At 35.0% G+C, this 72089-nt stretch overlaps 4 protein-coding genes and 1 long non-coding RNA gene across 17 annotated transcripts; 4 read left to right on the plus strand and 1 right to left on the minus strand.

Moving 5' to 3' along the window:
* Window positions 1-4283: 4283 nt before the first annotated feature.
* LOC112273023 (uncharacterized) lies at window positions 4284-11447 on the minus strand. Of its 2 annotated transcripts, XM_090245217.1 has the most exons (6): window positions 9487-11447; window positions 8874-8959; window positions 7130-8668; window positions 6263-6892; window positions 5904-6117; window positions 4284-5684 (listed from the first exon to the last, which is right to left on the minus strand). In XM_090245217.1, the coding sequence occupies exons 1-6, from the start codon at window positions 9641-9643 to the stop codon at window positions 4879-4881; spliced, it is 3432 nt and encodes a 1143-aa protein (XP_090101343.1). In that variant the 5' UTR covers window positions 9644-11447; the 3' UTR covers window positions 4284-4878. The 2 variants fall into 2 exon arrangements, with proteins under 2 accessions (XP_090101343.1, XP_090101342.1); XM_090245216.1 differs by having other exon boundaries at window positions 6263-8668.
* A 5336-nt stretch (window positions 11448-16783) lies between these two features.
* Window positions 16784-19263, plus strand: LOC141044632 (uncharacterized). Its single transcript, XR_012216265.2, has 3 exons — window positions 16784-17472; window positions 17571-17686; window positions 17963-19263. It is a non-coding gene; the product is annotated as an uncharacterized LOC141044632 (long non-coding RNA).
* Window positions 19264-20890: 1627 nt separating this feature from the next.
* LOC112273360 (uncharacterized) lies at window positions 20891-26189 on the plus strand. Of its 9 annotated transcripts, XM_073529131.2 has the most exons (6): window positions 20894-21470; window positions 21620-21895; window positions 22079-22322; window positions 23013-23060; window positions 23293-23333; window positions 24794-26189. In XM_073529131.2, the coding sequence occupies exons 3-6, from the start codon at window positions 22224-22226 to the stop codon at window positions 24945-24947; spliced, it is 342 nt and encodes a 113-aa protein (XP_073385232.1). In that variant the 5' UTR covers window positions 20894-21470; window positions 21620-21895; window positions 22079-22223; the 3' UTR covers window positions 24948-26189. The 9 variants fall into 9 exon arrangements, with proteins under 9 accessions (XP_090101121.1, XP_090101120.1, XP_090101119.1 ...); XM_090244995.1 differs by having other exon boundaries at window positions 20891-21470; window positions 21739-22322; XM_090244993.1 differs by having other exon boundaries at window positions 20893-21470; window positions 21620-22322.
* On the plus strand, window positions 25224-28650 carry LOC141044574 (calmodulin-binding receptor-like cytoplasmic kinase 2). The gene is made up of 4 exons (XM_090244992.1): window positions 25224-25780; window positions 26251-26967; window positions 27131-27482; window positions 27592-28650. The coding sequence occupies exons 2-4, from the start codon at window positions 26557-26559 to the stop codon at window positions 28065-28067; spliced, it is 1239 nt and encodes a 412-aa protein (XP_090101118.1). The 5' UTR covers window positions 25224-25780; window positions 26251-26556; the 3' UTR covers window positions 28068-28650.
* Window positions 28651-29075: 425 nt separating this feature from the next.
* On the plus strand, window positions 29076-34929 carry LOC112273358 (uncharacterized). 4 transcript variants are annotated; one of them, XM_024502027.3, is made up of 9 exons: window positions 29076-30811; window positions 30991-31061; window positions 31500-31529; window positions 31649-32331; window positions 32550-33359; window positions 33666-33937; window positions 34058-34240; window positions 34435-34503; window positions 34707-34929. In XM_024502027.3, the coding sequence occupies exons 1-9, from the start codon at window positions 30728-30730 to the stop codon at window positions 34818-34820; spliced, it is 2316 nt and encodes a 771-aa protein (XP_024357795.1). In that variant the 5' UTR covers window positions 29076-30727; the 3' UTR covers window positions 34821-34929. The 4 variants fall into 4 exon arrangements, with proteins under 4 accessions (XP_024357795.1, XP_024357796.1, XP_024357798.1 ...); XM_024502028.3 differs by having other exon boundaries at window positions 33669-33937; XM_024502030.3 differs by having other exon boundaries at window positions 31689-32331.
* Window positions 34930-72089: the final 37160 nt, after the last annotated feature.

A 72089-nucleotide genomic window follows, 5' to 3' on the forward strand; every position in this document is an offset into this window, starting at 1 on the left:
TACTAATACATATAATATAAATGTAATCATACTTTTGGTTTTTTGCCAATTCTTCCATTTTTTAACAAGTTATATTCAATAGTCATCTCTACTTATCATAATTATACCAACTATTATAATCAATGTAGATTAAAAAATAGTATAGATTTGTGAGTAGTGTAATCCACATTAATTCATGTTTAGCTAGATCAATTGGTTGTAGTGTGTATTAAGCAACTATCTTTGCAACTATTGATACTAAGTTAAATATAGTATATTTGATTTCAATAATATACTCTTTGTCTATACTATTTGGAAATATTTGTTATAGCATGGCTTCTACTAATTACTATAGTTGATGTAATGAATGTGACCACCACTTATTGCATTATTTACATACTTATTATTGAAATATTTGTATACAATCTTTTGTGGTATTTTTAATCGTATTTCTTTTTTTTATTAATTTATATATTTTAAAAATATATAATTATTCAATTAAATATTCACATCTATAATTATATCCTAAAAAATATTTAATACTACCAATAATTATCCAATATCCATATTTTTACTTTTTTCAATTATTATCATGGACATATATATTTATTCCAATAATTATCTACATAATTGGATAAAAGTAGATTAATTTCATAATATCTTCTAAAAAAGATTCTTAGAAGCTTTAAAGATGTAATTTTGACTTTATACATATTTTTAGTTGATAAATAGATTAGAAACTTGATCAACAACTTAACAACATATCACATGTGTTGGTAGCTTGTGGAGCAAGTTAATTATATGGTGTACATATAAGAAAGTTGCCTTACAAGTTAAGATACGTGTCTTGCAAATCCAACACGTACTAGATGTCTTGTAGAACATTGCTATGTAGCTCTTAGTTAGATAGTATATATAGAGGCAAGAGTGAAGCCTTCTTGTCAATGCTTTTTTGGTCTTTAGTTTTGTTTCAAGACTTTTCAGTCTTCTTGTCTTTGGCAATAGTCATTCTAGTTTAATACTATATCATCTTTGACTGATTTTTTAGTCTTTTTGAATGATACAAGAGTGTATTGACCTTTTACTTCTTTGAGGTTCATATCTTTGATAATTACACATATGAACAACCTCTACATGCTTTAATATACACACAATATATTCTATTTTTTTAAAGAAGTCTTTGTTTAAAATTTTAAAAGTTATGTTATTTTTTAAAAATCTTCATATATTTTAAATCTATATATAACTTAATTGTAACTTTTAGATTATAAATCTCTATATTTAAATATATAATTGATATTTTTATTAAATATTTTAAAATTTTAAAAATAACACCTCAGTGAAGATATTTTAAAATATTTTATTTTCAATACATTTGTTAAGAATAATTTTACACTACAACATCTAAATTAGTTTTTTTAGATTACTTTTTACATAATTTTTCTCTAATTAATTTTATTTAATTTTTATTTTATATTACTTATTTCTAAGTTAATTTATTTATATGTCTTTTTATACATTTTTATTTTACAAAAGAATATTATTTTTGCAACTAACTTACATTATATTCAATAGTTTAAAGATTATCTTTGAATTTTATTTTTAAATAATATTACTTAATATCTTTAACATATAACCTTTTCTTAACTTCTTACATAAAAAAAATTCTTTATAATATGATAATATCTTACTATTTGATTTTATATACCACCAAAATGTATGTTTCTATTATTCTTTTCTTTGGTGATGAAATACCTACACTTTTGCTTTGACATGCACACATAATATTTATATAAAATGTATTCATCAACTAAATTCTAATAAAAAAATTATACTTAAATCATTGTTTATTCCTTAACTAATAATGATAATATTGTTGATCTCATATTTACATTATTATTATTATTATCCTTTATCCTCAACTTGTCTTTTATACTTCTAAGCTACTATCTATCATTATTTATTTAGTCAATGCACCTCCAAAATCAGGACATTGATAGAAAAACTACCTAGTTGGTACCTTGAAAATTTCACTTCTTCTTTACACATAAATATAATGAATCTACAACACTAGCCTTAGTTTTGTCCATGATTAGATAACAGACACTAAACATGGCAAAACTAAAACTAATATTAATAATATGAAGTTAAATGTTGAAGTTTATAATTAAGAAGGTCGGTGCCAATGGCAATAGATTTTGATGGCATAAAGAAAGTATAAGGATTGATTTGGACTATTTGCACAAGTGACCATTTATATTGATATTATGTTTTGACCCTCATACTACCTAATTGTTTCTTCCTAACTTATTCCCTTAACCCTACTTAGCTCTAACTAAGATTTTTTTAACATCTACTTCTATTGGCTCTCAGTGGGAGAGTGCCAACAAAACATGCATATAAAACATTTGTTAAAATTACCCAAAATCTATCAACGTATAAAAATAATATTAATAATAATAATAAGAAAAGAAAAAAAGTGGCCCAAAATCAGGGCTTCACCATACTCCTCTGCCATCCCTCATTTATCTCAAGTGTTGATAATCAAAGCGAAGGCTGCACAAATCGTCAGCCCATGTCATTCACAAAATAAAATCAAACAGAAGGAAAAGAATACGACAACACTCTGGATCCACGTTCGGTGTTAAAGAAGTCACGCTTGTAATCGCAATCCCCAAGACAGTTTTATAATACAGAATATATTAAATCTGACCGAGAAGATACGGAGTATCTGGTAAGATGGTAACAGCGACTTTAGCTTCCATTATAACGAAGCGAAGGATATCACATGCGTCAACACTTCGGAACATCGAGATGATCTGACTCTCACTGAGTGTAAAATTGTAACAAGGAACAAAGATTCGCTTCATTCCGAAAAAAAATAAAAAAATAAAAAACATTCCATCAAATGTACTATTATCATAGGAGTAAGAGGCACTGTCCTAGTTTAACAAGGAGATTAGCTTCATGGAAATTCCAGAGGAATTACACACCCTTCACCCCTCACATTCGACAATTTCCTGCAGGGGCATGCTACCTTCTCACCATTCACGAAACACAGCCGAACCTACGTTATTACAATCGGCGCCTCTTCCATACTTCGAGATCGATTCCGTTGCCTCGGTACCAGTTGAGTCTTGTTGATAGCATGCCTCTCTGTGAATTGGGTCAGCCTGGTCGTGATTGGCTGCAATCTGGAGAAGAAGAATCCAGCTGATCGAAAAACCTTTGTTTGCATGTGGCTCTGGATGAAGCGGTGATCCTAAAGCACCGACACAGCACCCCTACGCTTGCGTGCTCTCGCTAGAACGAAACCGTTGACAGAATCATGCATTATTTGCCATGTTTTCTTCCACATTTGTATACTGCATGTTTAAAACAGGATCGGAGAGAAGCCATTCTTGCAAGTTGGACCAAAGAGAGAAGAATCGAAATGGTTTTGCATGGGAGAATACTGTTGCTTTATAGTTAAAGACTTCTAATCCACATTTGTTCACTGCATAGTTTACTCAGATTTGTGTTGCACGTCTTGTAGTTTAGTACATATAAGTCACATATGTTTACTGTATAGTTTTCTCAGTCTTGCGTTGCACGTCGTATCTTATACTTCTCTCAATGCAAGTTGAGCAATGCTTTGGAGCTCTTTTGCTAGGTTCACTCCAGTTTAAGAGTTCAGGGTTTGCTTGGATGTTGTTGAATAAAATGCGAAGTTGGATCCTCATGGGGTTGGACCTCCTGGCATGCTTCCTTTCCCCACTTTGTGATATCTTATAACTGAAGGTCCAAATGAAATCAGAGCATGACTCATACGGTTGTCGTTTCATGTGTGTTCAAATTCTGGGCTTTTTTAACTTCGATTTTCATTTCAAGAAGTTGTGTTTTATAGATATTTTTATGACATTCTCTTTTAAAATATGAGGGAGAAAATATAAATATTTGTGTATGGTATATATATATATATCAAAGTTATTAAGCCTCAACAGAAGTGTCTGCTTACTTGACCTGATCAGATCAATTTGGTCAACATTGTCCTTACTAATTAAACTTGGTCAACATTGTGAAACGCCATCAAAAATGTTGGAATAACCCAAACATTCATAGTTTCATAAATGTGGACCATTCCTATGTTGCCAACAAATCCACCAGGAGTTCATCAAAATGTCTACAGATGAGAACTCATTTTTCTTGCAAGCCCCAAAATATATCAAGCAAAACATGGATCATACAAACAAGAAATACATGACAGTGAGGATATACATTCAAGGTAGAGGTCAATAAACAGAAATGTGAGCAGACGTAAGAAATGAGGGGTGTAATCAAAGGCTCTAGAAACCATGAATTAACTTAGGAACTCAACGACTGCACCGAAAACAGCTAGTGAGCAAGGCTGCCAACGTCAGACCTCGCTCTCCTTTGAATCTCTTCTATTGATATCTACAACGGTGATAAGAAACACTTGTCTAGAATTGATGCTTTAAGAACACTTCCTAAGGTCGCAACTTCCACGACAGGTTGGGGAGTGTGTTTCGCGATCATAGAGTATACTCTTACGCACTGAAATATTTACACGTTGCCTCTTACGCAAGTCCAGGTGTACATGGGGATTGGGTGTTCAGCGATAAAGCTAATGTCTCCTCACATGTGAATTCTTATTCCGCGAGAGTGAAATTCCTGGGAGAACGGAAAAACTTGAGATGGCTTACAGTCTGCAGTTGCAGTAATTTTCACGTGCACCATCCGATAGGTGTGCACCTTCGGGTGAATCCCACAGAGATTAGCTTGAAATAGAAAAGTTCATAGTTTCCATTTATCAAGACAGTCTCACCATGCAAGCGGAATGTTCTTGATCCGTTTCACGATGAAACTCGAATTGCCGCTTGTAGCCATTTCAAGCTTTTACTAAACTCTCGCTGTTGAGATAGAGCCCATCTCGTCGACAATCTCCCCGATCATTTTCTTCAGCAGCATGCGTTCAATATCAAGCCCAACTTCAGCGACTTCGTGGCTAAAAACCACCCATCGGCCTTCAGGAACATTCATGTCATAATCTATCAGATCATCCAGCACGTTTCCAGCAATCTCTCTCCAGTGGCAGATCATTCTATGTACTTCCTTCACAAGGGACTCTCCTGAGAGTGGCATTTGAAATTTCGAGTTTGAACACATGTCAGGGAACATGGGCAGATCGACATAGAAGGAAGAGGTCTTCATCCATGGTTCGAGAGCCATAACCTCATTCACACAATCGAAGAGAAGCTTCCGCTCCGACCTTTCACTTAAATCCTGTCTTGGTGCATCTGGAGGGGTGAGCCATTGCTTAAACTCCATTAGATCCCGCTTGTTCAGCCTGTCGAACAAGGATATGTTCATGGGAGGATTTGCCAAGGACAACGGGGTTTCCTCTTCTATGAGTAGATTTGCTGCATCCAAGACCTCTCTGATGTAGGCTTGCTCCTGTTGCGGTCCTACATGAGTAATCGGTGGCTTGAACTCAACACTTGAAAGCTCAACATTTCGAAAACTAGAAACGTAAAAAGTATCTTGTTTGATATGGTCTGTGTATATCGTCTCTGGTATAGTCACCATCGAAACTTTTGAGACGAGCAAATTTTCTTTGGCTTGATCTGTGAGGTCGTCGTCGCTAGAAGGTGGAGAAGGCGCCTTATTGCCAATGTCAATAAGATCTTTGTCCGTCTGCTCGGATTCTGCATCGTAAGGGACCATTGATACAATTAGCAAGTCGGTGAAAACAATTCCATGCATAACATGTCGTTCTAACCAGATTCTCATGTCAAAAGAAAACTTTCAAAATGATTGTAAATTTAGAGCATCGCACTACTGTCGCAGTTTTTTAGGAACACATGATGTCAAAGGTTGAGTAAGATAACAGAAAGCCACATTGCAACGAGGATTCCGCAACTAACCTGCAGAAATGGCATCTGGCATGGTGGAAACCTCGTCAAGAAATGGGGAAACAAGGACAGATACTGGACTAGGTTGCTCGGATTCTTCAGCAGCAGAAGTGTGACCGTCGTTTGAATCCGAGAAGCCTTGTGCCAGCTGTTCTTCAAACTTCTTCAAAGCTGGTGGTGTCGTCACAACCTCACTCCACCCAGCAGCTACTGACATCGTTTGAATCTGCACAAATGACATGAGCTCATCCTAAGCCAAAAGCGAATAAATGGGACCATAGCAACATTCGCCTATCCCAGACGTTTTCACACCAAAAAGTTTAAATGAATCACTGCTCAAAAAATGAGCTATACAGAACCACAAGGCTTACCTCAACACGCTCAGGTGAGCAGCTATTATCACAAATATCGCTGTTGCATATATCCAATTCGACCCCAGCTTCCTTCACATCTAAGACAAGCTCTCGAAGTTCTGCCGAACAGAAGCTTCTTCGTTGCCCTGTCGGATCAGTTGTATTGTCCCCAGAAGCTGCCTCTAACATATCCTGCAGGTTGAGACGATTCCATGAAGAGAAGTAACTTTTCTCGTACTTCACCAAGGGACTGTTTGGAAAAGTCCCAGGAATTGATCTGCATCCGGTGATGTAGACTTCTGGACTTGTGGGGCTCGTCTCAGGGGCTAGATTTTCCAGGGGAGACGAGTCAGACCTTGTAGGTGACTCATGCACACAGGTCCTTGAATTTTTTTTTCCAAACATGCGCTCAATGGATCGGCAGTCAAGAGGCGTTGTTTCACCATGAGACCTGAATTCCATGAACTGCTCCTCTACAGCTTGAATGGTCTTCCTAAGGTCTGGAGATGCCCCGCCTTCGTCAATTTCTTCCAGTGGGAGCTCAGGGAAAACATCATCAACACACTTGTACCTCCCTTGCACTAAAGATGCAGCATTTGGTTTCTCCAATACTTTGCTTAATGGCGATAATGGCTCCTTCGATACAAGCTTCACCAAAAACGAATCTTGGTTAGCCGCACCTTTTACACTTTCCACGTTCACCACATTCACTTCTACATTAACCTTCTTGCTGGATTTTGAAGTCTTAAGCACATTTTGAGAATCAGGTTCGTTAGTTGGCACAGGGGTTGTACCAATCATACCACTTGGTCTTCTCAACAGAGACCGCATCAAAGTGCCGTCTTTGCGCTTCAGTGCAATAGATTCGCTTTTGTCCTTGCCTACCTTTTTATCTCCTTGCTTTCTTCTGCTAAAAAACATGGCGTTGCTGGATCCAGCACCAGCAACCGTAGACTCCTTTGCAAACGGTAATTCAACTGACTGATGCTCTGAGTCCTTTTCAGAGGGAAATACACGCCTCGCCTGACCTCCAGCCTCTTTCGCCTGCTTTTCACCTCTGCCTCGAAAACGGATCGGCCGAAAATGGCGATTTGTAATGAGCTTTTCAGTTACAGTCGCAGACGAGCGGAGTAATCCTTGGCTAATAGCAGCTTTGCTTTCGGAGTTTTGGTCATGAGTACAAGGTTGCGGAGATCCCACTTCAATATGGGTACCCACATATCCGGGTAGCATAGGTGGAATGTTCACAGGAGGAGAATCTAACACTGCAGATTTCGAATAATGCTCTTGTTTTCCCAGCTTCTTCTTGTGATGAATTGCACTCTGATTTCCCAAGTCAGTTTTAAACCCACGAATTGAAGCCTCGTGAGTACCTAACACAGCTTGGGGAGGAGGAGGGCTGGCTTCCATCTTCACCAAATCCGAACTCCTAGATCTATGGGTTTGCAGGGGAGATCCCGATCTGGATGAGGCCACCAATGTCGTCTGAAATCGCTTTCGACTGGATCGATCTTGTCTACTTGAGGCAGAGCGGGTACTGAAATTCCAACTCGCAGGAGAACTTGATTCGTGGCCACTATGTTCGGCCCGGTCATCCCCACCACTCCAAGTCGTCCGAACCGATGGACTTCTGAAAGACCTACTTGAGGAGTTACTGTAGCTGGAAGTGAAGCTCCTCTTGTCCGACCGGAAGCTTCCATCAATGTCACATTGTGCATCTCGGTGAGCCTCTCTGACAAGTGCGAATCTGTTCTTGGGGGAAGGGTGCATGCTCGTCTCCAGGGCTTTCACTGCTGACTCTAGAAGTCTTATTGTGTTTTTTTCACTGAGCATTGACGGTGATAGGAGAGGAGTAGAGCCAGTCTGTGAGTTCGTGTGTTGAGGCGTGAAACTACTTTCTTGCATTCGAGCTTGAAAGGGCTGCTTCATGAAGGGCGTAGAGACATCATACTGTGTGAATGATGCTTTCCTTTCATTAAGTCGTGCTGATCTCGCAGCTCTTGAATCGCCATTTTGGTGCAAGTGCTCCCTGAAACGGCCAGTAGATCTCTTCCTTTGAGGTACAACACCTCGTGTGGGTTTCGACTCTCCTAATCTCTTGGTGAATCCAGGAAGTTTATCCTTAAAAGACTGCTTGGAGCATTGACGGAATTCTTGACGAAGAAGCTCCTGCAACAGTACAGGTGGAGAATGTAGTTGCTCATGTGCCGTCATGTCAGTCACGTCGTTATTAAAGTCCGATGATACGAATTTTCCCGAGAAGAATGTCTTGTCCGGTAATTCTTCTAGGCCCATAAGTCTTGCTACCACGCCAGGAACTCGTTTGCTTGTGTCAACTGACTGGTCAGAGCTAGGACTTCGTGTGGAGTTAAATGTTGGCAGAATTTGTAAGGTAGCAATAGACTTTTCTTTCCCCGAGGCTATCTGCAAACGCAAGGTGGAAACAGTATCAAAATTGGCCTCAAAACTCACATGTGACGTTACATGCTCACGATCCCAAGGGATTATCACAGGTTCTGTGCAAAGTGTTGACAATGATATAGTTTTGACTGTATGAATTGAATATCATCAATCTCTACGAGGCATAAGATGAAGATCATTTGCATGTCTCATGACAAATATCACCTACCGATGGAGGCTTCAAGGTACGGGCATAAGTGCGCTCTGAGGTGCTCTGATCCTCTCTGACATATTGTGCGCCTTGGTTTGGCCTTTCTGTTACCATTATCATTTTCAGAAAAACGATTTCCAGGATACTCAGTAACATGAATGTGCCTCACATACGAAAGCTTTAACATAATATTTCGTCAATGAACATTCAATTCGTATACCACAAGGCTTAAAACGCGGAATTTCACCAATTAAACACATTGATGGGAGGGGGGTGACAAACAAACATACAGAAACAGAACAGAACAGAATAAATCAGAATAAAAAAAAAGTAATGAAGCATTCACCACACAAGAAGCTCTTCAGACCCTTATTACACACTCGGAAGTGGATGTGCATGGCAGCAAGAGTTGCTCCAAAGTTGAAAAATATTTCATAAACGACTGGTCTCTCACAATCCCTATATTACATTTTGTCGAATGAATCGTTGAACTTATTATCTAGGATTTAAAATGCTAATGAGATATAGATTTCAGACTTCTCTCCTGCAAGCGCTTGCATCTGTCGTCTAGTCAGGGAACCAAGAAGGGGAGCGTCGTAAGAAATAGCATAGAAAACAAATGGGGTGATACCTGCAGTGATGCGCTTGGTGGAGGAGAAACGCTTGCTATGTTTCCAGTCAAGCATGTGAAAGAATGAGCCCACGCACCCTCCCACTCGTGGAGACTGCGCGCCAGCGTGATGAAAAGTCGATGGAGTCCGCCGGTGAGCTTCTGTGAGCTCGTCCATCACCCTCACGTATCGCAGGGCAACCACACCTTGCCAGTTAAATGCCAGATCAACCGACGGGCTGGGGAGACCAAGCGCCCACCCCAAAACCTCAAAATCTTCGAAGAGTAAAAGACTAGAAACTGAGCTTGTAATGGCTGTTGCTGATCACTCCGTGTTGTCTTCAGGTTCGAAGATTTGTAGAAACTGAGCGTCTCGATAAGAAGTTAGATCGACTTCGAAAGTACAGAGGAAGTTATTGACGAACAAGCTGGCCGAGGGACAATCTGAACAAGCTGATCGAGTAGGAAAGGAGTCAAGATGAGCGTCGGAGTAAAAAAAATCACAACTTTCTGGGAAGGCGGGCAAAATTGCCAATTCAGCCATGATAGGGGCATTTCAGTAGGTGAAGGAACTTTGAGATTCCTGCACTGATACTCCCAAGCCGAAATTGAAAGTAGTAGATGATCTTCGTAGCCAAAGAGGAGAATTCAGCTCAGTTTGCAGCGTCTCTTCTGAAACCTTACGTTCCTGAGACGACAGTTATCCATGGCGACTCAGCAGTAGTCTCAGTGTATCGACAGCATCAGACCGTTTGGGAAAACGAAACGGATGCGCTGGGGAGTAGTAACTGTTCTAGTTGTACAGGAAATTGGAATTATTGTTACTATTTGCGGAAAGAATCTGAATGCTAAATGGTTAGAGAACGTGAAATTGATTTCACGACCAGCGTAGCATTCAATTCCGCCATGAATAAGAAGACACATTGCTTCAATACTACACCGGCTTGCATCAATGCTGCCAGTAACTGTCTCTGCATCTCAAGCAACTTTCACTAGCCTATTACGATGATGATGATCCCATCATTTCATCAAGAGGTGAAGAATGCAAACTAGCTCAGGAAACGGAAGACAATGTAACTTAGGTCAGATGATCCATGAGACGTTTAATTGCCATGCAATAAAGTAAAAGTGGACGAGGACCGGAAGAGACAACTGCCTCTTCACTCGCTACACCACACGCCCACCCTGCCACCAAGAGCCGTGGGCTACAGAAAACGAGCTGGACAACAACAAGCAGACAAGCTTAACTGCGGCTTGATGCGCGGAATTCTGTGTAAATATAAAACTGTGAAAATTAACCTCAGTCTTAAAAAGCTAAACGAATTACAGATATCTAAGCGCTTCAAAGAGAGCTAAGAGAACTCCGAGATTGGGTAGAGCTAACAGCAATTAGAGGAGGGGAAGTGAAAAAAAGATCACAACCAAACTCCCGATCCAATGAACGCTTGTCCGATAACTCAGCCCATGACCACCACAGAGCTGTCCCTTCGCTTCAAAAACAAAGCGATGTCTCCATCACACAGAAAGCATCGAAATCAAAACATCGCTTGGAGGAAAGGCAAGCTCTCAGACGTGATGTGCTACTGCCAGTCTTTGAGCGAGGCTGAAAGTCGTCTCAGAATTCCAACAAAAATGTATGGCAGCAAGCGATGCACCATTACGACCTACTATCAAGCTGGAAATTACACAAGTCGCTCACCCTCCTCACCCCTGATTTTTCACTCGCACAAACAGAACTGATTCATTCTCTCAACTCCACACTGACGCATGTCATGTCAACTGAGCAACACATCACAGAAGTGTGAAATACAACTTTCGACAACGGCCAGGGCCCGCAATTAACACAGGGATAACTCAAGAGTCGGAGGAAATATATTTGCAGCTACACAACATTAAAGGAAACTGACGCTAACTTCTTCATTGCTCTTTGATTTGGGGCTGCGGAGTCTAGAGACTTCTTCAATCTCAAAGGCACTTTGTACAATGGCAGGGGGCGAGGCGCTCAAGTTTGAACAAAGCGGCGTCACAATCACGGGCCGACAGCCGGCGGGGGCCAATAGGAAGGACCCGGCCCGGTTCTAGACTAGGGTCTTCCAATCTGTCGGGAGTCGTGTCCGATAGGGGCAGGGCCAGTCAGTGGATGTTGCTCTCTCCTTCGACGTTCCCCTCCGCCGTTCCCGACCGCCGGCGCACACAGTCAGAGAGGAACGTTGGTTGGGAACGCCGGAGCGAAAACCAAGGCACCGAAGACAAATTTGCATCGTTCAAACAGTAGTTGAGGGGGGGAAATAAACGGGGGGTGGGAGGTGATTCGTGTGGGGTGCGAGCCCTCACACAGTGAAGGGCATGTGAGAATATCTCAAACCCCCCTCTTCCCTCTTCTTCCCACGCCTCTGTGTGAATCGGACCCCTCCCTCCATCCGGTCATCCGGTCACCCTCTAGGTCACCCACATACTACTGCTGTTTTGATCCTGGAGAAGCTGCCCAAGGGGTACAATGACCCCATGTTCTGCAATCCTGCACACATTCTCTATTCACATACTCAGTAAAGGACAGCATTTGAGCGGAATTGAGCTGAGTATATATATATATATATATATATATATATTTTAGGGTTTAGAAAAACAAAGAGAACGTCATTGCTCTCCTGATTTGAACCTCTGAATTTACTGATTCTATTTTATGTCTTGCTTATCATGAAAGCACCCATAATGGTAATGTGTTACAATTTTCAAAATGTGTATATCTATATATACCTAGATTAACACTAACAGTGGTATTCTTGACATCAAATTTTCTGAAATTAATCTGAAAAATACCAATACTAGTTCATAAGATAAAGATAACACTTTTAAGTTCAGAACACATAAAACTATATTCTACATGTTTAAAAAAACTTCTGAAAGTAAATGTATTATTATTTGATCATTATGGTATAATAGTTTTTTGGAAATTTCTTTGAATTAAATAATTGTTTGGTAAAATTTGAAGTATAGATGGATTATGAACAAATTTAGTTATTGCTGAAACCCACAAAATAATCTGTAATAATATAGTATCTCCTAACAATTGTGATGGTAAACTGAAGAAAAAAATAAATATAGTTATTTGTTTGACATCTTTGAAATATATATATATATATATATATATATTTATACACCAGTAATAAAAAGAAGAAGATTAGTATGACTACATTTTGAATATCTTTTGTGCTGCATATTTGCAATTGCATGTGCTCCTTTTATATTATTTTTTTATTTTTCATTGTTTTGAATATTTTATGTATGATGTCACTGGGATGCATTTGTATGATTGTTGATTATTTTGTTGACCTTGTGACTCATTCTTGTGTTGTTTGCTATTGTATATCAATAACTTGTTTTGATCCAGTAACACCCAAAGCAAGGGCCTCCTAATGTTGGTATTTACAAATATAATGGTACAAAATAGTAAAATATGAAAAACAAACATCATCACTAGAGTATCCCCAAAATAAATCTACATATTTGGATATCATGTTAAGTAATGATATAACATATATCTTATTTAAATCAACTACAAAATGATTCACTATTACTATTATCATTATTCATTTTAAAAAGAACATATATATATATATATATATATATATATAATAATTTCCATGTCTTGTAAGGCTAAGATTTCTAGCCACATAAATGATAATCCATTCATGCAAAGAAAACCCCACCCATAAAAACAAAACTCACACACATAAGCGTCATCCATGATCCACCCCAAGTGGGACAATAAACACCCAACTATAGCCACAAATCACTGTGCTGCCAGGAGATTAAAGCTTGCAGTGAATAATAAATCACATATATATATATATATATATATACACCTCTATGTAACAAGAGCGTGCATGGCAACATTTAACCTTCTGCAAAAACATCAAAACCTTTTAAAACAATATGCCACATCAATCCAGACAGACAGACAGACCAACAGACTGACGAACTATTGAATGAACAGAAAGAAAGGATAGACTAACAAATAGCCAAACCAACATACAATTGAACATGACTGACTGCATGGGAGGGAGGATCAGGGGGAACAGATCCCTAATTGGGTTCAAAATGATCAACTTTTTATAGTAGAGCTGAATGGGCTCTTGCTCCCCCCACCCACAAATTGCTTGTGAATTTTTAGGGTTTCAGTAGCAACAATAGAATGGAGCCCAAGGGTAATTCCCACCACCCTTCCTCATTTATTTGTGTTGATTTCTAGAATTTTGGTTAAAGCAAATGTTTTTGTTGGATGTATGAGGACAATTTGATGTGCCCACAAATGTGAATAAGAAGAAGGATTTTGTAGAAAAATGTGAAAAAGAAAAACAGAACTTTCATGGCATGATGGCCATTATGGATAAGACTAGAGAGCACGATGATGAGGAGGATAGTGCAATCAGGGGTGGCCTTATTTCAGTTAAAAGGTGGCCCATGTCAATTCAAAAAGTGTGTGATTGAAGGTGTCATATGCCCTTCTCATTCATTGCTATTTGGTCATGATCTTGCCATATCAACTTCTTTTTCCACATGACAAAATTCACTACTACCCACTAATCACATGTGAAAAAAAACAATGGAAAAAAGCATAAAGAAAAGACAGGAGAAAAAAAAAAGGAAAAGGAATACAGGACTTTGTTGTAACTAGATTGCTTGATGTTATTTCACCTCACTATTTGTGGATGAACAGTTATTGTAATAAATGTGCATATAAAACATAAAAAAACATGACACTGTGACTTATTTGGGAAAAATATAGGAATCTAACTACAAGGGTGTTGAGATAAAAACATAGTTGTATTTGCATCTTGTTTAACAAAAATTTCATTTCCATACAAATGCAAGTTTTATTGCATCACATAGAATTACCAAAAAGCACTCATTTATTGTCAAATTTTTATATAAAGTACTCTAAGAAATATGTACATTATATAACATACTATTCATCTTTTTGGTTGATTTTTTAATTTTTTTAATTTTATAAAAATATATAATACTTGTGTTACATAGCCATAGTAAATTTTTTTTAGTTGGATAAAAAAAAGTTTAACATTTAAATAATTTCATTTCAATTAGCTTTTTAAACTAACTAACTAATAAGCTCATAACCAGTTTTTTAAATTTTACCTTCAAAATGTGCAATATTTTTCCTGATTGTTGTTGTTATCCTTGTTATTGTTTGTGTTGATTAAGTGCTTTTTTTGTATTGTATTCTAGGGAAAATTTCATCATTTCTGAAGGACATCATGAACAATGCAAATAAAATGATTTTTAGTTTCTAATGTATAAAATATATAATTGAGGAAGCAGATAGAATTTCAGTACTTTTACAATCTATATTCCATGAACAGATCATTCGACTTAATTCCAAAACATTAAAAACGATAATTACAAATTACACATAAATAGTAAAATATTTGATCCAAATTCATCTGTAAAATACTTTTTTTAGTCTGAAGTATATTGTTTAATGAAATATTTGAATAGTCCACTGTTCCTTTCTAATTAATAGTAATAGGAAGAATACCAAATTATTGGCTAACAGCTAATTTTCTTGATTTTTCAACAAAATTAAATTCTTTGTTTGATTTTTGTTCCAAAACTTTATACAATAGCCACAAAACACATCATACCTTTGATCTATTCACCAAAGTTGCTATCAATGCTTGTCTGAGACAACCTTTAAGCACACATGTTTTATTTTATTATTGCAACAACTTCAAACCAAGACATGTTCAAAGTGGATAGATGGACGCCCTTATCTTCTATTAATATTTGTGCCATAATAAATAGGATTTTTCAAGTTTCTTATGATTTAAAAATTGTGATGCTTTTGTTGTTATTGTATTCATTATTCTTGCTTAACTATTTGAATTCCTACATCATTTTGTACCACCATATTAGTTTTGTAAGGAATACCAAGAAAAGAATGAAAGAAAGAAAGCCAGACAGGAAGATGAGATTTAGCAGACAATAAAGCTCGTCAAAAACTTTATAAAAACAGCCATCTATTCCAAATCTACATAACACATGCTCAAAGCTGCTCATATATCAAATAAATTATGAATGGAAAAGCATCGATAACATAAACATAAAATATAAATATAAACCCTCAGTGAAATCCTCAATATGTTTGAAGCAGAAACACTAAAAAAATTATAAAATCAATTACAAGTGAGCAATAACAATTTAAGAAATGGATGATGTCATACAAAATTTGAAATTTCTAAATTTGTGGTATATTTATATAGCCAAGACAATATATATCTATATATATATATATATTTGTATTGTACAGCTACAAAGTCAGAAAAATAATTATATTTGGGCATTCTGAACTACTCTTTTTTTATTTCAGAAAAGTCACACCATGTTCAAAGTGAGAAAAAAAAATACTTTCTTAAGATTGGAAAATATAACATACTTTCTTAAGAAAGTAAATACTTATAATTTACAATTTTAGCTTGTAAAGCTACCAGTTTCTAATTTTCTTCTGAACTTTTCTCTTTTTTCTTGCAATTGAAATTTCTTACAAACTGTACAATTCCTCTCTCTAGAATTCGATTCAAAAATCCATTTTTCAGCTTTGTTGTGTATAACGTTTACAGTCAATTATTCATTATTTCAATCATTGCATTAACTTCTTGCATAAAAAAGATTAACACAATCCAACTGGTTTTGAAATAAACAATCAATTCATAAGAATGCATTGAGTACCAGGATCAATTTTGCAGTTACATTAATCATTAATGTTGATAACAATCAATCATTAATTCAAACAAATTCTCTTATACAATTTAACACTTAAAATTTTACAAACTGGCAAACAAATCAGTCAACACCATGTTAAGGCAATTGTTTAAAAAGGCTTAATATGAATCTGTATAAAAGCATGCAATCACAAATATAATCACAAGGAGTTGAACTAATTGCAAAATTATGGTTTGTAGTTTAACATTTTTCAAATAAAATTTCAACACTTTTACATGTCTTTAGTTACATAATGAAAACCTGAAAGCCATATTGTTATGCATATATATATATATATATATATATATTTAAATTCCTATAATAGAAAAAGTTGGTTTGAATGTAATTTTCAATAAAACAATTGTGATATATTAGTAATTCACTCTTGTGGTTTTAGTTATGTATTGTTCTACTTGTTATGTTATTTTGAAATGTGATAAATTGTTTTACATTACAAACTTGTGTTATTGTTAATTTCAATACTGTAATTTTATAATAAATTGAAATAAATTTCTTCATTATCTGCATTTCAAAATTAATACTATGTAAAAAATATCACAATTGTAACTATTATATTGTTAATCAACAATTTATATTTGTGTTTCAACAACCCCGAAATTTGATAAATTAGTCAGATCATATGCATGCTATATACTAAATTGTCTATCATATCTAATATCTTTCTTCATTTAAAAAAATATTGTCTGGATTACTTTTCAAAATAATATACTATTGTTTCATAGTAAACATTGAGTGACTGAATGGAGGGTTGATTTTTAAAGGAAACATAGTCAATCCTAACTGTTTCATAAGTTAGTAGATTTAATAAATTGAATAAATCATGTACAATTTAGATTATATTCCTCACAACCAATTTAAAATTTAAAAGTCTGCTCTCTCTCTCTCTCTCTTTTTGGCTGGCCTGTGGTAAGTCAAATGTAAATAATCTTGTAGAAACTTCTAAACAGTCACAAGCATGGCACATTTAAGACTGAAGCAATAACATATTTTCAGAAAGTGACTATTTATTGCATTCACACACTCTTGTGACTAAATTCAATTTTATGTGAGGAGGCACAGGGACAGTGAAAATCACTGTAATCAAAACAATTCATTTACATACATGAACACATACATACATCCTTTACTGTATGTGTTTCCATGAAAATATTCTTCAGAGTGTCTTTTTTTTCTTGTAAAAGAAGGAAAACTATGCCATCTTCACAGGTATCACATACATTGTCAGAATTTACATCAATGTACGTTGTTGAATTCTCATGTCAGCAGTGCATGATGTATTCAATTTCTATCTATGTTGTTCACAGGTAACAGTAGATTCAAATAATACAATTATAAGACCATGTAGAAGAGACAGTTATGGAGGAACTTCCAAGGACTCATAAATGTCCACAGTGATTCACACAAACAGTAAGAATACCAAGTAAGATAATACAGTCAATAGTGTGCAATGTTTGAGACATCTTTCCTTTATGACTGCTCCCAAATCCTTTGAAGAAGTTGGGGGGAATCCCTGCACAATTATCTAAACATCAGTCATTCATTCAAAACGGTTGATTCATTCATTTATTATCACACATCGGCAATTGTGCATTACTCACTGGTCACAAAATCACCAACCCTCATCTCTTCACAAAACCCAATACATGGCTCTTGTCTCAGACTGACACGTTCAGAATTACTCTTCATTTGTGAGCAGGGATTTCAATCATATATATATAGAGACACACACACACTGACGGGTATACTAGTAAAGAAAGAAAGATCCATCTCTGAAAAGCCATGAACTGAGAAGACCTCAGCCAAAATATTTGGATGTCAGATGGGGCATGGAAGCACTTTTTGGACTGAGATACTACCACCACAAAAAGCACTGAGCATCCATTCCTTTTCAGAGCCTTTTCAATTTTAATTTTTAATTTTTTTTTGTTTGTTTACATATTTTCCTTTCATTGGGTACATATGATTGGTTTCAAGGATCACTCATACTTCTCTTCATTGGATTTGCCAGGCCATGGGAGCCCTGCATGATGAGACAAAATCCATTGAAACCCCCCCTTGTCATCTTTTTTTCTATCTCTGAAGAACAGAAAGCTTGACCTCGTTTACAGCAAAAACAAAGGTCAGGTTGGTGCAGAGTCACAGTCTAGTCCGCAGAGCTCACAAGAGTGACACGCAGATTAATGGCAGACAAGCCTTGTGGTGGGCTAGCAAACCCCTTTGCCTAGCTTCTCAACACTGAATGCTACCACACATGAAGTCTGTGTATAATATGGCCTGTGCAGTAGGGCATGCATGTCCAGTTATGTGGTGGTCTTGGTGGCTGTGCTTCTAATGGTGTGAGCTTCTATCCTTCTTCAGCCAAGCCCTGGCTCTGCATGCTGAAGAGCAGCCAATTCAATGGCAAAGACTTGATTTTTTCAACATGGATTTGCTTGATGAAAACCAGGGTTAGCAAGACTGTTTTCAGGGTTTGTCTTGTGTGATTGTTGTGATTGCTGTGTGCTTGTGTGTTCTGCTGTATGCATTCATGAATCAAATGAAAAATTGTGAGGATTGAACTGGCTAGGGAACGATTAATTGCAGACAAACAGAAGCAAGTGGGCCTCCAGGAAAAAAGCTCCAATGGGGGGAAAAAAACTCTAATGGGACACTTTGGTTGTCAATCTCTGAAGACTGTAGATGTGCATGAGACTCTGATTCCATGGTTTTGGTTGGAATCCACTATCCAACAAAAAATGTTATTGGTGTTGTGATTTGTTGGAGGACAAAAGAAAGTGATAGAAAATGAAAGGAAGAAAAAGGAGAAAGAATAAGATGGAAGGAAAAGAGAGGTGGTCATTAGAGTATTCTCTTGTGATTCTTGTTGTTAGTGATGACTTGCTTTCTTCATTTTTGTCATTCAAAAAGGAAACAATAAAACTCTAAGGTGGGTGTTTTTTTTAGACATGCGTTTATATATACATAAATACATATCTTTGGATCTCGATTTTCCTTTTATTTTTGGTATCTTTCTCAAGCTGACCCAAAGAACTCAAACAATATCCACTACAGTGGTTTTGAGAATTTGGATTATCAATGGATTATATCAGCACCTATGGGCTCACACTTTACTTGGTACACCATAAAGCTTTTTATTTGCCAAGCTAAGTCTCATGGTTTTCACAATAATTGAACAGCAATTGTGCAATACATGTCCCTATCCCTCATAAAGGTTGTTTTAGTTCTCATTTTAAATTAAGTGAGGTTTCAAATTTACGTTCTTCTGAAGTGGTTCAGATGTCAACAAGTGTCTGATTAATAAAACATGTCTGTTTAATAATAGTTCTGACCTGAACAGGATTGTTCCCTGCCATTATGTTATTTTATTTTAGCTGATATTGATTGTTGCTTAATTATTTGATTCAATGGTACTGAGATCACTATTATTACCATGAATCAAGGAATCAATTAGCTGCAGGTATTGTTGATACTAAAATACACAGAATGATTTTGTTTATAATTCCAATACCACATGTCTGACCAATTGCACTGGATTGTAATAATTTGTGTATTATACGATTTGCATTAGTTCAACACCTCGTATGATATATTCTGATCAAGAGGGCATTCAACAGAATTCAACATCTCTTTCAATTATGGAAAAATCCTCATATTGAGATCATAGATATTCAGACATACATGAAGATAGAGAACATTGCCACTGTGACATTTCATTTCATTTTTATTCATTTTCTGCTTGTAAATGAGAGATGTTGATTTTACAATACTAACAATGGAACCTGGTCTAATTAACAAACCAGAAGCTAGTTGTGTGAAACTAATATACAGTAAAATTTTACAATGGAGTACAGTATGATGTAAGGAAGTTGAAAAGAGTATTACGCTACTTACAGAATGATCAAATTATTCAAATGTCCTAGACACCAAGGACATGCTATCAAAATCTTACAAGGAGGACATGGATGCTTTTTGTTTTATTAGAATGTTCTACTTAATTTGAATTATTTCCCCCAGTTTATCCTTTTCTGCCATATCTACGCATACAATATACGGAAAAGTTACAAACTTAATTATGTACTGTTGTAAAAGTACATAATCACACTTTGTACCCAGTTTACACTTATTTGTAATAGTAGAAGTAGTAGTAGTAGTACTACAACCCCCCCTTTACATCAAGTAGGCTGCTGTCCATCATTCTATCTTTGGCTTTGGCTGCCCCACACCACACTTTAGTCATGCAGAGGGACTCTCATGCAGCTCATAAATGGAACATTCTTTTGTGCTCACAATATTTCTTACTACAGTAGTTTTCAATTTTTGCATCCATTAGCAAAACATTTGTGCTGTTGGGCACTAAAACAGGTCCTGCTTATAAAGAATTAGTATTTGAATTTGATTTGATTTGATTTTTTTTTTTTTTCGATGAAATTAATATCAATAACAGGGTGTGTTTATCACTATGGAGTTTGTGATTCCTCATTTAATAACATGCTCCTCTGGGTAGCTTTATTTATATACTGTTGACTCATAGAAGAACGTGGCAATTGCAGCACCCCTATCAATAGAAGCCAGATAGAAAAAATAGAAAAAATAGAAAATAAAACATAGATTCCATTTAATACACACTCAATGGATTTATTTTTATATTAGTTTTTTTTTTTTTTAATACCAATTGGGCATGAATGCTGGATAGTAATGCAGTTAAGAATCGCAAGACCACGGATATGGAAGTTTGAATCCTGATTCATGAAACTCAATATCTGTTTCATTCGAATCCCACAGCATCACGTTATTTTCCAACATGAGAATTATCACTTGGTTTGCCACATTCCGTCACGCTGCTCCGAATCATACAATATTCGGATTTCAGGAACTGGGTTCTCTCGAATCAACGCTGAAACCTGCGTATACCCGGCGTTTATTAATGCGGTAACATGCTACGCAAACTTTTTATTGTGTGAGATATGGTTTCGCCCAGATTGGCTGTCTTTGGAGTGATAACTGTTTTGAAACGGATGCCGGAGAGTCGCTGGTGTCCCTTGTGGGTCATGGTGGTCGAAGGAGCTGCAGAAATCTCAAAGCAGTTCGAGCTACCGCTGTGAGTCGGAGCTAGAGAAGGGCAAGTCTGTTGTGTGCGATTGGCGACGCCCTAAACTCGTTCGATGTCTACATGTCAAGGTTGAAGCGCGTATGGATGGCCCAAGGTGATCAGAATGTTTCACGTCTGTAGCTTGATATGTCACAAGGCATTTGAAATGTTGTGCTTGGTTGTTCAGATGTAAGTGGTGCTTTATGTGTTATCAATGAATGGGGTTTATGTGTTGAACCAAATCCATCTCGGTTCTGTGGCAAGTTGCGAGTATCAAGGGCGAGTGCTGCAATGCCCTCCACCGGTTTTCCCCCGGAATCTTGCGAGACCACAGCAACATCTCTGAACGCCGGATCACTATTCTGTTGATGATGAATTGTCAGGGAAGCGTTTCATCAAATTTCGGGAGTTCCTCTTGTCACTTCTCTTCGAAATCTGCACGGTGTTATTCATTACTCCAGGCTTGGGAACACCCTAGGAAATCCTACATGCAGACTGAGCACTGAGATTGTCTTCTGAGTGAGATCTGGCACATCGGAGGTATGTCAGTTGGTGGGGACTCTTTGATATTTTATGAACAGTGCTTAGATTATACTCGAGGGCCTCAATCGATCACTTTTTGATTATACTTGTCCTTGGAGGACTGTAGTACTGCAGTCTTTTTCTTAGTGATGATTGGGTTACAATGATCATCTGTGACATTGAATTCTGAAATTGTTTCAGATTGAGGCGGATCGGTTAATGGTCCGACGTAAGAATGGATGAAGCGGAAATCCGCAAACATGGAACTTAGAGACTTAGTGCTTCGTTCTTGTTGTTATCCACTGGGAATTCATGGCGTATGTTAGACTAGATCTGACGACCCATCATGCTATGTAGTAAGAGATTGTTTCGATTTCTGTTGTCCTGGGTTACTTCTGAATCAACATACAAAACAGCAAGAGGAGGCCTGATTTTCCAAGTGAACGTAACCATTCGACCTCCGTTGCTTCTTGACCTATTTCTTTAGTCAGCCTTTAGTATGTCATTTTGTTCAGCTTCCTCTCTCTATTATCTTACATTACAAGTTGCATCAATAGTCGTAAGCCTCAATTAGATTTTCCGAGACAGGGGCTGGAGCTGGCTGAAAATTAGTGCACCTAAATTAGCTGGTTCGTAACCCTCGAAAATGTTTAAGCCGTTGGATGTGCATGATGCCTTCTATGAAATAAAAGCCGTCCTTGTCTCCAGTCATTTCAGAGATTGTCTTGCAAGGACCTTCAAGTGGACATTAGAATTTCTTTCGGTTTCCATGGAGCCTACTGTTGGATGCGCCTACACTGCAGCCAGTGGGTTTCTACATCGACCACAGTAATGCGTCACTTATGGAACCTTCAAGAATTGTGTCCTCTCTAGTCTCTGTGATGTTGGATTTTCCCGTTCTGTAGTGAATTAAAATCATTTCATGTCACGTGCCTGACAATCGCCTCTTTCATGAGTAACAAGCTGTTAAACATCTTGTGTGTTTTTAGGTTATCCGACGTTGAAGAAGTCCAAACAATACAACTATTTTTGTGACTAGTGTACAATCATCTTAGACAAGATTTGTCTCGTTTTTTAATCGATGCTTCCTTCGTTGGCATCAGCTTGACGAGTCGGAGAAATTGTGTGTGTGCAGGGAGAGTTAAAGGATTTCGTTACATTTAGTGGAGTATCATTTGCTGAGGTGACACATCATCTCCTCGGCTCTGCCCTTGTTTCAATCATTTGCTTTCTTCTGTGAAGTCCGTTAACAAGTTGTGAACTTCTTATAACTACTTATTGTATTTTAATTCCCAACTTTAAACATGCAAATGCACGGGTCCTTTTATTAGCCTCAACTGTTTGAACGCGAGGTATCAAATTTTCATTGCTTGGTCTGATGAAAAGATATTGAAAGTGAGATTGTCTACGAATAGGTGCTTGACATCAATCGAGAAAAGGTGGTTTTGACTTTCAGGTGAGCGGGTCTCTGCTCTTGAAACTAATGAATTGAAAACCTTGATTGGATAACTATCCTAAGTTATTTGCGAATACATTTCAAAGATTGGAAAGTCAAGACATTATGTAGGCTTTTAGTAATCTTTACTTGACTTGATCTTTTTTCTGGATCTTCGCGCACGATTAGTCATGCTTCCCTGAGTGAAATGTGAATAAACAAGATTATCAGATTCAGTGAGTTTTGATGGTGGCTTCTTGTTCAGGTTGATGCTTGAACCAGAGGCTCACAGGTTGTATCCTCAGGAATTGGTCATATATAAAGTATCCGGTGTGGAGTCACGACATTGAGATATTAAGTCAAATAGAATTTGGCAAATACTCGTACTCGCTCCTCAGATTATCAATTAACATAGAATGCTTAAATTCGCCCCTGAACTCAAATGAGGGAAATCTTGAAAGAACTCTTCACCTAGCAAACTAGCATTCAACACAGCGGTATTTGACTCAAGAATTCATGGTGAGCATTAATTATCAGTCATTTAATGATCCAGGATTGCCCAATTAGGTTTATGATTATGAACGTGAGTTAGCGACTGATTATCAACAGACGCCGAGCTCCGATCATAATAATAAATTCATAAATATTCAGTCAAAAATAATCTGCATCTATCTTTCAAGCCGTGCAAGTTGCAAGTAGAAATGTTTTGATAGGACATTCTTGAATTTATCCAAAACCACCAGTAGTCCACCTTCAACTCTAGGTGCAATATGACAGGATAAACTCCTTACTTCACGTTGTACACACGCATACAGTAAATATGAGCCAGTTGTCTCAGCTTTATTTGTTGTGCCAACAGAGCGTGAAAGTCCTTTTGAAACAGATTGCTAAATGTGATGTAAAAAGTGATTAGCTGTTAGCATCCCCATCAAGCTATAGACAAAGTAGCTATTGATATGAAGACATAAAAATGAGTTTAGAAATCATTGTGTCACATGTCCTAGACTGGTGACATGTACAGTAGGGTTGTACGCCCGAGAGAAGTTTGATCAACACCACAAAACATAAGTTACATAATACGGTGGTGTGAACAATTGGTTATGCTGATTCTTAAACTGCTACGTGTATATCTAGACTTTTCCGCAATCTAAACTTTCAAACTTATAAACTTTCAAACAGAACTAACTCAGCAATCTTCTTACTGTTGGTTAAAGCATCGGATTTTACTGCAACCTTGTGAATCGAGGGGGACGAAAGCTTTAACTATTAAAACTTTTCCACAACTTCCACATTGAATATGTAAAATGACAAACCTTTATGATCAAGACGACACCATTACCCAGAGGATTTATAGACTTAAGTTGAAGCCTCCATTGTACAAGTTCTAGTTTATTAGATTTGTATGTGATCAAGAGCACGCCAATCGAAAAAATACTCTACGCATTCATGAATTTTACAAGGGGTGGCTGGTATCTGGCTAGTGGCAGGCGTCGGAGGACAACGGCTGGGCAAGGGAGGAAAGTTTTGATCGGGACTGTCGATTTCTCCAACATTCATCGCATCGTCGAGCAAACAATTGACAGAAAGAGTGAGCAATTTCTAGTGTGGCGGCTGGTGATGAAAAAATTCGAGTAGTCAGAGGCAGATCGCAATCTGCGGCTGCAAGCCTTCATGTTCAGTTTCGATGCACACAATACATTTATTCATTTACATGTGCGAACGTGGAAGTTTCTCTCGTGGAATCTTGCAGGGCAGCGATTATGCCAAAACAGACTTGTCGACAGGGTGGGGCTTCTACTGGGATTGCAACCGCAAAAGATGTTCCGTAGGACAGATGGCTCGAACAGCAGAATTTCTTAAATATATTACTCGTTGATCTTGTCCCTAATCTCATTTTGCTCCAGAAATAGCCATGTCTCGGAGATGTCGACCGAGTGTGGGGCGACCATATGCAGGATTTTTGACGCTGGTTGACTCCTGCAGGCTTCTGACTACTGACTACTCGAATCCCTCCCCATCCCCGAATAGCTCAATCGCAGACAACCACCGATGCCACCGACCAGACAATTTTTTTTCTCCCTCGAGCAAGAATTTGTCAAATAGATCAGTCGTGGAGTTTTGGAAATGAAGGTTTGAATGACCTCTGTGAATGAAAGAGCAATTTGAAGTAGTTGCGGAGCAAGAGGGGAAGCTGTAGCTGATGCCGTAGTCGCAAGAGGTGGGTTGAATCGTTCAAGTGCTCGAAGTCCCATTTCACGGAAGGGTTGTGTGGCAAATGTCATGCCCCTGCTCACTGCATGCGTCGCCAAAGTCTACTCCCCCTGCATGTCCTCTCTATAAGACCACAGCATCATCGCCTTACTGAAGCCAGTGTATTGAGTCCTCTTGTCCAGTTTTTGTGCACGGCAGCAGGAGTATCTCGCGACGATGCTCGTGCCCGGGACTGGATGAAGTTAGCGTCCACACTGGTAAGAAGAAGCACTTGCAGAAGCAGCTTTCTGGCTGTGAGCTTGCTTCTTGGACCGTGTCTGTTTGGCGTGTGACGTTGAGATGGTCTGTGTCGGTAATGAATCATGTGTACGTCGCTCTCGTGAGCGATACGACGTGTTGTACATTTTTGAAAGTGATGCGTTATGAGGTATTAAGAAAAGGTTATGAATGGGAAAGAATTTTGTGAGGGCTGTGAGTATGGTGTGCTGGCGGTAGAGGTTGAGTGTGCCTGTAGTGTTGACTTGGGTGAAGCGAGAGAGAGAGATAGCGAGAGCGAGAGCGTGATGGAGAAGTTCTTCTGTTTGGAAATTGTGGAGGGATCGTTTGCTTCCTGGTCCTGTGTCTTCGAAAGATTGGTGGATTGTTATCATGGAATAATGACAAGACGATATTCAGGTCTATCTAGTGATGCATTTACGTCACTTAACGTTCAGTGTTCACTGTGTAGTCACAGCTGAATGAAGCGTTTGCTCATGTTCATACTACTTTGCCGGTCCGAAGGATTCTCTCTTAGGAGGCGGTTTCTTCAGTTTCACCTCAACTGCGTCGAGGGCCATCTTCCACGGGGGTTCAGTGGTAGTTAGCTTCAAACCTGCGCAATATTTTTCTGTGAGAAACAATTAGAGGTGTGGTTATGCAGCAGGGTTTTGGGAATTCCTCAAACAGCGCATGGAATTATGGTCATCTCAGTCACGATTTGGAAGCTAGCTTTGGACGGTTGCAGGATAGTCGCCCCTTGATGAATACCCATTGAATGATTGTGTTGAGAACCGATTTCATCATGTGGTGCGTTTGTCAATCGAAAACTATCGACGACGATGACGGTCTAATATACAGAAATAAGGTTTACGTCAAAGATTTTTCTACGCAATCTTTTGGCTCGACGGAACCTGGCTCTTTGCATGGCAGCGTCCGACGATACTCTCTCTCCAGCCAGGATCCGCCGCCGAAACTTCTTGGCGCGGAGACGTTCACTATGGCTGAACTATATCGCGTCACGGAAAATTTTTCCCCGCAAAACAAAATAGGGCAAGGAGGGTTTGGGATGGTTTACAAAGGAAGACTCCGAGATGGTAGAATGGTGGCAATCAAACGAGGGAAGAAGGATGCCTATGAGGCAAGATTGTCTGTGGAATTCCGCACTGAAGTCGAGATGTTGTCCCAGGTTTGTATCCCTAGCACTTGCTCTAACCCCCCCCCCCCCCCCCCCCCCCCCCCCCCCCCCAGTCGAGCTCTATCTGCAGATTGTGCTGCATCCATAACCATAGTAATAGCTACCGGGTAGAGAACAGCGTTCCTAACTATCTGAGGGACTTGATGGTTTGCAGGTGGATCATTTGAATCTAGTCAAGCTGATCGGTTACACGGAAGAGGATGATGAGCGTATCCTTGTTGTGGATTATGTCGCTAATGGCAACCTCGGTGAACATCTCGACGGCACGTACAGCAAAGTTTTAGACATGCGCACACGGCTCGACATTGCCATTGACGTTGCGCATGCCCTGACTTACCTCCATCTATATGCCGACAGGCCCATCATTCACAGAGACATCAAATCGTCGAACATTCTCCTCACTAGCACTTGCCGTGCTAAGGTTGCAGATTTTGGATTCTCGCGAGTTGGTCCGTCCGTAGACGCCGGGGCAACCCACGTCTCCACCCAAGTGAAAGGAACTGTAGGTAAGATCATCGAGCGCTCAAACCCTTTAAGCGTTACGTGTTATTTGTTAATGGTTTAATGCGCTAGGTTGGAAGTTCTACCCATTTGGCTATGGCAATCAATTTGCAGGTTACTTGGACCCTGAGTATTTGAACACATTCCAGTTGAATGCGAAGAGCGATGTCTACTCGTTCGGCATTCTGCTTTTAGAGATATTCACTGGAAGGCGGCCGATTGAACTGAAGAGGCCAAGTGATGAGCGCGTAACCGCTCTTTGGGCATTCCGAAAGTTTGTGCTGGGGAAACTGAGCGATATTATTGACCCCAAGCTCGAGAAAACACCAGCGGTGTTAAGCGTCATCGAACGATTGGCTGAGCTTGCATTCGCATGCTCTGCGTCCTCGAAGGTGGACAGGCCAAGTATGAAGAAGGCAGCAGAAGTGCTGTGGGAGGTTCGGAAAGACTACCTCGTGGAGCATCAAAAGGAGGAGAAGCTCAAGTCCGACAGGGACGAGAGCATTCGCATCGAAAGCGCGAGGAGTTACATGTCGGTCGATTCCCAAACTGTGCTTCACCCAAACTCAAACCACCGACGGCCACGGTAGAACGCATGGAATCAGTTAATTTCTCTTCCCTCTTTTTGTACAGATTTGGTTTGGTTCGAATTGATGGCACAACCGTAGCCCTTACTAAGATTTCTTCAGCATACAAACTTCTCCGAATCTCTCAACATCCTATGATGTTCGTTGCCAGCGTATTTCACCTTAATCTTAGTAGGGAAACTATGATTAGGGTTAAGATTAGCAGCAGTGTCAATGCTGAGATGGCGCTTCGCTTGGCTTACATCGACATGCCATCGTCACATGGGTGTGGAAGAACCTAGCATGTACCTCACCGTAAACGTGAGGTTGATCATGCCGCGAACTTCTCGAGAGCTACAAACTGAGAACAGTGGCACTGGAGGAACCCACTTCATGTGAATGGCTGGGTTGACTGTCTGAAGGACGTAGAAATGTGCTTCAGTTGCTGTGTCCGGTGGCAGCCAGCTTCCATGTAATCGGGCGGCTTGAGGAATTGTGCAGCGACCACAAGTAGGTGATCTTACGACCACTGTTATATTTTCCTCTCAACGATCTTGAACAGATATTTCTTTCTCCAGAGTTCAAGAACGTGCTTTCTTTCTGACAATCAGCTCACATTCATGGCGTGATCAGTGGCGCAATTCCGATTTCTTGTGCCCTTTGAGTGGTTGATTTTTTTAGTTGCCTTGGCCTCTCCATTTTCCGAAGATTGGTTGTGCAGCACCAAGCTTCACCAACAAGATTCTGGAATGAGGATTGTTGGTTATCAGTACAGGGGATAAAATCATCGTTCAATCTGGTAGGACCCAACGGAGACAGATGTCGCACTGCCAGTTTGCAGGAAAAGTGTCCCAAATCTGAGTTTAAGTTCAAATTTCGAAGGTGTTTCAAATCTCCTTCTGGCTCTGACAGTCCAATGCAATTACTGTCAGAGCCAGAATTCCTCCATGCCTACTCCATACAGTAATCAACAAGCGCTCATAGTAATAAATTGCAAAAGTCTAGAGAAAAATTGGAGCTAATAAAATCGTCCCCTGAGCGGTGAGAATTTGAAAAATATTCCTGAGTCTTCGAAAAATGCACAGTGCAACCTTGAGTTTCAATTATGACATACTGAAACCTGTTAATGAATGGGGGACCATCGTCATCGTTCCAAGCGGTGACAAAAATAAGGTTGTGCAATGCTAGTAGTGAGAACCAATGGAAGCGAGAGTAATTCCAATGGCTGTTGCTTTCCAGTGGTGATGCTTCGCCTGATTGGGTTGATCCGTATTCTATTCCATGGTTTGACTTTCCGAGAGGGAGATTAAAGCCTGCGCATCACAATTTACAGCCATGCGTGATAGTGGGCCTGATGAGTGGTGAATGCGTTTAAAACCATCGCTTTGTTTCCGTTGTTGGAAATAGGTATTTTGTCAACATTCCGATTCTTCAAGGAATTTCACCAGGAGAATGCCGTGGCTGGGGTTGGACAGGAAAAGGTAATTTCTTTTCCGTTGAACGAAAGATTTGAAAGTTATTACCGGGCTACACGGGCGTTAGAACGTTAATGCGCGCCATTTGTGTGCACTGGAAATTTCGAAGGAGCCCTGGCATTTGAGAGCCCAGTTTTGTCGCTCCCACTGTCTCTACCTTCATTCGACTTCCTCGCCCGAGCTATCAATCTAATGTTGTCACTTTCGAAACCACTAAGTTAGTGTTTCTGAAGATTTCATTGGACCAATAGGACGTGTGAGAGTTACCGTTGGTGGGTCCGAATTTTGAGGTTTCAGTGAATCACCGTGTTGGCTCTGCTTGATTCGGCTGTGCTTTGCTGTGCTTGGCATCGCTTAGTTTTGATGTTTCTGTATTCCGAAGGAGGCTTGCCGGTGTAGATATGTGAATTCTTTTACATTTCGGTCTGATGTAGTGTAGTGTAGGCGAGTTGAGATTGTGTAGAGTGAAGTTAAGAAAGTATGGCGCGGTGTGGGCGCCACAAGTAATGCAGAAAGCGTGTGTCTATGGTTGATGTTTGACACGGACAGTGGCACGGGGCTTCAGAACTTCGGAAGAATGAATTGGGGACAACGAGGGAGTGCAATGAATTTCTTGTAGATTTGAAGGGTTTATGTAATGCGGATCGTTGCAGATTTTCACAGGAGAATGCGCACAGGTTCTACTTAGTCCTGTGGAAGATTTAGTATCGAAGTAACGCAGATCCATTGACTTGTCCAATTTGAAATTAGGGTGTATGTCTTAAAGTCTCAAGGAAGCTCTTCTTGGGTTGTTTTATTTCGACGAGTGCAACTTGATTCCTACGATGTATTGTTATCGCTTCCCCTCCGCCTTCTGCTTATATTTCTCATCATCAGAATTAATAGAGTGCGGGTTGTACATCTCCCACCGGAGATCCATTGTTCTTCCATTCAAGGTTTGAAAGGACGGGTCCGTCTCAACTTTCGACTATTAAATTCCTTCAAGCAGTCGTGAGATTGTGTGCACATTTGGAGCGGCTCGTGTATGATTTCAGAAATTCGTGGGTGGGCTGGAACTCGTTCGGTATTGGGGACTTCCACGGAATCTGGTAGGGGCTTCCAACGGGTGATTCGGTATTATGGAACCCCAGTACATGACATTGTGGGCCAACACAAGCAATCACGACTATATTTTGTAACAGAGTGGGGGCACCTTGACGGTAGTGCATCATGCACAGGCAAGCTATGCTCGTATCTTTGTCACTGTCCCCAGCATCCACTGCTGCAAAGAATGATAGACATTGGGCTTTTCTGGTGCGTGGTCCTCGCTTCAATTCATCCTTTCTCCCTCCACCCTTCTCATGAAAACAGAAATAACTCCCCCCCGTTCTGCCTTTGAATGTATCGAGTCACACGAAGTATTTCCCTAGTCGATACTGCCTGCCTCTCGAAGGCGCTGCTTCTTACCGTAAACTTTGGTTCTCATTACTCAGGAAGAGATTGATGCCCCACGATGGGCAGATTTGAAGGCCGAAGAAGCCTTAGCAAGAGCAGGAACAATTGGGTAAGCTTCTTGGAGCTCTGGTCCTTTTTACTCACCCCCATTATTTTTGCCCAGTTACCGATCCATTCCCTTGTTTAAATCTGTTAAAAACCCAGTATATTCCTTCAGGAATCCGGCTAACATCTTTTACAGAGACCTGGCGACATGTTGGCTTAGAAACCTCATAATTTTATGTAGGATATCATTGGGTACAAACTTCTTCTTTAGAAGAGTTGATGTGTTCCTTTCTCCGAATGATTTCTTCTCGGGCCTTCGAATTTACTGTTCTTTTATTGCTACAAATTCACACTTGTCTGCCACAAAGTCTCGTATAATTAAATCAGCAGTTTCGTGCATTGCCCCTGAACGAATGTTACAAAGAACTGTCATTGGATCATTCTGGATATGGCATACTTAAGCACTTAGTTAACTTGTCTCTCGCTCATTTATTTCATGCAGAGACGACCCATGGCTCCATCGCAGCCATTCGTGAGTCCACCGTCACTCTTACTTCCATACCACTGAGAACGTGTCGCTTTACTTTTCCAATTTGCCTTACCGATGTGCGTTCTGTACGCTTTGCTTTAACATGTTCAAGATGCTAGCAGGCACCACGAGGTCCCCCTCACAGAAATTATTGGCGCCCAGGTAACTGGCAATAAAGACCGTGACGCGTGCGTCCGAAGGCTTAAACAGGATAGGAAGAAGAGTCGTGGTATTTTGAAAGGAAAGCTTGCTTTTGATGGCGCCCCTGGGGTGAAATGCCAAGGTACTACCAAGGAAGAGCGTCATGACCAGAGTCCAAGAGCAGTACATAGTCCAGGGCGCTACGATACACATGTTGAATCCCCAATTCAACGCATTGCCTCACCTATTTTATGCAGATCACCTGAAAACCTATCAAGTTCCCGGAGGTTTACACCATCTGCAACCTTTGGCAACTTAGGTTCAGCTGATGGACTCGGGGTTCTACAGAGCTCCAATTTGAGATTCAACTTTCAGGACAACCAAAACGACAATGGTTATACGAGTGTGGAGTCGGACGTGCGGGGCAGCCAACTAGAGATTGTGAAGATTAGACACAACAGGTCCATGTCAGTTTCATCAGTGGGGAAATTACAAGGTGATTGTGAACATGGAAATAAAGTTGTCTATACCAGTGTAAATTGGCAAGACGCAATTTTTTCTAGACTGAATGATTCGACCAGGCTACGTAAGAGTCTGGGTTCAGCACTTCGAGTGAAAATTGATGTCGCTGCCGACACTACCAGTACCAATCGACAAGAAGCAGGTAATTAGTTTTCAAAGCGTCCATTGTGGGTTCTTTCAACGGCATGTGTAACGCTGGTCTATTATTTTTGATAATCTCTGCACAAAACTATGCTACCAAGTGAGGTTCGAGTGTTCTTCTCACGCCATCACATCATCCAATTCGTTAAGTCCATCCTTTTCCCAGACGACGATGTTCATGTTCTTGAATTGACAATTGGTGTTGCTATCACTTTGCAGCCATACTACCGAAAGCTAGACTGGTCCGGCAAAGCATGCAGCTAGATTCTGCAGTGCCGCCAGCGACGAGTAGTCCTGTGACAAGACCTGTCTCTCTTGAATCTGACCACAGTTCGTCGAATCCCAGTTCTCGAGCTAATGGGGTTCGTTCAAGTGACGGTAGTTCTTGTTTGGAACTTGCCAATGAATCAAGTGCCAATTCTTCTGTTCAAGCGTTTGATGATATTCGTAGAATGAGGAAAAGCTGGGGGCCTGCATTACGGGTAATAGTCGGTGACGATCTTGCGGTTGAAGACGTCAATTCCGAGCATGAAGTTTCTGAAGTTCCTCCAGTTTCTAATGCAAAGGTAGATAGGTCGTCTCTGAAGCTTGATAAAGTAGCAACTGACTGCCCATCAACTGTGGACCTGATAGTTGTTCAAACTAAGCCAGAAGAAAAGTTCGCTGATGTCAAGGTGCCAGCAGTGGCTCTATCCAATGAGCGCAGACCACACCATCATCCTGGTAGGAAGGTTGCATTTAACCAAGTAAAGGATCTTGAACAGGCTTCAACTAAAGTCGTTGCAGCTCGTGCAAAAATGAATTTCAGGCGGTCCTTTTCATTTGACCATACTTCAGGCCGTGGGACAGAGAAGACATTTACATCGTCTCGAAACCTGCTGCATCAAAAGCAAGCCTCAAGAACTTCTCAATCTCCCAGCTCCCGTTCTAGTGGACTTGGTGGTAAAGTAGACAAAGTTAGTCGCCTCAGTAAGCGAGGTAAAGAAAATGCTAGTATAGACTCTTCAAACAAGACAAATCTCAATCCAGGTATTATTCGGACCCTTTATAGTTTCTCTGAAATAGACCTGTTGCTTTATAGTTGATGGTGCTACAGTTCAATTTCGAGATACACTGAGCATTAACTGTTGTGTTTAACTAAGCCGGATTAAATCCTGGCGCACGACAATTTGCTAGCTATTATTCCTTGGGCATATTTAAGTTACAATCGAAGCTTAGTAGCTTCAGAGCTCGATGCACGTTCTGAGATTATCAGTAATTCATTCAAGGATTAGCCGCCGCCATGATAAGTATTCAATCGCTGGCTCATACACTCATGTGTTTTTCGTTCTCTAGCAGAACCATCAGCAGCATCGCCCCGAATGAGTTGCCAGTCCGCTACGAGGATGAGTATGCCGAGCATAACATTCGCTGCCCATGCAAGGGTTGCCATGAGAGAAAACGGAGGATCTAATCCCAAACCATGCAGTAGTAGCGTTGTAGAAATAAAGAAAGCAGGTTCTAGTAAAGTTGCGTCATCCACTGCTGTATCTGCAGCTAGGAAAAGTGTATCAGGGTTAGAGAATGGGACTAGGAAGAAAACGATTGCTACTCCTGGTCCAGTAACGGTATGTTGTCTTGACAAGAAATTCTCTCTATCATCTATGTGGTTTTTGTCACATTTCTCTAACTTGAGAAGTTTCACTTGCGGATTTGTGTTTCTCATCTGTTTCATTCTCTGCAAACAGAATCTTCATAAAGCGGGAAGCAGGCAGTCCGCCTTGCGGTCAAGCATGCCGGTTTTTTCCTCAGTCGGCATGAAGCAGGCTAGCAAGACTGTTTCTGGAGCTCGGGTTAGCGATAAGAAAGAGGAAAAAATGGGTGGTAAAATCGTCAACGGGGATGCTGACCTAGCTGCCCTACTAGCAGAGGTACAGCTCTTTCGCATCACCTCATACATTTACAAAATCCTGAGATTGTTCCCTTATCTCTTTTCGCATATCGCTGCACATGTAATGTAGACTTTTCTATCATCCTGCACCTGTACTTGAATGTGATTGGGCGAATTGATGTTCGAAATCATATTTCTACTTTGGACTCAACTTTTGATCCCTCTCGTGTTCAGCACAATCGCAAGTTTCGACCGAAGCCCAAATATGAGCCCAGAATCCATCCGGTGAAGGACATCAAAGAGGTAAGTAATAAATACCTCCAATAGTTTTACTCTGTTATGATCATGACCTTCTATGAAACATTTTTACGGAACATGGTGATCTTTGATACAACGGTATGTCTGATTGACTTGATCAAGCGAATCCTTTGTGTTTGCTTCGCTTCGACGGCATCTACTGCTTCCCTGATTCGCTTAGTACATTGGTGATTGATGTTATATTGCAGTGGGAGACTAGAACTGGGCAGCTGTTCTATAATTTGCCGCCAGCGGAGCGTGAGAAAGCGAACATAGAAATTAGTGCCGCAAAGCAAACGCGGCAAAAGCAAGTGCCGTGTTGAAACACCTTCACAACTTCATGCAACAAATAAGTAGTGTTGTCCGTGGATGGGTTCCGGTTGACTTGTAACATAAATTTGAGTAAAATGCTCTGAGCAGACATTGTACAGATTTGTGCGTCCTATTCAGGTTGTCCATTATTCTGATTTTGTAAAGGTGCAAATTTCGTATTGGCATTGAAGAGGTTCGAAGCAGTGACATTTCCCTGCAGTGAATGTGACATTTGTCGCGGAAGATTGTAGAGTTAGCCGGGGAATGGTCAATTTGCAGGAATTAGTAGTCCTCGTACATCTATAGTCATGTGGATCGAACTTAAGGTCGAAAGGGCATTTCGGTTTGTTGATAATGTTGATCTCTCTTTGACGGGTGCGTGCTGTTTCTCGTAACTAGCAGTTTTCCCCTAATTTTTCGCACTCACCACTCGAATAACCTTGTTCAGGCCCAAACATCTCCTTTAGTGGATTCAAATGAAAAACAAAGAAGAAAGTATTCGTAGACTAGTGAAATCTGGTACCTGTGATTCAGAACTTATGCAAGGCGATGGTGGATTCTTACGATCTGGCCATGCTGTGATCGGGAGTGTAAAACATACCCTATTAAATTGTTTGAGGTCATTATAGAAGAACATGAGAGGAAAAAGATGCATTGAATTTAAATTATGTAATTAACTGGTCAAACTAGCAATGCATTTTATAATTGACACATTTATTGTACTATAGATATATTTAGCATACTAATTAGTTTAGACTCTGTAATATGTATTAAAAAAAGGAATTAAAACATAATTATTTGAAAAAAGAAGTCATTGTAAGGTTGCAAACATATTTATGGACGAATTAAAAAGTGTTGTTGCTGTTAATTAAATTTTTGTAAATATCATATTGAAAGAATCTTGATTTTCAAACTATGTAAAAAACACCAATTACTAAAGTTTCATAAGTAAAATAGATAAATTTGATAATATATTGTGGATAAATTTCTTAAAAATTTGATAGACATGGATTTGACTTTACAAATATTTGTGAATAATTAATAGGTTGAAAACTAATTGGCAACATATTGTGCATGTTAACCACTTGTTTATAAGTTAGTCACATGTCTACTTGTAGTACAAGTTGGCTAAGTAGGGCACATGTTAGAAACTTGCTTTGCAAGTTAGACAAATGTCAGATAACCTATAGAACATTGCCATGTAGCTTCTTAATTAAATAGTATATATAAAAAAAGAGTGAAGCCTTTCTTACTATTGTTAACAAGAATATACTTATAATGTTAGAATTTTATCTTTTTTGATTAAAAATATATTATTTTTTCTTTAATTAGACATAAGAATATTAGAAGTTATAAATTTTTTGATTTAAATTAATATATTTTTTAGAATTTTATTTGTTCTTTAGTCTTCTCTTTAACTTGTAGCAAGTTATATTAATCATCTTTTTTTAATGTATTATTATGGTGAAGCTTGTTAAAATGAAAGATGCAATAGCACAAATATAGGAACAAATGAGAAAATTAATACTTGCAATCCATCAATTTAATTCACCACCACAAAGAACAATAAGATGGAATAAAAATAAAGTTATAGAGATGATAAGAGCCACTTCAACATCTACACCAAATTATATTACTTCTCCTATAATAGAACATTATTGAAGCCAAAGAAAACCAAAAGTTGTCTTGCTTGAGAAGTTTGATGGTAGAAGATAAAAGTTTCAAGGATTAATTAATTAAGTATAATTAATAATTGAGCTTTAATTTTAAAGTTATTAAATTTTAAGATTATAAGTGAAATTTATTGGAATATTATTTATTGCTTCAATTTTATTTCACATATTAAAAAAAAATCATTTGTGAGTCCAAAATGTATGATATTATATTCAAAATATTCATATTTTATTCAAAATAAATTCTTTTATTTATTTTATTTTTTAATAATTAAAATATTATATATTTATTATAGATCTATTTTTATAAATATTTTTATTTAATTTAATTATCTATTAATTAAAAAGTTTTAATATTAAAGATAAAAGATATCAAATCATGATGGTAATTTTATTGAGTCATTATTAATCTACATATATTTGTATTAATCCATCTTTTTTCTTCACAAATAAGATATGATGTAACAAAGTATAGATAAAATATTTGTGTAGAGATAGATAGTTAGAACTAGGAAAGTTTTTAGAATTAGAGTTAAGTTAATAGACTAAGTAGGATCCACCATGGAACATTCTAGAAAGAATTTAGGGTGGTTATTTAAGTAGGATCCACCATAGAACCTTCTAGAGAAGGCTCAAGATGGTTTTTTAGATGGAATCTACTATGGAACCTTCTAGAAGGAATTAAAGGTAGTTATCTAAGTGAGGTCTATTATCTAAGAACATTCTAGAAAGTCCAAGGTAGTAGAACAAAGTATAAATAGGATTGGCCAGGGCCTTTTGAGGCATTTGGTCAAGTATGACTTTAAACCTTCTTTCTTAGTAAAGTTGGATTTTGCATCTTCCTATTCAATTTTATTTTATTCTATTTCCATTTGTTTAGTTTTGTCTTGCATGTCCTATTCTATTTAATTTTATTTAGTTTTATTCTTGTCTACTTTGTCTTACTTTGTAATGAAGTTTTATGTTACAATAGATTAGAAGGATCTTAGATACTTGAAATAGATTAGTTTTCAAAGACATGAATTAGAAAAGATATATAAGCCTGAAAAATTTGTATCAACAGAAAAGTGAAAAAATAGAAATAAAGTAGTATATATATTAAAAAGAAACTGGAATGGCTATTGCCAAAAGACAAGAAAACTAGAGTCTCTTGAATCTAGACTAGAAGCAAGAAAGGAATTGACAAAAGTGAATAAAACTTTACTCTTGCCTCTATATATACTATCTAAGTAAGAGCTATGTAGCAACATTCTATAGGACCTTTAATATGTATTGACTTTATAAGATACATGCCTTAGCTTACAAGACAAGTTTACTGTGTGTGTGCCATATAATTAGGTCAGCAAATGAAGGCTTTTAAGTCGAATCCACTAATTGTTGGTTTTCCATTTTCTCAGTGTGACAAATACAAAGCAGTTATAACAAGTATAGAAAATAGAATGTTATCTTACCTGAATCTTGTTTTTTTTATAGGAAAGGTCTTCATCTTAGTTTTGATAGATGTTGTTGATAAAAAGCATCTACCTACTTTGCTGCATATATAAGATTCTTTGCTGGCTCTCATGTGCATTCATTAATATCATATCCGTACCAATGGACAAGATATTCTAATTTATTTTAGCATAGCCTTGAGTCTATAACTTCTTCTATTTTAAACTTTTCATTATTGTCCACCTCTATAGGAGGAGGTGGGACTTATCTTTTTCTTGGTATGTTTACAGTCTTGTATGCTTCAAGAAGAGATACATGAAAGATATGATAGATCTTCATTGACTTTGGTAGATGTAATCAATAAGTAGTTAGATTGATTTGTCCACAAATAAGAAAAGGTCTAAGCTTACAAAAGTCCAACTTATTAGAAGGACGAGTAGTCTTAATATTACGACAAAGTAATCATACTTTGTCACCTACATTAAATTATAGTTGTTTCTTTTGATAGGCATCTGAGTTGAATTTTTGTCGTTCTTGAGCTTCTTTTAATTTCTCCTTCATTTTTGCATATAGCTCAGACAAAGAATTTGCCAAATCTTTTGTTGTAGGATTATCAACTTTTAAAAAGTCAAAAATATCAAGTTATAGATGATTACCTATAGAACGGGTAAAAATTGGTTTTTATAGGACATTAGTTAGATATTGATAAAATTGATTAATCATCCATAGGGCAATCAATTTAGGAGGTAGGATGGATGATATAGTCAAGAAAAGTGGTTAAGTAAGAAATATTGGTTAGAATCTTTATTTTGGAGTAAGTATAAATCAGTTGAAGAAGAAGTAGATGGGACTAAATTGTGATAGTCATGAGCCGGGGTAAACTTGGTACTACATCTTATTTTTATTTTCTTTATAGAAAAAGGGTAATAGATAGATTTTGAATAATATGAAGTAAAATTTTATAATGAAAGAAAATTTTGGTTTATATGATATCAAATAAAAAATTGAATTTATTGTGTGCTGAATTATAAGTAGAGAATTGGAAAGTCAATAATTGAAGATGTTTGTAAAGTATGGATATGAATGGAAGAATTATAATACATTGATTATCAAGATTTGAAAGTATTCTGCAAAAAAAAATTGTGGAGTTTGGAATTGTATAAAGCAAATTACTGGGAATGATAGTTAATTTTGGAAAATTTTATTGCTTGGATTATGGAATATTTTATGCACTCTTTTAAGATAGTACAGTATTATATATTATTATTATAAATTTGAAGAAGAAAAGAGACAATGAATGTATAGAATTGAATTATCAATTTTAATATTTTATTTATTAAAAGAAGAATTGATAGAATGTAGAAGGCATCATAGCTTTCTTAGGTGTTTTTAGCAGATCAAAAGATAATTAATTGTATGATCCTAATGTGTAAATTCATGTGGATAGTCTTTTCTTGTATTCAAACTCTCTTTTATAGGTTTATTCCAGGAAGATATGTAAAGAATAAGTAAAATAATAATTACATAACTATAATTGATAAAAAAAAGATATTTATTATGTAGAAGAATGCATCATATTATTATAAAAAAACTCAAAGAATGGCAAGAGGATTCTTCAATTATCTTATTGATAATTGTTCGTACACCTTAAGTATTGTTCCAAAATTTAGTTTATACACTTTGTATGTCGATCACTTTGAAGATAAAAGACTGAAGACAACTTTATGTCTACCTTTATAATCTCGAAAAGAATTCTCCAAAATCTTGATACAAATTGACTCTCTATATCCAATATAATATCCTTTGGCAATCCATGATATCAATAGATATTGTCAAAAAAAAGCTTGGCTATTTCTTCATGTATGATAGATTTTTTACATTATATAAAATGTGTCATCTTTATAAAATGATATATTATCACAAAAATAAAATCATACAAAATTGAGACTCAAAGATCCATAATAAAATCCATAAAAACAAAAGATTATAGTTGTTTTTGAATAGGTAATGGATAGAGAAGTCTGTAACGTCAATGACGAGGAGTTTTTAATCTTAACCAAACATCACATGATAGAACAAAATCTTTGACTGCCTTCCACATTTGAGACCACCAAAAATCTCTAGATATCAGCTTTAAAGTCTTATTGTATCCAATTATTCAACTGCTAGAAAATTGTGGCATATTTGAAAAACACATAAATATACTTCTTCTTTTGGAACGTATAGGCATCCTTCAAAATAAAGTAGGTTATTTTCAAATTCAAATTTGGAAGCATCATGAAACTTGAAAGAAGGATTCTTTATATCACAAACAAGAGGATTAGAAGACATACTTGATTGAATTTGTTTGAAAAAGGTTGAATCAATAATCAATGTTGATTTCAATACTCAAAGATGAAAATACTTGGGCTCAAAATTTCCTAGAATAAAAAGCTATTAGGTGAAGTTTATCATCTGTTTCTATTTGTGATAATATGGCACCCAAAGCAAAGTTTGATGTATTTTTTTTCCATAAAGAATATCTTGAAGAAGTCAATGCAATATAAAATTGGCACAAAAACAAAGGGTATCTTTTAAGCTTCAAATATTACTTCTGCTTTTTCATTACATTGAAGTTTGTCTTTATAGGTCAAATATAAAAGTGAAGCTATAACTTAAGAAAAATCCTTGATGAAGATCCAATAATAGTTAGAAAATTCCAAAAATGATGCCATTTGAACCAATCTATTCAAGAATTATATTTTTTAAATAAAGTCTAGAGTACAAGAAATCCAATCTATTCAAGAATTACATTTTTTAAACCATGATAAGCCTAAAATGATTAGATGAGAGAAAGATTTAATGATATTAAATATCACAAAGCTATTATGATTATTGGTTATTATTTTTATAAGAAAGATTTTTTGAATAACATCTCTAAAAGACAATGGATAACCATCTATGATTTCTATATGAAAATATTTTGTTTTTTTTAGTAAAGATATGTTAAGTCTTTTAGCAAATTCTTCATTTAAGAAAGATATTGAAGCTCTTGAATCTAAAAGATAGAGGCTTTGTAATATTTAGGTTCTAAAATAATATTTAAAATAAAACAAAGAGAGGATTTTGAGGAGAGAATATAATCTTTATTAGGTATTGTATAAGGTTCCAACTATAAGATTCCTATTATAACTAAAAAAACTCTTCTTCCAATATATTGTCTTCCTTGATATTTATACTTTTCATTTTATAATTGAATTTTTTTTTTAGATAATATTGAGCACTGTGCTTAGATTCTCTATAATATAAGCATAATCCTTTCTAATGAGGATGAGTCTTTTTTTTGCTCAAAAAGAGGTTTGAAACATATTATATCAATTTGAATATCCTCTGCTTTTGAATGTATGTGTTGAAGAGGTATTGGAGTTGCCATTGAATTATAATAATGCTGACATCCACTTGTCCAATTCTAAGTTCGAAATTCAAAAAATCAATTGTCATACTTCAAAGCAAAGTTAATTTTTTGATTCAATATTTGAAGATCAGATAAGTTGAGCATCAATTTTTTTAGGTCATATTATAATCCATAGAAAAATTGGCTAATAAGTGCAGCATCATCTCACTTGATATCAGTTACAAGTTGTCAAAATTGTAAAGCATATAATGTTATGGATTGATTGTCTTGTTGCAAAATATAGAACTTCTTGGTTGTAACACAAGTTACATCATGTTCCCCATATATGGATCAAAACTCTACCAAAAAAAGCCTCCAAATTATTTAATATTGAATCTTGTCATTTAAAAAAAGATAAAAACTACAATAATGTTGAACCTAAAAGAAGTGTACCAATGAATCTAACTTGTGATCCCAGAGTTGGATAGCTTTGGGATTGAAGTTCAATCACAAGTTATACTTGATTAATAAATCCTCAAAACTTAGATCTTGTGCTATCAAACTTCTTAGACATGGCAACTCTTAATTCTTTAGTATCAAAAGGATGTTCCACCATAGGAAAGGGGATATGATTTGGTACAGATGTTGAAGTAGTTCTAATCATATCTATGTATTCACTCCTTGCCATTCTTGTTATTCCTTGTGGTAGTAAATTAAGTTAATGCATTGTAAGCATTAACTCCCTGAATTACTCTTACATTTGTGCCATTGGACTTTTTATTTCAACAAGCTCTACCATGATAATACTTAGAAATAAAATATCTAATATTGCTCAAGATAAACAAAAGAGATGATTTGAGAATAAAAAAGATACTAAAAATAATATTAGTTTAGAAGAAGGTAATCCATCACTTCTAATACGCTTATGTCTTATCAAGAGAAAGAAAAAATCTACTCTTAATCAAGAAAAGTCAAAGCTCTAATATTATAAGTGTACTCTTGTCAATCTGTCAAGAATATGAATTGAAAAAGATGCATAAGTCTGAGAAATCTGTATAAAAAAAAGTAAAATAAATAAAAAAAAGTTATATATATATATATATATATATATATATAGAAAATTAAAATTACTATTTCTAAAAGACAAAAAAATTATAGACTCTTGAATCTAGACTAGAAGTAAGAAAAGAGTTGACAAGAATGAAGAAGACTTCACTCTTATTTTTATATATATTATCTAACTAAGAGTTATATAGCAATATTCTATAGGACTTCTAATATTTGTTGACTTTACAAAATATATGCCTTAGTTTACAAAGTAAATTTACTATGTATGCGCTGTCGTGTTGTAATTTATTCATAGTATAAAATGATGGTTATTATATTAATGTTATTTAATAATGACATTAGAAAATAATGTGTTATTTTCTATAGAATTTTATAGTTTATAGAAATCTTAAATAACTTGTGTAGGTTTTATAAGTAAAAGTAGAAGTATGAAGGTATTCAATATAGAAGATGTAGAAAGATATGGATATTGATATTATAGTATTGTGGCCTTAGGCCATCTACATGGATAGATAAGGCAAGGATAAGAGGATCTTCACTCTCATTGGCTATAGGTCATGACCAATGAGCTTCAAGGGGCTGTCCGTGAGAAAACCGAAGGAGAGGCCACTTCTTCGGGGGATTTTCGAGGGTTTAGAGAAGAGATTCAGAAAGCTTGTGTTTTGGGCTATAATTTTGGTGTATAAAGTTTGTTATTTGAGTTTTGTATGAAGAAGTTAAGGTTGTTTGAAGTTAGGATATAAATTGTTTACCAATTGTCACTCTTTTAAGCATACAGAAAGTTGTAGAAGGTTTTCTGGAAAACGAAAGCTGTCGTTGGAAAGTTGGCTTGAAGGACTACAAGTTTTGTAAAAGGGTTGATAACTTTGAGTCTGCAATGAGAGATTTATGGCTATTTAAAGTCTAGATGTGAAATTTGTACCTACTGTCACTCTTTCAAGCATACAAAGAGTTGTAGAAAGGCATTTAACAATCGAAAGGTGGAGTTGGAAAGTTGACTTAAAGGGCTTCAATTATTGTATAAGATTTGATGAAATCAGATCTAAAATGAGGAAGAAATGGCTGGTCGAAGTTAGAGCTTACAAATCAAGGAAGTAAGTGAACTGAATTGTTGATGGTTATGTTTTGAGCCATTTTTTTTGAGCATTTTTGAATGAATTTTGGCTCAAACTTGCCAAAGGTATAGTTATAATATTGAGAAGCTAAAACAAAAAAAATCATTTCATTTGAATATTGGATTTGTAAGAAATCGCAAAATCAATACAAAGGTGTTTGTAAGTCAATATGTAAAGGCCGTGCTATTGAAATTGTGTTATCTAGAGTTTTGTAAAGAACCAATGGTTGAAAATTGGATATAAAAGAGTTAAAGATATTGCCTCACTTCTTAGAAAATTTGAGCTCAATCTAACGGTTGGATTGAGAATTATTAAATTTTAAAGTTCAATGCATCAAAGGGATTCAGTATTGAAGGAATTATGGTGTTACAACCACAAAAAGGGTTTTGGAAATTATGAAAGATTTGGAAATTACTGATTGATTTTACTATTACTCGAGGTCTGGTAATTATTATTTATTGCTACAACTTTTACTATTACTGGAGGCCCAATAATTATTATTTACTGCTACAACTTTTACTATTACTAGAGGTTTGGTAATTATTATTTATTACTATAACTTTTATTATTATTGGAGGTTTGATAATTTTTATTTATTGCTACAACTTTTACTATTAATAAAGGTTTGGAATTTGATGTTTATTGCTACTATGTTTAATATCATGGAAAAGAATAAAAACAAAATTATAAATAATCTTGGAGTATTTTTATTATTCTTGTTGTGTTCAAGCTTCAATATACTAAAGCAATTGAACTAATAGAGGTGGGTTCAAACACGGAGAAAGACTGGTTATATTAATTGGGTCTGTTAGTGTCACAATTAACTATATTCTAGCATAATGATCAATCTGTCTGCAACGAAAACAACGAAGTGGTCTTCTTGCATCCCCATCAGGCATATTGGATGTCTCCACCAGTATATACCTACTAAGCTTGTTCTATGTAGGGTTAGAAAATGATCCTGGTTGCCCCGTTGGTATGGAAGGTACTTGGTTCGATGACATCGGTGGAGCATATTGTTGATGTCACATACGGTGGTATAGCTTGCAATGGAGTGACATTAACTAGTCCATGAATATTGACACTGGAATTGGCCATTGTTTCTAACATCCAAGATGACTAAATATTAATAAAAAAAAATTTATTTATATTTTTACCATATAGTCGTATTACAATACGACATCTATTCCTTCTGAATCTGTACATCCTCTGGTATGCACCAAATAATCTAATTGTTGTTTGATTTATAATATGTTTTCGAAGTCTTCATCCAAATCCTCTTCATCATTTTTGCTATCCAAGTCAAATTCATCTTCCTGTTGAGGAATATCTATGTCTTCACCAAGGTCTTCTATATTTATTTATATATATCTTTGTTTAAATATTTTTACTCGCTTCCCTGTAATTAGTATTTTTAACCTTATTCCATCTAACTCTCATAATGAATAAGTTACATTATCATGAATAGTTGTTACCACATATGGTCCAAACCATCGCTTAGAAAACTTTCTTATAATACTATGTTGATTGTCCAAGCTACTATCATAAACCAAAATCCAATCATCTTCTTCGATTGCTTTAGGCGTCAATCAATGCTGCTTATCAAATTGTGCCTTTGTTTGTAACCTTGTTCTTTTTAACCTTTCTAATATTATTTGCACATCTTCCAATCTTTGTTGTAATTGTTGAATTCTAATAGCTAAAAGTTCTTCTCATGTCAATCCATCTTCCCGTGGTAGCACACTCTAAGTAGGTATCTTTTCTTTAATTGGCATAATTGATTTTTGACTTGTCATAAGCTCAATAGGCATATATCCCTTTACTGAGCTATGAGTTGTCCGATCAGCCCATAATGCAAATGACAAAAGTCGTGGCCATTTTCTAACCTTCCAATTACAAGCTTTAACTAATGCTTTCACAATCGATGGATGACCACGTTATTTTTTTGCATTTCCTTCAGGATTATAAGCAATAGTCAGTGATAGTTTAATTCCACATCTTTCAAAGAATTCACGAGCTTCTTGTGCATTTAATTCTCTACAATCTGTAGTGATTTTTTCTACATATCTGTAGGAGCAAACAACATCTTCAAGTAAAAATTTATAAATTCCTTCCGTAGATTTTGTTCTCAATTCTCTTCTTTTTACTTGATTTGATAAATCTTCACGAGCTAAGATGAAATATCTCATTTGCAATAACCCGATCGGCATAATAATCAAATCTACAATCCATTTAAAATAAATAGCTAGAAGATATGTAGGATGAAGACCATCTCGATGTCGTATATAAGAATACGCTTGACAAATTTTACATGACTCTATAAATAAGAGCACATCTCAATACATATTTCTCCACCAATATCGTTCTTTAAGTTTAGCAAAAGTAGCCCAAATTCTTCTATGTCCTATCCATAAACTATCATGAAATTCTTTTAATAATTTTTGTTTCTCTTCTTTATTGTCTATCACTCTTTGTGGCATTCCAATTCCTTTCTTTGGTCTCTTCTACAAGAATCCTTCTTGAAGCAAAAATCTATATGTTTTTTTTTCTTATTTGTTTAAATTTTTCTATAGACCAATTTTCTTGCTTAGTCAAGGTATTCAAGTAATGACTAATATCCAATAATTCTCCTTCATAAAATTCTTCAAGAAATAGCTTGTCTTCTTTGTTAAGATTTGATATTGAATAGAATTTTGATCCAACATCATCAATGTCTTCAACTATTTCGTCTTCTCTTTCATATCTTGCTCCAGATAGCATGTTTGCTATTAAATTATCTTTTCCAGCAACATGCTTAAATTTCAGATTTAATGACTTAATATAAGTAATCCATCTTAACATTGCAATATCTGACATTGAAAAATTAGTAATCATTCAAAGTAATGGTAAGCAATCCGTTTCAATTACTACTACTGCACCAATCAAATAATCTCTTTCAGCTTTCATAGCCGAAACAACTCTTCAAAGTTCTCTTTTGACTTGTAAATATGCACGTTGACGAGTATTTAAAACTTTAGCTCCAAATCAAACTACAAATTTATTTCTACTTGAATCATCTTGACCCACAACCCATCCAATAGCAATAGGATTAGTATCCACAGTAAGAATTACTTGTTTATTACAGTCATATGCAATTCTTCTTAAAATTGGAGGTGTCACCAATAACACCTTTAGCTTCTGCATTTCTTCAATATGCTTTCTTTTCCATTTAAATCGATAATCCTTACGTAATAATTCATACAATAGATCTGCTACATGAGCATAATAAAGAATCCATATACGATAAAATACACAAGCCCCTAAAAACCTGCGTACTTCTGTTAAAGAGTCACATGAATCTTTTATCTTTCCAATTGCATCAACTTTACTTGGATCTGGCTTTCTTCCATAAAACCTATACAAATGTCCAACAATAAAAACTTCCTGCACTCCAAATGTAGATTTTGCTCCTGAAAGTGTAAGATGAACCTCTTCAAGTCGAATTAAAATCTTTTCACAATCTTATATATGATCAACAATATATTTGCGACACCTTCTCTCATCTAAAGTTTCATTTTTTTCTCCTTCTTTACATTCTTTGATAGGAACATCATCTAAAAAAGGCATAGTTTTTTCAAGAATGAAGTCTCTTAATACCTTGTTCATCCCATTCATCATATGTACAATTGAGTTAGTAGTACCTTGTGGCAGAGTACTTACTTTAAGTAATCCAAGTGGCGTTCTTATTATTGTTAGATCTCTACTCCCATATGTTGTCGGAGTAGAGAGGTTTTGCCTCAAGAAAGCGCTGGGTTTCTGGCTGTCACTAATTGCTCAATCAAGCTTAAAATAAGGAAACCCTAATTTCATATATATAAATTCTCCTTTTGGGACAATTACACCACATACTTAAGTCTTAAATAATCAACAACACCCAAAATATGGTAGAAGTACTCTAAAACCTTGTATATCCTTGTGTGGAAATTCTCCCGAACCTCAACACCTCATAACTCTTGATCCAACCGTCCAAAAAAGATCAAAATTTACATGAAGTACTGATATGTTGTTATTAATTTGTACAACAAATTTTAACCGCAAATTCGTTGCGGATCTTGAGATATCTTCAAAACCCTATCAGCCGCTTCAAACCCTAATCTTTATATACTCGCGCGCAATTTTCTTCATATCTCACAAACCATAAGTCCAAATGCCACGAAACTTATATAAATAGCTTTTTAACACAAATTTTTACATTCTCCCAAAGTTTGAGCCAAAATTTCATTCGAAAACTCAAGTTATGGCTCCTAACACTACTTTGAACAAAACCGCTCACTTACTGCCTTTGATTTGAATGCGCTGTCTTTAACTCCCTATAACTCCTTCACATAAAGTCTAAATGCAAAATTTCCTTCGCAAAAGATGTATTTCTTGAAGTTGCCCTTCCAGCCGCCTCTTCCGATCTCCAAAAGCTTCCGTAAGACTCCTCTTAAACTCAAAAGAGTAACAGTAGGTCTCAAATTGACACCTTAACTTCAAACGGCTTTAACTTATTCACCCTAACTCCAAACCCTATAAAATTTGCACAAAAATTGTAGCCAAAACCCTAAAATTTAGAACCCTTGCCTCTGATTTCCTAATTGCCTCTTTGAAGTCGCCGAAACCGTTATCAAGGTCGTGGGCAGCCTCCTAAAAGCCCATTGGGCATGGATTTCGACCAATGGGGATGAAGATCCTTATTTCTATCTTCATCCAACCATGCCTTGGTTTCATCCCTCCCAATTAACCTCCTATTAGTTTAAATCTTCATCTTTAGGTCCCTATCTCCTCTCAAGGCTTCATACTTAACATTAAGGTTCTATAACTTTTATATACTATAATCAAACTAAATAAGGAAAACAAAATAAAGTTTTTTCATACCAACTTTTTTTAATTTAATCTATTATCCATTCTAACATACATTTAGATTTATTAATATTTAATATATTCTAACTAATTTTTACATACTATAAGCATTTACTCTATGACAGCGTAAGTTAAAATTGATCATAATCCGAATATAAATCATCCATTGAATAAATTGCCGTTCTCGCAAACGCTTCTACAAATTCATCTACTAAAGGTCTTATACCTGCATTTCTTATAGTTACTGCATTCATTAGCTGCATATCTTGAATAAAATATAACGATCCATTTTTCTTAGGTACCGTAAACCAACGACTAGAATATGGAGCAAAAAAAGGCTCCAAAATTTTTATTTGCATTTTTTCTTTCATTAATTCCACCAATTTAGATAAATATGCCATCGGTATAGGAATTGGCCTTAAGTTCCAAGGCACATGAGGTACTGTAAAGATAACCATAGGAGCAATAATATTAGGATCTACACATCCTATTTCACGAGACCCAAAGGCAAATGATTTATCTCATTTTGCAAGCATTTTTTTAAAATATTCAATTTCTGTTGGAAATAAAGAACTATTACATCTAATCTTCAATTCTTCAAAAGTCTCGTTTATAAATTGATGTCCAATCTTCTTTGGAACTCTTAAACTCTTTTCTTTAGATGCTTCTTCTATTTGTTCCTTAGAATCTTCTGTTAAAGATCCGGCAACATGTTTTATCTTTTTATCTATTGTTATATATTTTGTCTCTATAATAACTTTTGGTGCTTGAAAAGATTCAAGTATAGTATAAACCTCCCTCAAGTGAACTTCCACAATCTTATCATTATCTCCTAATCTAATAGATGTAATTAATTCTAAAAAATCCTCCAATCTATTTTCTTCATAAATACCTAAAATCTTTTCATCATCTTTTAATGTCCCTAACTTGCGTAATTCCCTTTCAATACTATATAATCTTTTTTTTTTTTCTTTTAAAATTATCAACTTTCTTATACATAATATTTCCATTCTCAAAAATACCAATAAAACTTGCATCAAAGGCACCTACATCTTGTGAGAATACCTCTTCTTTTGTACCTCCATAATCCCGCTTTATAGTGGTACTTCTCTAAAATCCTTAAATTCTTCAACAACCCTTGGCAATGGTTTCTCCCTCAACCTATCTTGATTTCATTCATAATTACGAGGTACTGTTAGAAATTATACAGCTTTTCTTCTATCTTCACTACGTATCCTTGCATAAGAAGAACCATCGTCAAGTACTTTTATTTCCATCCGTGTTGCCATAATATAAGGTTGTCCTAAAATCAATGAATAAGACGTATCTTGAATAAAGAAATATTGTTCTGTAGCAACATCTCCAATCCAAATTTTGACATCTAGACAAGCTCCATATAATTCGCCTAATGTATTATTAGCTGCTTGTATTGTCCATCCATGTTCCATATCAATTGGCCATTTTTGCTTCTTATATAGATCCTTAGATATAAGATTTATTTCAAAACTATGGTCGACTAAAGCAACAATTGGTTCTTCTATATCTCCTACTTTCATCAATACTTCAATAGTTATCCTTGTCCAATACTTTTGAGTATAATGGCTTGAAGCTTCCATTTCCTTATTACTATAATCTTCGAGATGTACTCATTGATTATATCCATTCTTTTCATTTGTTGAATGCTTATAACCATTATCACCCTCTTCTTCATCTTGATATAATCTTGCATCAATAGCATAACTAATTCTAGCTTCGCTCATTAATTGCCTCTTTCGCTTAATACTATCAATGATAATATCATGAAACTCCTTCTTTGCAATTTCTAAAATTTCTTTCAATGTGAATTCTACCTTAGCATTTAATATACGTTCTTTCAACGCTCCTTTTAAATTTGTTGCCGCTTCAATATCAGAAAGTAGCTTATAAGCAATTGATTTATCTTTATCTTTTGTCTCTTTTGTTTTTTCTTCCAATGATGCTGAAGTATCTTTTATAGGCAATTCTTGTGAAGCCACCTCGCAAGCCTTATCTCCTCGAGTTTGCATCTTAGAAGAATTTCTTTCTCTTGTATCATCAAAATTTTCTTGTCTCTTTTCTTCCATCAAAGCTTCATGTTGGCTCTTAGCAATATATACATGAATTAAAAGAGACTCAATAGGATCTTTCCAACCTATTGTACCTCGTATTGTAGCTGCTATCCATAATAACGCTTCTTTAGGTATTTTTCCTTTTTGCATTGTAGAAATGGCAGAAGCCCAAAATTCACTAGTTTCTATGCTTCCACCAATTTCATCATCTATTCTAGCACCATAACTTGCATTATCTTGTATTGCTATTCCATGTTCTATTAAATAATCTTAAATCAATGCTCTCATACCTCCTTTGCCAAAATTGGTTTGAAGGAGATCCTCTGTATCCTTTAATACAATCTTTCCATCTTTCCAGTAAATAACTCCTTGCTATACCATATTATTAAATTCATTGCAATCCTACCTAGTACGTGAAGCGTCATCACACCAGATACATACCCTTATTTTGAAACATTCTTCAAATTATTTGTAGAAGTATTTTCTTTAAATCTTGCCAATTTAATTTGAAGATCTTGCATTCCGCGTATAATTTCTTCAATCTCCATATCTCCTTTCTTTGATAAAGATGTTGAAGATTGAACAGTAGGTATTGTTGGTCGTGTTGTATGTATTGGAATTTTAGGTGCTTGTACTGCTTTTGGAATATTACTCCTATCCTTCATCCTTTCTCTTTTTGCAAGCAAACTCATCGCATTTTCAACATTTTTCCACTTTATTGTCAATCCTTCATCTTCTTCTTTGTCTTCAAGAAGCAAGTCCAATTTTTCTTGTAACTCTTCATCAGCAGCTTGAAGAAATAATTCAATCTTGTTCGGCTCTAATGTCAATTTTTCTACCTTCGATAATTGAGAATACTGCCTCTCAAATTTCTTTAGTAGCTCTCTTGGTTGCAAATTCTTATTAGGCCACTCAATCTATTCTAAAAATAGTTTTTTAGTAACACAATCACTGTCTTCCAAGAAATATTCGTCTTTTAATGCATGTGAAAAAATCTCCTATGAATTTCCATAATGTTCCATAATTGATGTAATATGCTCTCTTATTTCTGATATCATGGCAAATCCAAATAATTCAACCATCTTCTTCTCAAAAACCTGATTTAATTCCATTTTCCAAACATAACATCTTAAATACTTTGAAATATCTCTTCCATCAAATTGATCAATTTTATTGACCACTACTTACAATGCTTTGGTTGCTAAAGCTTCTTTGCGATCATTGCTTTACTATTGCTGCATAGATAATGATAAGGGTTAAAACATACTAGCGACGGACGGATCTATGTACAAATCTTGTCCTTTAGAAGAAACCCCACTAGAAGCTCCACTTAAAGCTCCTCCCAAAGCTCCTTCAAAATTTTTATTCTCGTTCTCCATAAAATAAAAATAAAAATAAATGAATTCCAATACCTCCTACCTCAAGAGTTTCATGGCGGATTCACGACTTATGTCGTATTATGTGCTATCTAGCTTAAAAATGCACCAGATGTCTAGCTGTAGAAGATAAAACAATGCTTTACAAGTATCCAAGTAGTCTAGTGGATTTCAACCATCTAAATACAAACTATTTCGAATTTCAATGTAAAAGCTTAATCCCAATACAAAGTACTTAGAAACACTATTTCAATAATTTTTAGATATTATAAGCACAAATTCTTTTGTTATTTGTTAGTTTTATTTTTTATTTTATTTATTTATTTATTAATTTATTTTTTATTTTTTTATTTTTTTTTATTTTTTTATTTTTTATTTTAAAAAAAATTTAAACCCTAATCCTAGACAGCGAGCTTCGGCAAGTTGTAATTCTCAATTTGATCGTCCAATTGTTGTAAAAATTCTACCACTAGTGTCTTTACAAGTCTTCTAAATGCTCAAGAAGTTCAATCCAATCCAACTTATAGATTGTAAGAAAATGTCGTAAATCCACACTGATGTCCCTTGTCCGCTATCTAAAAGTTGATGAACTTTGACTTGCAATTTCTCCTTCTCTAACTGTTAATTCTCATTCAAACTTTGTGTGCAAATCTACCTTTAAGTCCTCGACTTATTACGTCAAAATTCACCTTATTCTAGTTGGTAGATCTCTAGATATTACAAAAACCCTAAACAACCCCAATACGCCAACTTTTGATATCTCTTTATACTAATGATCAAATATCCTCTATCTATACCGTTAGATTAACACAAATTTTTGCATGTACTTGGCATACTCAATCATTTAGACACCTCTAAAATTTCGACTGTAGATGTCTCCAATTTTACAAAACAGTCAAGAGTATTAGCCTTAACTTTATTACAAAAAATATCCAAATCACAATACAAATACTGACTTTGAGCAACGATTGCCCAATCCTTCCAACCCTATGAAAAAAACTAAGTCTTATACCTTTCAAAGGAGCTTGAAGCTAGCTCTCTGACCTCCAAAATCCCAATCTCCCAATGCCCCCTTCCTTTTCTTCTCTTTTCCTTTTACTCCGTGAGGTCTCCTATTCTTCTGCCCTGCACTTGGAATTGAAACAGCAAATCGCTCTTCCATGGAATTCCTACCTCTAAGAGGATCTTTCTATGGAAAGGACGTTTCTTTGAAATGGCCTAGAGAATAGAATAGCTTGAAATAGAATCGAAGCCTCCATAATCAAGACCTCATTGAGTTACCCAACCAACTCAAGTCTCATACTGGATAAGAGGCCTGTAACAGGACCTGAATTGGATGTCCCCGTAATTGGATCAAATTGGCCCTTTGCATCAAGCTCACCCAAATGTTGAATTGGTCCTTTTTTTTTTTATCGACTCTTGGTAAAAACGGCTTAGATATATTCCATCTGATTTATCGGAGTATCTTGAAGACCTCAATTTATCTCTTCAATTTTTCCTTGGCTTTGGATCTGCTGATCCCAATTATTGAAATTTAACAGAGCATTATATTGCTGATAAGTATGCCTCGACTGCTTGCAATTCCCACACACTAGCATGTAATCATCATTGGCTCTAAGATTGGGACATTCACTAACATAATGATCAATTTGTCTACAACAAAAACAACAAAGTGGTCTTCTTGCACCCTCATCAGGCATATTGGGTGTCTCCATAGGTATATATCTACTAGGTTTGTTCCATGTAGGATTAAAAAATGATCCTGGTTGCACTATTGGTATGAAGGATACTTGGTTTGATGATGCTGGTAGAACTTATTGCTAATGTCACGTATGGTAGTATAACTTGCAATGGGTTAACATTAACTGGCCCCTAAATATTGGCATTGGAATTGGCCATTGTTTCTAACATCCAAGATGACTAAATATTAATAAAAACTTTTTTATTTATATTTTTACCATATAATCATGTTACAACATGACACCATCGGTTAGCAGATTCCAAAGATTATGAACCTTTAAATTCTTAACCATTTGTTCCACTAACAACCTACTGTTACAAACTAAACTACCTAATCATAAGTCTAATTCTCAAGGTTGTCAATAACCAATCAGTAACTTACCACAAAATTTATTTACATATTTTATAATTTTTCATCTTATGATTAATTGAGAATTTAGTGTCAGCCAAAAGCCCAGCTCTTTCTCAAGGCAAACTCTCTTTTCCTTGATAGTGCCACATAATGAACTTGTTCTTCAAGCTATTAACATATGTGATACATGGCTAACTTATTGACTACGTTTTAACCTAAAAAATTAATTATAGACACCTATAAAATCAAAGCAGCATCTTTGAAGCTTTTAAGAAGCTTTTATAAAAATTACGATGGAATTAATCTACTTTTATCTATTTTTATTTAATTGTATAGGTACTTATTAGTTTACATGTATATGTTTGTGACATTGGTCATATTTCATTGGTATCAGAGCATGTATTAGATTGTTTACTTTTGATAGTATATCAACAGTTATCATCTAGTCGAAGGTCAATTATTATTGTCGCACTAGATATTGTATTGAAGCTACCACGAGCTTCTCTTAAAAAATCAACTAAGGGATGAAAAGGCATTACAATAGTAGGATCTAATGGAGAAATTACAGCATTTAAGATATGGCAAAGCAATCCCAGATAGAGGCTCAAATACAACACCTTTTAGACTAAATAGCTACTTCGCAAGGACAAATAGAAGCCTTAAAGATAAAAGAGTCAATATCTGCTAGGTTGAAATTGAGTAAGTCTAATACATACTGTGGGATTTCAAGATAAGAAGATATATGTCAATGGCTCTTCAATATGCAACAATACCTCCAACTATCTGAGGCAAATATAAGTGAAGGAATTATATATGTAGCCAACTATTTGAAAAATGCAGCAACTATTTAGTGGTGACATTGAATTCAAAGTTATAGAGCTTAAGGTGGAATTTGTGATTCAGAAGAGTTTGAAACCAAGTTTAGGAATTAATTTTTCCTATCAATATAGAAAAGATAGCATGCAATCAATTGACAAATCTTAGACAATCTAGGTTGGTACAAAATTATGTCTCCCAATTCAAGTCTGTATATCTTAAAATAGGTAATGTTTCAAAGACAAAGATGATGGATTAATTTCTATGAGGTTTGAAATGAAGGGTCTAGTAATAGATAGAACTAAAGGATCCACAAACATTTAAAGAGGCAATTTGGATTGTACAGAGGGTTGATGCTATAGATTTCAAAAATTATGGAGTAAGACGTATAATACAAAGTCTTATGCCACTATCTAATACTATGGCACAATAATCAACACTAATGAAGATTGATGTCCTACAATGATCATTGATACTACAAATACAACAAATATTGATGCAAAAGGAATTATGATTCTATTGCCAAGAGCAAGGCCATCAAATTGGAGGTTGTTCAAAAAGTCAAAATTTAAGCACCAACAAGACAAGGTGAATTTACTATCTCAAAACTCACTAAGTTGATAACGACATAAAGTAGGAAAATGGGGCTTCTCAATAAAGGCATCAAAGGCCAATATTAGGGATAGCTATTGTTTCTTAGAGACAAATGGCATGGCCTTCAACAACTATAATAAGAATTGATTAGTGTATCTAATAAGACTACTAAGAGGACAACCTTGACGAGTATTTGTAGATTGTCGCTCTATAAAAAATTATATCTCAATTAAAATTGTCGACCAACTTAAAATTAAAACTAAGGAAATCAAAAGAGGAAGTATATACCTTGGAGATGACCAAGAGAATGTATTGAATGAGACATATAAAGAAGAAATCTTAAGATTATCTAACACCTTTGTCTTAAGAGAGAGGTTCAAGGTGATAAAACTAAGATATGATGTTATTTTTAGTATGCCATAGCTAGAGATGAAAAATAAATAAGTTGATTGGGTAGTAAGGACAATCTCTTTTAAAAATAGTGGACGTAAGGTGATTCTTTATTCCTTTGTATCAAATATAGAAGAAAGACAATCTACAACCAAAGACTTACTTGTAGGGACAATCTTTATAAAGAAGCAAATACAACATAAGCAACTGATATATATGGTGGTTCTAAATCTTGTATCAGTGGTAGGCAAGACAATTGAAAGAGTAGAGCAACTCATATAGAAATATCAGAATGTCTTTTCAATCGACCTATCTAGTGGCATGCCTCTTGATTGAGGTTCCTCCTTTCAAATAGAATTATTGTTTAGAGCCAAATAAGCAAGTCAATCAATTTATTGCCTAGTACCAAAAGAATTTGAAGAACTAATTTGATAATTTGTTCACATTACTGCCTCATTCACAAACATATTGGAGAAGGGTGCTCCATTTGAATAGAAGCTAGAGTAGCAAAGTGCCTTAAATAAATTGAAAGAAGCATTCATTATTGCTTCAATATTGTACCCATATGATTCTAATCTTCTTTGTATGCTTAACATTGACGCTTCCAACTTTGCTATTGGAGCGGTCATTCAATAAGACTTTGGTAGGAACCTTCAACATGTGGCATATAAATTACGCAAATTCAGAAGAATACAATATAATTACTATGCATGTAATCAAAAATAATTAATAATTATATACGCTGTCGTATTACGTACTATCTTGCTTGAGAATGTGTCGGGCATCTGGCTATAGGAGATAGTATGGTATTTTGCTAGTACTCAAGCAGTCTATCGAGTTCTTGACTACCCAAATACAATCTATATCAGATTGCAATATAAAGCTTAATTCCAATATAAAATGCCTAGAGATCCTATATAACTTCAATCTCTTTTGTTATTTTTATTTCATTTTATTTATTTTATATTTTATATTTTATCTTTATCATTAATTACCTTAATTCTAGACCGTGAACTTCAGCAAGCTGTGATCCTCAATCTATCATTCTGACTTGTTGTGAAACATCTATCGCTAGTGTCTCTGCAAGCCTTTCGAATGCTCAAGAAGTTCTAGTTCAACTTCGCTCACAGATTGTGAGGCTATGCTGTAATCCGCACCGATGTCTGTTGGCCGCTCGCCGATATTCCTCTTATCCTTGTTGGTAGGTCCCAGTTATCATAGAAATCCTAAACAACCTCCAATTTGCCAACTCTCAATACCTCTTTAAACTGTTGGCAGATATCCTCTATCCGTACAGTCAGATTAACACAACCACGCATGCATTCAGCATACTCAATCTTCTAGACAACTCTAAATTTCAACCACAGAAGTATCTCCCATTCCATCAACAATCAAGAGTACCAGCCTTTTCTCCCTTACGGAAAAATCTAGTTCACCAATATAATACTAACTTTCAGTAACCTCCCTCTTAATCTCCCCAAAATCCTATATATAAAAAAAATCCCAATTCTAGGTCTTTTTTCAAAAGCATGAAGCTAGCTCTCTGACCTAAAATCCCAATTTTTGAAAAATCCATTTCTTAACCTACCTTCCTCTTTTATCCTGAGAAGATCCTATTCTTTCGCCTTGGACTCTCTAAATTGGAATAGCTAACCACACTTTCTCCCCCCCATTTTCACCTTTAAGAGATCTTTTTATAAAAAGGACGTTCTCGAAACGGTACAAAGAACGGAACAGCCTGAAACGGAATCAAAGCCCCATAATTGGATTGCATTGGGTTGCCTGACCAAGTCAAGTTTCATACTAGGTAAGAGGCCCGTAATAGGACCTGGATTAGATGTCTTCTGAAATTGGATCCAATTGACTCTCCGAACCAGGCTCACCCGACGTTGAATTAGTCCTTTCCCTTCTTGTTGACTCCTGTTATTGAAATCGAATGGAGCATTTTGTTATTGGTGAGTATGCCCCGGCTGACTATAACGGGTTGACTGAACCAGGCCTCTCAATATTTGCACTGGAATTGGCCGCCGCTTCTAACATCCAAGATGACTAAATATTAATAAATCTTCTTCATTTATATTTTCATCATGTAGACGTATTACAACACGACATCCACCCCCTCTGAACCTCTACATCCTCCGATATGCACCAATTAACCTAGTTTCTGTTTGATTCATAATATGTTCTCCAAATCTTCGTCTAGTCCATCTTCATCGTCTCTGCTATCCAATCAATTTCATCTTTCCACTGCAAAATATCTATGTCTTCATTAAGGTCTTCTATATTTATTTCTACATATCTTTGTTTAAATAATTTCACTCTCTTCCCTGCAATTGATATTTTTAACCTTATACCATCTAACTCCCGCAATGAGTAAGTCACATTATCATGAACAGTTGTTACCACATACAGTCCAAACCAACGTTTTGAAAACTTCCGTAAAGTGCTATATTGGTTGTCCAGTCTATTATCATAAACAAGTATCCAATCACCTTCTTCAATTGCTTTAGGTCTCAATCGATGTTACTTATCGAATCGTGCCTTGTTTTGTAACCTTGCTCTTTTTAACCTTTCCAATGTTATCTGCACATCTTCCGATCTTTGCTCTAATTGTCGAATCCTAATAGCCAGAAGTTCTTCTCTTGTCAATCCATCTTCCCATGGTAGCATACTCCAAGTAAGTACCCTTTCTTCAATCGGCATAATTAGTTTTCGACCTATCATAAGTTCTACTAGCATATATCCTATCACGGAACTATGTGTTATTCGATCAGCCCATAATGCAAATGACAAAAGTCGTGGCCACTCTCTAACTTTCCCATTACAAGCTTTAACTAATGCTTTCACAATCGGTGGATGACCACGTTCGTTTTTTGCATTCCCTTCTGGATTATAAGCAGTAGTCAGTGATAGTTTAATTCCACATCTTTCAAAGAACTTACGAGCTTCTTGTGCATTTAATTCTCCATGATCTGCAGTGATTTTTCTTACGCATCTGTAGTGGCAAATGACATCTTGAAGCAAAAACCTACAAATCTCCTTTGTAGATTTTGTCCTCAATGCTCTTCTTTCTACTTAATTTGATAAATCTTCATGAGCTATGACCAAATATCTCATTTGCCATAACTCAACTGGCATAATAACCAAATCAACAACCCATTTAAAATGAATAGCCAGAGGATATGTAAGATGAAGACCATCTCAATGTCGGATATTAGAATACGATTGACAGATTTCACATGACTCTACAAATGAGAGCACATCTCGATACATATTTTTCCACCAATATCATTCCTTGAATTTAGCAAAAGTAGCCTAGATTTCTCTATGCCCTGCCCATAAACTATCATGAAACTCTTTTAATAATTTTAATTTTTCTTTCTTTTTGCCTATCACTCGTTGTGGCATTCCAATTCCTTTCTTCGGTCTATTCCATAAGAATCCATCTTAAAGCAAAAATCCATATACTTTTTTTCTTATTTATTTAAATTTTTCTGTAGACCAATTTCCCTGCTTAGTCAAGGTATTCAAGTGATGACCAATATCTAATAATTCTCCTTCATAAGATTCTTCAAGAAATAGCTTGTCTTCTCTATTGAGATTTGATATTCAATAGAATTTCAATCCGACGTCATTAATATCTTCAACCATTTCGTCTTCCCTCTTGTATCTTACTCGAGATAGCATGTCTGCTCTTAAATTGTCCTTTCTAATAACATGCTTAAATTTTGGATTTAATGACTTAATATAAGCAATCCATCTCAACATTGCAATATCTGGCGTTGAACAGTTAGTAATCATTCCAAGCAATGGCAAGCAATCTGTTTCAATTACTACTACTGTTCCAATCAAATAGTCCTTTTCAGCTTTTATAGCCGAAACAACTCCCCAAAGTTCTCTTTTGACTTACGAATATGCACGCTGATGAATACTTAAAACTTTAGCTCCAAATCGAACTGCAAATCTATTCCTACTTGAATCAACTTTACCTACAGCCCATCCAATGGCAATTCGACTAGTGTCCACAGTAAGAATCACTGGTCTATTGCACTTATAATCAACCTTCCTCAATATTGGAGGTGACATCAATAATTTTTTCAATCTTTGCATTGCTTAAATATGCATTTCTTCCCATTTAAATCAGTAGCCCTTGCGTAACAGTTCATATAATAGATCCGCTATGTGTGCATAATGAGGGATCCAGATTCGATAAAATATACATGCACCTAAAAACCTGTGAACCTCTGTTAAAGAATCACAATCCTCTTTCATCTTTCCAATTGCATCAACTTTAGTCGGATCTGGTTTTCTTCCGTAAGATCCACATAAATGTCTAACAGTCACAACCTCTTGTACTCCAAATACGAACTTCATACCCGATAATGTAAGATGAACTTCTCCAAGCCGAGTTAAAATCTTTTCACAATCTTGTATATGATCAACAATATATTTGCGACACCCCCTCTTATCTAAAGTTTCATCCTTGTCTCTTTCTCTGCACCCTTTTATAGGAACATCATCTAGAAAAGGCATAGTCTTCTCCGAAATAAAATCTCTCAATATCTTATTCATCCCATTCATCATATGCGTAACTGAGTTGGTCGTGCCTTGAGGAAGAGTGCACATTCTAACCAATCCAAGTGGTGTCTTCATCGTTGTCATATCTCTACTTCCTTCGACAAGTTGAAATTGATCATAACCTGAATACAAGTCATCCATTGAATAGATCGCCCTTCCTACAAACGCCTCAGCAAATTCATCCATAATAGGTCCAATTCCTGCATTCCTGACAGTTACTGCATTCACCGGTTGCATATCTTGAATAAACCATAGTGACCCATTCTTCTTAGGTATCGTAAACCATCGACTAGAATACAGCGCAAATGAGGGTTCCAATATTTTTATCTTCATCTTTTCTTTTAATAGTTCCACCAATTTAGGTAAATGTGCCCTCAGTACTGCAATCGGTCTTAGATTCTAAGATATATGCGGTACAGTGAAGATAACCTAGGTGTTATAATATTCGGATCCATACACCCAATTTCATAAGATTCGAAGGTAAATGATCTACCTTGTTTAGTCAACATCTTTTTGAAGCAAGTAATTTCCTCCGGCAATAAAGAACCATCCGAACCAATCTTCAATTCTTCAAAAGTCTCTTTAGTAAACTGATGTCCAATACTCATTGGATCTCTTAAACTTGCTTCTTTTGATGCTTCTCCCATTCCTTCCTTAAAATCTTTTGGTAATGGTCCGGCAACATGCTTTATCTTCTTATCTGCTGTTTTATATCTCGTCTCTATAGTGACTTCTGGTGCTTGAAAAGATTCAAGAATGGTATAAACCTCTCTTGAATGAATCTCAACAATCTTATCATTATCCCCTAATCCAATAGATGTAATCAATTTCAATGAATCTTTCAGTCTATTTTCTTCATAAATACCTAAAATCCTCTCATCATCTTACAATGTACCTAACTTGCGTAATTCTCGTTCAATATTATATAATCTTTTTCTTTCTTTTCTTTTAAAATCATCAATTTTCTTACACATAATATTTCCATTCTCCAAAATACCAATAAAACTCGCATCAAAGGCACCTTCATCTTGCGAGAGTACCTCCTCTTTTGTACCTCCATAATCTCGCTTTATAGTAGTACCTCCCCAAAATCCTTAAATCTTTCAACAATCTTTGGCAATGGTTTTTCCCTCAACCTATCTCGATTCCGTTCATAGTTAAGAGGTACTGTTAGAAATTGTACAGCTTTCATCCCATCTTTGCTACATATCCTTGCATAAGCAGAACCATTGTCAAGTACTTTTGTTTCCATCTAAGTTGCCGTAATATAAGGTTGTCCTAAAATCAATGGATAAGACATTGTATCTTGAACAAAGAGATGTTGCTCCGTCGCAACATCTCCAATCCGAATTTTGACATCTGGACAAGCTCCATATAATTCGCCCCGTGTGTTATTAGCTGCTCGTATTGCCCATCCATGTTCCATATCAATTGGCCATTTTTGCTTCTTATAAAGATCTTTAGATATAAGATTTATTTCAGAACCATAGTCGACTAAAGCAACAATTGGTTCTTCTATATCTTCTACTTTTATCAATACCTCAGTAGTTGCTCTTGCTCAATACTTTTGAGTATAATCGCTCAAAGTTTCCATTTCCTTATCACTATAATCTTCAAAACGTACTCGTTGATTATACCCATTCTTTTCATTTGTTGGTTACTTGTAACCAATATCAACTTCTTCTCCATCTTTATATATTTTTGCATCAATAGCATGATTCATTCCAATTTTGTCCATTAATTGCCTCTTTCGCTTAATACTGTCAATGGTAATATCATGAAACTCCTTCTTTGCAATTCCCAAAACTTCTTTCAATGTGAATTCCACCTTAGCATTTAATATACGTTCTTCAAACACCCCTTTCAAATTTGTTGCCGCTTCAATGTCAGAAAGTAGCTTATAAGCAATTGATTTGCCTTTATCTTTTGTCTCCTTTGTTTTTTCTCCCAATGATACTGAGGTATCCTTTACAGGCAATTCTTGTGAAGCTGCCTCCCGAGCCTTATCTCCTCGAATTACCTCTTAGAAGAATTTCCTTCTCTTCAATCATCAAAATTTCCTCGTCTCTTTTCTTCCATCAAAGCTTCATGTTGGTTTTTAGCAATATATGCATGAACTGAAAGAGACTCAATAGGATCCTCCCAATCTATTGCACCTTGTATTATAGCTGCAGTCCTCAATAACGCTTCTCGAGGTAATTTTCCTTCTTGCATTGTAGAAATGGCAGAAGCCCAAAACTCACTAGTTTCCATACTTCCACTAAGGTCATCATCTACTCTAGCACCATAACTTGCACTTTTTCATGCTGCTGTTTCATGCTCTTTTAAGTAATCTTGAACCAATGCTCTCATTCCTCCCTTGCCAAAATTGGTTTGAAGAAGATCCTCCCTATCTTTTAATGCTATCTTCCCATCTTTCTAGCAAATAATTTCTTATCGTATCATATTATTAAATTCATTACAATCTTTCCTAGTTTGTGAAGCGTCAACACACCAAATGCATCTTTGTACATATCTTTGTTTTGAAACATTCTTCAAATTATTTGTAGAAGTATTCTCTTCAAGTTTTGCTAATTTGATTTGAAGATCTCACATTCCTCGTATAATTTCTTCCATCTTTATATCTGCTTTCTTTGATAAGGATGTCAAAGGTTGAACTGTAGGCATTGTTAGTGGTGTTGTACGTATTGGAGCTTTGGGTGCTTGTACTGTTTTTAGAATATTGCTCCTATCCTTCCTCCTTTCTCTTTTTGCAAGCAATCCCACCGCATCTTAAACGTTCTTCCACTTCGTTGTCAATCCTTCATCTTCTTCTTTGTCTTCAAGAAGGAGTTTCAATTTTCCTTGCAATTCTCCATCAGCAGCTTGAAGAAATAGATCAACTTTGTTCGGCTCCAATGTCAATTTTTCTACCTTCGATAATTGAGAGTACTGCCTCTCAAATTCCTTTAGTAGCTCTGTTGCTTACAAATTCTTATTAGGCCATTCAATCCATTCCAGAAATAACTTTTTAGTAACGCGATCAGCATCTTCTAAGAAATATTCGTCTTTCAATGCATGTGAAAAAACCTCCCATGAATTCCCATAACGATCCGTAATGGATGTAATATGGTCTCTTATCTCCGGTATTGTGGCAAGTCCAAATAATTCAACCATTTTCTTCTCAGAAACCCGATTTAATTCCATTTCACGAACATAACATCTTAAATACCTTGAAATATTCCTTCCATCAAATTGATCAATTTTATAGACTATTGCTTGCAATGCTTTGGTTGCTAAAGCTTCTTTTCGATCATTGCTTTGCTGTTGCTACATTGATAATGAGAAGGCTTGAAACATACTAGCAATAGAAGGATCCATGTGCATACCTTGTCCTTTAGAAGAACCGCCACTAGAAACTCTTCCCAAAGATCCTTCAAAATTTTTATTTTTGTTCTCCATAAAAATAAAAATAAAATCAAACAAAATCCAATACCTTTCACCTCAAGCTTTCACGTTGGGTTCACCACTTATATCGTATTACGTGCTATCTTGCTTGAGAATGCGCCAGACATCTGGCTGTAGGAGGTAGTCTGGTGTTTCGCTAGTACTCAAGCAGTCTATTGGGTTCTTGACTACTCAAATACAATCTATATCAGATTGCAATATAAAGCTTAATTCCAATATAAAATACCTAGAGACTCTATATAACTTCAATCTCTTTTGTTATTTTTATTTTATTTTATTTTATTTTATATTTTTTATTTTATCTTTATCGTTAATTACCTTAATCCTAGACCGTGAACTTCAGCAAGCTGTGATCCTCAATCTATCATTCCGACTTGTTGTGAAACATCTATCGCTAGTGTCTCTGCAAGCCTTTCGAATGCTCAAGAAGTTCTAGTTCAACCCTGCTCACAGATTGTGAGGCTATGTTGTAATCCGCACCGATGTCCCTTAGCCGCTCGCCGATATTCCTCTTATCCCTGTCGATAGGTCCCCATTTATCATAGAAACCCTAAACAACCTCCAATTTGCCAACTCTCAATACCTCTTTAAACTGTTGGCAGATATCCTCTATCCGTACAGCCAGATTAACACAACCACGCATGCATTCAGCATACTCAACCTTCTAGACAACTCTAAATTTCAACCACATAAGTATCTTCCATTCCATCAACAATCAAGAGTACCAACCTTTTTTCCCTTACGGAAAAATCTAGTTCACCAATATAACACTGACTTTCAGCAACCTCCCTCTCAGTCTCCCTAAAACCCTATATACCAAAAATAACCCCAATTCTCCATCTTTTTCCGAAAGCATCAAGCTAGCTCTCCGACCTAAAATCCCGATTCTCAAAAAATCTATTTTTTAACCTATCCTCCCCTTTTACCCTGAGAAGATCCTATTCTTCTGCCTTGGACTTTCCAAATTGGAATAGTCGACCGCGCTTTTTTCCCCCCATTTTTACCTTTAAGAGATCTTTTTATAGAAAGGACGTTCCCAGAACAGCACAAAGAATGGAACAGCCTGAAATGGAATCGAAGCCCCGTAATTGGACTACATTGGGTTGCCTGACCAAGTTAGGTCTCATTCTAGGTAAGAGGCCCATAATAGGACCTGGATTAGATGTCTTCTGAAATTGGATCCAATTGACTCTTTGAACCACGCTCATCCAACGTTGAATTGGTCCTTTTCCTTCCTGTTGACTCCCGTTACTGGAATCGAATGGAACATTTCGTTATTGGTGAGTATGCCCCGGCTGACTGTAACGGGGTGACTGAACCTAGCCTCTCAATATTTGCACTGGAATTGGCCGCCGCTTCTAACATCCAAGGTGACTAAATATTAATAAATCTTCTTCATTTATATTTTCATCATATAGACGTGTTATAACACAAAAATGCTACAAAGTTATAGTAATACTATTTCTTGGAAAAGCTAATGGTTGTTCAAACTGACCATCGATTCTTACCACACGATTTACATCTAAAAAATATGAAATCACAATATCATTGAAAAAAAAAGTTGTAACTTTTAATATCGAGTTTGAGTACAAGCAAGGATAATATACTATATTAGATAGCTTATCGTAGAGAGTAGACTTAAAAGAAAAATTGAGAGATAAGATAAAAGTCACTACTATTAGTAGTGTAATTTCAAATCTAACCAAAGAGGTAGAATGGAAGGAAGCTACGCATTGGGATACTTATTTTAAAATGGTTAACAATTGACTAAAGGTAGGTAATATATATTATCAAGATTATATTCTTAATAATAGCTTGATTTATTTCAAGAAGTAGATTTATGTATCTGGCATATTGGGAGCAAGTGACTATGGATCTCATTATATATTTTTTGTAGTCACCTCATAATCATACTATGGTTGTTATCAACTCTTGAAGCAATTTCACTTGTCTATAATGTCCTTGGATATTGATGCTCTAGTGCTTACATGAATCTTCTTTGATATCATCTTTTGTTACTATAAATTATTTCATGTCATCATTTTAGATTAAGATCCATGCTTCAAGAGAAGTTTTTAATAAGTCTTATTTAAACTACTAGGCATACAATTTGTCATATTTACAGCCTTCTATCTCCAAACAGATGGACAAATAGAGTTTGTATATCAAACCTTAGAAGATATGCTGCAAGCATTTGTAGTAGTTCATCATAATAATTGGGATGAATACTTGACGCTATCAAGGTAGAGAGAATTTGCCTCAAGAAAGCACTGGACTCCTGGCTGCCACTAATTACTCAATCAAGTCTTGAAATAAGAGAGACCAAGTTTATATATATATATATATATATATATATAGATAAATACTTTTAGTAGAAATTAAACCAAATATATAAATCTTAAGTTTCCAAAACATCCAAAATATGATAAAAAAAACTCTAAATCCTTGTATATCCTTATAGGATATTATTTCTAAACTTTAAAACCTCATATCTTTCAATTGGACCATTCAAATACACTCAAATTTTACATGAAGTACTCATGTACTTGTAACAATTACTATAACAAATTTCAATTGTAAATTCATTTCAGATCTTAAGATATTATCAAAATCCTAATAGTAGCTTCAAATCCTAGTTTTTATACACCTATATATAATTTTCTTCATATCTCACAAACTAAATACCCAAATGCTACAAAGTTTATACATATAGTTTTTTAATACAATAATCTATCTTTTTTAAAAGATTTGAATCAAAAATTCTTCTAGAAACTCAAGATATGGCTCCAACCATTACTATGAACATAATCACTTACTTACTTTAAATTGGATGCGCTGACTTCAACCCTCTATAACTTCTTTATCTAAACTCTAAATTCAATAAATAGTACATGAAAAATGTGGTTAAAGAAGTGTTCTCTTCAATCTTAGTTTCCAAACTTTTGTTGCTCTATGTAAACGTATGTTATGCCCCAAAGAGTGACAGTAGGTACAAAATTGACACCTTAACTTTGAGTGCCAATAACTTCTTTATTAAAACTCCAAATCATACAAAATTTACACCCAATTTGTACCTAAAAACCTAAACTTGATGATCCTAGCCTCTAAAGCTCAAATTAATTCTAAAAAAAAACCCTAATTCCTAATATGGCCTCGGATAGCCTCCTTGAAGCCCATTGGGCATGGCCTTTGACCAATAGGAATGAAGATCTCCATTCCTTGCTTTCATCCAACCATGCTTTTCTTTCATCCTTCCCAATAAGCCTTTTACTAATTAAGATTTTTTTCTTTAGATTCTAATCTCTTCTCAAGACTTCATATTAAACATTTGGCTCCTATAATTTTTTTAAAATGCTATAATCAAAAAAGATAAAACTCAAAATAAAGTTTCTTAAATCCACTCTCTTTAAATTAATCTATTAATTATTCTAATATACATCTTAATTTATTAATATAAAATATATTTTAACTAATTTTTACATACTTATAATTGTCCCATCGACATCAACAACCTGATAATGGAGAAATTTATACAACAACTTACAACAACCTTACAAGAGGTACAATACTGTCTTCTTATTGCACACAATTGGTAAAAGTAATATGCAGATAACTATCAATAATACAAGACCTTCTAAGAGGGTGATTAAGTGTGACTCTTCAATACCAACTTGCCACTTGCTACATCAATCCAAATCCATAAACTAGTACTTCGGTGGCTGGGATCTTTTTGTATTTTTGCAGTGATTTTTGATATTGCATATTACTTCAAGCTTCTGCCACATATTTTGGTCTATCTAATCTTCTATATTTTATAATTGAAGGAATTTCATACCAAGCCAAAGTACTTTTTATATCAACACCAACCATTACTACTACCAATTATAGTTGATCATCAATAAGAATATGAAGTGGATAGCATTTTGGAGCATCGCTTCCTTTGTTGTGGTACTAGACATCCACAACTTTAATACAAAGTTCTTTGAAAAGGTTATCTCATTTATAATGCAATGTGAAAACCTGCACATAATTGCACCTATTGCTAAGAGACAACGTGGAGATACCATCAAGAGTAAAACAAGGACGTTCCACATTAGTATAAGCAGATTAACTGTAATAGGATATAGATAAGATATTTATATAAGGATAGATAGTTAGAACCATAAAAGTTTTTAGAATTAGGAATAGGTTAGTGGACTAAGAAGGATCCATTGTAAAACATTCTAAAAAGAATTTAAGATGGTTATTTAGGTGGGATCCATCATAGAACCTTCCAAAAAAGACTTAAAATGGTTAGTTAGATAGAGTCCACCATAGAATCTCCTAGAAGGAATTTAAGGCAATTATCTAAGTGGGATCTATTATCTAGGAACATTCTAGAAAGTCCAGGGTAATAGAACAAATTATAAATAAGATTCACTAGGGCTTTTTGAGACATCTGGTTAAATATGGCTTCGAATCTTCTCTCTTAGTAAAGTTGGATTTTGCATCTCCTTGTTAAGTTTTATTTTATATTATTTTTATTTACTTAGTTTTATCTTTTGTATTCCATTCAATTTAATTATGTTTAATTTTATTCGTGTCTAGTTTGTCTTTTCTTGTAATGAGGTTTTATATTACAATGGATTAAAAAGGTCTTGGATACCTAAGATAGATCAATCATGTTTTATAAGAGCTCTAACTAAAGATTTTGAATGAGATGTAAAGTTTTTGACTAAATTTTTATGAATATTCTCTTAAAATAAAATCAATTCATTTTGTAATAAATTATAGATTGGTCAAAATAGTAATTGAGTTTTTTTTTGAAAATCAATTAAGTTATTCTAAAGACAATACTTTAAAAGAATATCTACATTTTTTCTCTCAAATACATCTTTACAATCCTAATATTAGTTTAAAATTCCATATGAAGATTTTTTAATATTTAAAATATATATCGCATAGATAACAAAAGTTGAACATACTTTTACAACATGCATGAAAGCTCTTGAATTTATAAATAAAAGTTTGATTTTATTAGATTTATGATTTTTTATTCAATTAGCAAAATTCGTATTTGTAGTATAGAAAATATTGAGATTACAAGAAATCCAATTTAATTAAAGATTATATTTTTGTAGCCACAATAAATATGAAATGATTGGATTAGAAAATAATTTTATAAAATTGAATAATATTAAGCTATTATGAACATTGATTGCTACATCTATAGGAATAATTTCATACATAACATCTTTAAAAAATAAAAAAATAACAATCTATTATTTTTACATGCATGGATTAAGTTTTTTTTTTAACAAAGAAAGTTATATGTTGATTAACAAACTCTTCATCTAAAAAGCAAGCTCAAGCTCTTGAATCTAAAAATATGAAGGTTTTGTAATTTTTAAGTCGTAAATAAATATCTATTAAAAAATAAGGTGATAGTTTTGAGAAGAAAATAAGAGCTTTACAAATTGTTGTTTAAGATTCTATCTACATGGTCATTATTGTAGCTATACAAAGTCATTTCTTAATATATTATCTCCTTAGAAAAACAAGCTCTTTATTTTTTGGTTGCATTGATTCTTTGAATAATATTAAATAATGTGCTTAGATTCTTTATAATATGAGCACAATTCTTCCTAATAATGTCAAAAATTTTCTTATTTAATGAAAGATTTAAAAAATACTACATCAATTTGCATATCTTTTACTTTTGAATATATGTGTAAAAAAGATATTAATATTTTCATTGAATTATAAATACATTAAGGCACACTATTATAGTTCTAAGATCAAAATTTAAAAATCTAATTATCACACTTCATAGAAAAATCAATTTCGACTTAATTTTTGAAGATCAAAGAAGTTAAGTTCAAAGTTCTTTATCTTATATTGTAATTTATAGAAAAATTGGCACATGAATGCAATATCATCCCACTTGATATTATTTACAAGTTGTCAAAATTATGAAGTATATAGTGATATCAAATAATTATCTAATTCAAATCTTATTGGTTGCAATACAAATTATATCATATTTTCTATATATAGATCAAAATTCCACCATATTCTTCTAGTTATTATCTTTTACACTTGATTTTTGACAACTTGGGTTTATATGGACTTAATGAGAGCTATGTAAAGTTAGAATTTAGGTAAATAAATTTAATTTTAAAAAATAAAATAAAATATATATTTTAGAAAATTTTATAAATTTTGTAATAAATCAATGGATGTAATTGAATTGAATTTGTATCACAAATATAAGCTTAGTTAGTAGGCTATATTTAAAGGTATTAAAATTTGAATAGATTAGAAAATTGATAGTTTATAATTTAATGATTGGTAAGAATTTTAAAGTTTTATAATAATTTTTTTATTAGAATGAAGTAATTTTTTAAAATTATAGTTGATATAAATCCTAATTTCTATATAAATTTTGGAATTAAACAAAATCTGAAAGAAAAAAATCTTAATATTAAAAATTGATATCAAGATTGGAGCAAGAAGAGATCTATAAGCTAAACACCATAGTGAACTCAAAATAATATTCTAGCCAAAATACATATCTTTTTTTAAAAAAGATATTAAAAATAAATAATATAAGTTTTAATAAAAACTATTTAATCTAATATCTTATAAATAGTTAAGTTTTGATTCCAAATATCAATGCCACAAATTTTTATAGCAATATCTAAGAAAATATAAATCCAAATATGATAGTAATAAGTATAATTTATAGACTTAGATTCAATAAGCAATAATAGGTCACTATTATATCTTTAGTTAAGGCAAGGACCAAGTCAATAGAATAAGATAATATAACCTATATATTAGCAATATGAAAAATTAAGGATACTAGATGACAATAGCAATAATAGAGTTAAAACAAAAATAAAGTTAGAAATAAAATAAAAGACTATAAAACTATCAAACTTGGTTAACTTTATAAATCCAATAAAAAATTTATCATTGAAAGATATTCTAATCTTAAAAAATTCCTATCTAAGACTATAATAATACTAAAATCTTCCATTAGTAGCAATAATATTGTTCCTTCATGGAATTTTTTCACATTATGTAGTGCACAAAGTAAGTAATTTAGATTAAGCTTAGATAATGCCAAGGTGGCATATTAATGTTATTAGTTATAATTTATTTTTACTAATCAATAGATTGATTGTCAAAAACAATGAACCACCAAAATTATAGGGTCATGTTGCATTAGATGTTTTTTAAAGAAAAGAGTAACTTCAAAACAATAATTACAAGGAAATTACTTGGTATCAAGAAGTTATTAAATCTATTGTAGGAACCTATCAATTTATGTTGAATAATAAGAAAGATTATAAGAAGATTTAGATACAAGAAACAACTAAGATAAAGAAACAAAGAAAAATGAAAAATTGATTCTATTATATCACTCTAAAATATCTTTTTTTTATATATAATTTGATTTAAATGATTTTTTTCTCAATCTAAAAATATTATTGATTAAAATTATAAAAAATATTATTAATTTTTTATCATGGTTAATGTCATAGTACTTCTTTTAAAATATATCTATAATCTAAAGAATATTCTTAATCTTTCAAATATAATTTATCAAAGAATTTAAGATTCTTCTTTATTTTTTATTAAACTCATTCATGATATTAAATATATTTCAATTACATTTTTATGATCTAATAGAAATTAATTATTAAATTTTATTAGATAGTATATTTATATATGATTTTTTTAAGCATTATAATTATATTTGACAAACAAATATCTTAGAAGACAAGAGATATGATGTTTTGTGGTAAAATAGGATTTTGATTTTTAATTTTTAGAATATATTATTTATTATTTTTAATTTTATCACTAAAAGAAAATATATTAATAATATCAAGTACTATTATATTTTTAAAATATTCTAATGCATAAAAATCAATTAAATATATGGTGGATTAATTTCAAATAAATCTTTAAAAGAATCATATAAGATTCAAATCCTTCAAAAGTAACAAAAAATAAAGAATATTATAGAATTATATTATTTTATTATCTTATCTTAGAATTATCTATATATATTTTATATTTTATTTAATATTATTAGATTAAATATTTTATCTTATATATATATATATATATATATATATATATATATATATATATAGATTAAATAATCCACCAAATATTTTTAAGGTATATAACTATATTCATAGTATTTTTTTAAAATATATTATAATTTATATTTACATATAAAATTTGTAATGAAAAGGAACAAGAATTAAAAAAATTACCATAGCTAAATATAGGATTTAAACAAAGTCCTTTGAATTTTATGTAAATAAATTTTTAGAAACTTTCTTGATTAAATTAACATATA

This window comes from Physcomitrium patens, chromosome 20 (assembly GCF_059467195.1).
Source record: "Physcomitrium patens ecotype Gransden chromosome 20, ASM5946719v1, whole genome shotgun sequence".
Lineage (NCBI taxonomy): Eukaryota > Viridiplantae > Streptophyta > Bryopsida > Funariales > Funariaceae > Physcomitrium > Physcomitrium patens.

What these genes read in the sequence shown, in the direction of transcription:
- LOC112273023 (XM_090245216.1), bottom strand. Translation starts at nt 9,643, where the DNA reads ATGGACGAGCTCACAGAAGCTCACCGGCGGACTCCATCGACTTTTCAT. An exon ending in CACCAAGCGCATCACTGCAG is followed by an intron (nt 8,960 to 9,486) that starts GTATCACCCCAT and finishes TAATGGTAACAG; the next exon opens with AAAGGCCAAACCAAGGCGCA. An exon ending in GCCAGATGCCATTTCTGCAG is followed by an intron (nt 5,685 to 5,903) that starts GTTAGTTGCGGA and finishes CTTACGATGCAG; the next exon opens with AATCCGAGCAGACGGACAAA.
- LOC112273358 (XM_024502027.3), top strand. Translation starts at nt 30,728, where the DNA reads ATGCACAGGCAAGCTATGCTCGTATCTTTGTCACTGTCCCCAGCATCC. An exon ending in TACCAATCGACAAGAAGCAG is followed by an intron (nt 32,332 to 32,549) that starts GTAATTAGTTTT and finishes ATCACTTTGCAG; the next exon opens with CCATACTACCGAAAGCTAGA. An exon ending in CGGTGAAGGACATCAAAGAG is followed by an intron (nt 34,504 to 34,706) that starts GTAAGTAATAAA and finishes GTTATATTGCAG; the next exon opens with TGGGAGACTAGAACTGGGCA.
- LOC141044574 (XM_090244992.1), top strand. Translation starts at nt 26,557, where the DNA reads ATGATTGTGTTGAGAACCGATTTCATCATGTGGTGCGTTTGTCAATCG. An exon ending in AAGTCGAGATGTTGTCCCAG is followed by an intron (nt 26,968 to 27,130) that starts GTTTGTATCCCT and finishes GATGGTTTGCAG; the next exon opens with GTGGATCATTTGAATCTAGT. An exon ending in CCAAGTGAAAGGAACTGTAG is followed by an intron (nt 27,483 to 27,591) that starts GTAAGATCATCG and finishes ATCAATTTGCAG; the next exon opens with GTTACTTGGACCCTGAGTAT.
- LOC112273360 (XM_090244994.1), top strand. Translation starts at nt 22,224, where the DNA reads ATGCTATGTAGTAAGAGATTGTTTCGATTTCTGTTGTCCTGGGTTACT. An exon ending in GCCTGATTTTCCAAGTGAAC is followed by an intron (nt 22,323 to 23,012) that starts GTAACCATTCGA and finishes GTGTGTGTGCAG; the next exon opens with GGAGAGTTAAAGGATTTCGT. An exon ending in GTGGAGTATCATTTGCTGAG is followed by an intron (nt 23,061 to 23,292) that starts GTGACACATCAT and finishes GTCTACGAATAG; the next exon opens with GTGCTTGACATCAATCGAGA.